General features: G+C 24.8%; 2 protein-coding genes and 3 non-coding genes across 5 annotated transcripts; 3 read left to right on the forward strand and 2 right to left on the reverse strand.

The window, feature by feature from the left end:
- Positions 1 to 28,501: 28,501 nt before the first annotated feature.
- Trnaa-cgc (transfer RNA alanine (anticodon CGC)) lies at positions 28,502 to 28,573 on the reverse strand. Its single transcript has one exon. It is a non-coding gene; the product is annotated as a tRNA-Ala (tRNA).
- A 990-nt stretch (positions 28,574 to 29,563) lies between these two features.
- Positions 29,564 to 29,635, forward strand: Trnaq-cug (transfer RNA glutamine (anticodon CUG)). The gene has a single exon. It is a non-coding gene; the product is annotated as a tRNA-Gln (tRNA).
- Positions 29,636 to 32,401: 2,766 nt separating this feature from the next.
- Trnae-cuc (transfer RNA glutamic acid (anticodon CUC)) lies at positions 32,402 to 32,473 on the forward strand. The gene has a single exon. It is a non-coding gene; the product is annotated as a tRNA-Glu (tRNA).
- An 11,877-nt stretch (positions 32,474 to 44,350) lies between these two features.
- Positions 44,351 to 45,616, reverse strand: LOC145840777 (uncharacterized). Its single transcript, XM_082948111.1, has one exon. It carries the CDS (start codon positions 45,614 to 45,616, stop codon positions 44,351 to 44,353), a length of 1,266 nt encoding a protein of 421 aa, XP_082804237.1.
- A 16,105-nt stretch (positions 45,617 to 61,721) lies between these two features.
- LOC145844492 (uncharacterized) lies at positions 61,722 to 68,626 on the forward strand. The gene is made up of 5 exons (XM_082951895.1): positions 61,722 to 61,837; positions 62,892 to 63,006; positions 65,251 to 65,428; positions 67,931 to 68,034; positions 68,302 to 68,626. Exons 1-5 carry the CDS (start codon positions 61,756 to 61,758, stop codon positions 68,360 to 68,362), a joined length of 540 nt encoding a protein of 179 aa, XP_082808021.1. The 5' UTR covers positions 61,722 to 61,755; the 3' UTR covers positions 68,363 to 68,626.
- The last annotated feature ends 3,463 nt before the right edge of the window (positions 68,627 to 72,089 follow it).

Raw genomic sequence — 72,089 nt, forward strand, 5'->3', positions numbered from 1 at the left:
TTTAGCAACTACGAAGTTTGTAACATAAAAAGAAACTGAAAACTAAAATTTTATAATATACCTATACTAAAAGCAAAAAATTAAAGATCTAAAATCTTAAACAGTAAAAGTTAATGTTAGAAACAAACTAACGAAAAGATAAAATAAAATTATCTTTTAAAGATTCATATCAGGGACAAAAAAGTTAATTTATTTAGAAACCAGGTAAAAAAAAACATTATGAGTGAAAGTAAGTTGTTCTACTTTATTTTGAATTTTAATATATTAATTAACAACTATGCCTTTTTATATATTTTACTATACGGTTACAAGTTTATTGTTCATATGATGAACCTAGGCATCAAAACCTAGACCACTTAAACTGGAAGACACTTACAGAAAAAATAAAATAATACATATAATTTATTTATTATAACAGAGATAAAAACATAATTCGATATAAAATTTATAGGTTAACATAAAAAGCAAAATTTTAACCACAAACTTATATTTATTTACGCTTTGATGTAGAACGAACAACATCAAATATTTAAATGCATTGACTAACAACAAAAATAAAAACCTAACGCTCCAAGGACATTAACGTTAGGCTCTCATTGGCTTATTTCATGATCATGGAATGCTGGTGTAAGGATCTCTTGATACTTTTGATGAAAATAAGTTCAAACTTCCAAATGTTACTCTCTCATTGGCTTATCATGATCATGCAACATTATTGTAATGAAATAATCTAATTTTAAATCATGAAAAATGTGCTACTTTATTGCTTTTTTTTTATTTTCACGCTACATTAAAAAATAAAAAAATACATCAGGTAAAATCTGAAATACCTTTACATTTCATAAACTAAGTAAATCTTTTTTATAATTTAAGAATTGTTTAAAATAAGAAAAATTTAAAACATTTTTTTAATAGCTATATAATGCTAATTATAACATCGAGAGAAAATAAGTAAATATAATACTCAAAATTCGTGTTTTAAAGCCTTACTAAATTAAGTTTATCTTTTTGTTTAAAAAGTAACAAAATTCAGATTATTTTCATTTAATGTATTCAAATTTTTTTTATTTAAAATAAAAAAAGTGTATTCAACTAGTTTATTTAAATTAATTTAATGATAATAATAATAATTGTGGTACGTTATTATATTGTTCGAAGAAAACTTCAAATAAAAATTTTACATTAAAATTTCATTAAAAAACTACCACATTTTATTTTATCAAAATAACTTTCGTTGAAAACGAATATTATTTAAGTTAAAAAAAAAACAATTTTAAAAAAATGTCGCCGTGCAAAAGTGTCTCCTCGTGCAAAAGTGTCACCTCGTGCAAAAGTGACACACCGTGCAAAAGAGTCGCCGTGCAAAAATGTCACCTCGTGCAAAAGTGACCCTCCGTGCAAAAGTGTCGCCGTGCAAAAGTGTCACCTCGTGCAAAAGTGACCCTGCGTGCAAAAGTGACGCCGTGCAAAAGTGTCCCCTCGTGCTAAAGTGACGCTCGTGCCAAAGAGTCGCCGTGCAAAAGTGTCCCCTCGTGCAAAAGTAACCCTGCGTGCAAAAGTGACCCTCGTGCAAAAGTGTCCCCTCGTGCAAAAGTGTCTTCGTGCAAAAGTGACGCTCGTGCAAAAGTGACCCGTTCCCAATATAGTGACATAACAATCACATTTAATTTTAAGTAAAAAATAACAACATTTTATAGCACTTGTATTAGTTTTCTTGAGATAAAGTAACTTTTTACGTACTAACTAGGGCAGGGTCGGCAAACTGCGACCCGCGGGCCAAATGCGGCCCTCGAAAGGTAAATCTGCTGCCCGCGAGAAAGTTTTTTTTTGACTGAAATTCGGCCCGCGAAAGAAATTTTCGCGGTTCGCGAGCATGTAAATGTGGCCTGCTGAGCAAAATTATATTTTATATTAAATTACTACGATAAGTTTCATTTTAAGTCCCTGAATAAAATTTTAGAACAATTAAAATACTTTACTTGCTTTAGCTTAGAAATGTGAAAAAACAGAATAGCCTTCAACCACGGTTTTTTCTTAATTTCATAATAACTTTCTTCTTACAACAGCAAGTTATCATCTAGAGCTAGATGATAACTTGTAATATAGGAACTAGATCTTAATATAAACCAGGGGTCGGCAAACTGCGGCCCGCGGGCCAATTGCGGCCCGCGAAGGGTAAATCTGCGGCCCGCGAGCACCTTATTTTTTTGAATGGAATGCGGCCCGCGAAAGAAAATTGTGTGGCCCGCGAGCATGTAAATGTGGCCCGCTGAGCAAAATATATTTCAAGTTAAATTTTTTTCAGTACTTCGATTTAATTTAATTAGTTTAATTAAGTCTCTGTATTACATTTTAAAATTGTTATAAGAAATTACTGCTTTTAGTTTTAAAATGTAAAAAGGACAGATTAGCATTTTAACAGGATATTTTTCTCATTTTCATAATAACTTCTTTCTTACAATAGCAAGTAATTATTTGAAAAAAAATTGTAAAGACTGCTTGAATTTAATAAGTTAGTTATATAACACCCTTTATTAAAAAAACTAAATGCTATTTTTTTCCATTTTGTACAAAAGTAATGAAGAGTAATTAACAAACTATTTATTTCTTTATAACTTAGATATTGTTTTTCAGTATTTTTCAAACCTAAGTTTCTTTTATAGATATTTATTTGTAAAAATTATATTTTAGTGTAAAAACACTTAAAATAACATAGTAATAAGAAATAAGGTTGATTTGATTTTTGTTTTGACACATTTCAATTTTTTAGAAGTTTTCCTTGCCATTTAAATTAAATTATATTCACACCAACTTTAAAAGATGTTCATATTTTAAATCTCTTTTTATTTAATACATTAGTTAGCTAAAGTTTAAATTATGCATAATTTTCTAACATTGTTGTTTCTACATGTAGTATTTAAATTTGTACAGACACATTTAAAAAAAAATATATATGATGTAAAATAATACAGTTTTTATTAGGTATACATTTTAATTTTTCAAACATTGTTTTTGTCAAACTAAATTAATTTTTATGCCTTGCATGTGTATTCATACTATTGCTGATTTTTCGAGCTACCTATTTAATATAAACTAGATTTAGGGATGGTAAATTTATTAAGTTTGTACATTGTTAATCAAAATAGTTCAAATTCAAGCAAATAAACAATTAAACATTGCCACGCACTCAGACTATCACTGTTTGAAGACTTTAAATCTCAGGCCAACTAAGTCATTTTTTCAGTTTTTTGCTAGAATTGCTTTTTTTATACAAAAATATCAGGAATGTTTTTGTTCACTCAGGCTGGCTTTTTTGCTTGAAAGAGTAGCAAATTAAACTTATGCTTATGTTTTGCTTAATCCACAGTGTTAGTTTGAGTGATATTATATGTAAAATTTTAAGTTTTGCAGCTGATATAATTCAAAATGTTATTTATATTATTGTTTACATTTAAGTGTGAACAATCAGTGTTGCCAAAAAACTTGAATACCGGAAAAGCTTTGAATTTGAAAATTTGTGCTTAAAAATTCTGGAAAAAAACTTGAATTTGAGAAATATTTAAAAACCTGAAATTTCAAACATTTTTTATATGTAAAGTAATGAAATTTTGATTTGACACAAAAAATTTACCAAATAAATATTTATTTATTAATAAATATAATAACGTAGCTTAACAGTATTTTTTAATATTGATATATTTTTAAGACATTTTTTAACTTAGATTAAATTTTATACTAAAAATAAAAGAAGGACTTTCAAAAACTTTGTATTGGTGCATTGCACCTTTACTTTTATATTTCACCGATTGTTGTGCTTCGCGTTGGAAATAAACCAAAAAATTCTACTAAAATGTCAAAATTAGTAAAACATCTCTAATAAAAATTCTCTGATGAAAAATAGTTTTTCTATTAGTGCTCTCATGTTAACAGATTGATTAAAGTCCTGTTTTGATTTATGCGACTTTATAACTTTAATGCATTTCCTAAGCACAACTTCTTGTTGTCATTGTAGAAATAAACATAAGCTTTTTATTACCGCCAACATAAATTCTTCTAAAAAGTTTTTAATTATATCGGTATCTCATTTTAAGTAAAAAATTTTGATTCCTTATAACTTGCCTTAACAATCTTTTCTGATCATTCTGTAGTTACTGAAGATAACCATGTCCTTTGTTCGAACTGACCTTGGTGATTTATTTTATTATCGTTTCTCGCAATAACTCCTAACTAACGTTTTTTTATTCTTGTATTTTACAGTTACTATTTTTTAATGCAATATTCTTATTGCAGATAAAGAATTGTGATGATGCTTAATAAAAAATAAGTTTTTCTTCTTCGTTAATGACTCAATAAAGTTTTATAGTTTTGTTAAATTTGTTTAAGAAACTTAATTGTTCATTCCAGCTGACTTTTATTTTTTGGCATGTAATTTATTTGCTGTTAATAACCTTCGTTATTTCTTTATGTTGTGAACTTAATTTTAACTGGGTTGCTACACAAACAGGCTGTTTCAAAAGCTTGAAAACTTAGGTGTGTGTGAAAATTTTATTTTAAAATTCTCAGAATAGTTTTTATGACTGTAGTGTAGTTTACTAATTGTAACTTTTTCTTGTTTTCTTACACTTTCTTTACTTTCTGATAATGATGATATTTTAACTATGTATTTAAGCTTGATTAACAACTATTAATTAGTTTTTTTAACTTTTAATAAACTTAGGCTGGTATGATACAACTCAGACGTTTTTGCTTTTTAAGTGGCAACCTAGTAAAAGACTAATTACTAATAAGATATTATATTAAAGTATTCGAGAATGAATTATTTTAAAGAATTTTTTTTAGCTTTCTGGAATACAAACAGGTATAAATTTTATTAAGTTAACTGATTACTCAATTCTTTAATGAGTGTACATTATTTAACACGCAAAAACTTTTTTAAAGTAAATATTCTTAGAAATATGAAAAGGGGGTTGATAATGTAACAAATGTATAAAAGTAACCCATAAATTGTCGTTCAAGTTAGGTTTTTATAGAGAGTTACGATGTAAGTAAAATTAGAAAAGTATTAAGTTTAACTTATCAAGTGCTTATGAAAGTACATAGTTTATTAACACTTAAGTATAGTAGTCAGTTTAAATTCTATTCTAATAAATGTTAAATAAAATAGGCATTCTATGTATAAAATAATAAGGTGAAAAAAAGTAAAACTTTTCTTTAGTGTGACTATAACTAAAACCAAAAGATTATTCAAATGTCACTAAAACTAAAACTGCGGCCCGCGAAGACTTTGGAAACTTGAAATTTGGCCCGCGACCACCTACTGCCTGCCGACCCCTGATCTAGCTAAAAGAAGGGTATAAAAAGTGCTTGTATTTAGTAAGTTAGTTATATAATACTTATTTAATAAATCTACTAAATGCGAATGTTTTCCATTTGTACAAAAGTAATGCACAGTAATAAACTGAAATGTCATTTCTTTACAGTTTAGTTGTTTTTATATGTCTTTTGTACTTAAGTTACTAAATGTTATAGTAAGTGTTTACAAATACGTTTAAAATAACACAATAATAAGAAATAAGGTTTACTTTATTTTGGTTTTGACTAATTTTTAGAAGTTTTTTTGCACTTTAAATTAATTCCATTGCACACCAATGTACAAAAGGGTCATATTTTAAACCTTTTTATTAATACTTAAGTTAGATTAATTTAGTTTATGCACAACTTTCTAACATTAAAGTATCTACATGTAATATCTAAGTGTGTATAGACGCATTTAAAAGAATATATATGACATAAAATAAAATAGTTTTTGTATACTTTTTCGTTATTCAAACGATGTTTTTTTGGCAAATTAAGTTAATACTTATGCGTTGCACAATAATATACACAGTTGATGTTCTTTGGAACTATTTATCTAATAAAAACTAGATTGAGGGATAATATATTTATTAAGTTTGCACATTTTTAATCAAAATAATTTAATTTCAATCAACTAAATAATTAAAAATTGCCACAAACTCAGACTATGACTATTTGAAGACTTCAAATCTCAGGCCAGTTTAGTCAGTTTTTCAGTTTTTGTATACTAAAATATAAAACTAATTTTCGTCACTTAGGTTAGCTTTTTTGCTTTAAAGAGTTGCAAACTAAATTTATGATGTATGTATTGTCCAATTCACAGTGTTGGTTTGAATTATAATATACTTTAAATTTTAAGTCGTGCAGCTGATTAATTTGAAATATTATTTATACTAAATTTATACCTATAAGTGTGAACAATCAGTGTTGCCAAAAAACTTGAATCCCAGAAAAACTTGGAATTTGACAATTTGTGCTTAAAAATATGAAAAAACTTTGAATTTAAGATTTATTGAAAAAAACTGGAATTTTAAACAAATTTTACATGTAAAGTATTAAAATTTAGACTTGGTAAATCAAATCTACCGTATAAATTTTATTTTTAAACACATTTAAAGTAGCTAAACAGTATCTTTTTGATTTTTTTAAATTATTTAAGACAGTCTTTTTTACCTTAAACTTAATTTTATACTAAAATATAAGCAAAAAATTGTATTTTAAAAATAATGATGCATTGCACCTTTCCTTTTAAAATAATTTTACCTATTGTTGTGGTTTGTATTGGAACTAAACCTATAAATTCTTCTAAATTTCAAAATTAATAAAAACACCTCTAATAAAAAATTATCAGATTAGCATTATCTGTTGTATCAGTGCTCTCACCTTAACAGAATGATTAAAGTCCTAACTTGATTAATGCAGCTTTATAATCTTCAGACATTTCCTAAACACGACTTCTTTTTGTCACTAATAAAATAAACAAACTATTTTACTACCCTCAACAGAAATTATTTAAAAAAAATTTTAATACTAAACGGTATCTTCTTTTTGTAACTAATTTTGCTACTTTATACATTGCTTTAACAATTTTTTCTATTCATTGTGTAGTTACTAAAAATAATTATGTGCTTTTTTGAAACTGACGTAAGCGATTTGTTTGTTTTTTGTCGTTTCTCGCAATAACTCAAAACTAAAGTTTTTTAATTCTTATAATTGTCTTAAATTTCTAATTTATTCTATTTAAATGCAATATTGTTATTGTAGATAAAAAGTTGATATAATTCTCAACAAATAATAAGTTTTTCTACTTCATTAACATCCTAGTAAATTTTAATACTTTTGTTAAAAATAACTAAGAAACTTAAATATTCACTCAAGCTGACTAATAATAGTTTTTATAGATATATAATTAATTAATTTTAATAAACTTCGGTATTTCTTTATTTTGTGAACTTTATTTCAAACAGGGTTGCCAAACAAACATACTAGTTTAAAAATTTGAAAAATTTAGAGTAGGTCAAATCTGTTTAAAACATTAAAAAAATCTCAGTTGTGTATTAAACTTTTATTTAAAACACTTTGAATAAATCTTCGAACTTTCAGAATAGTTTTTATGACTGCAGTGTAGTTTACTAATTGTATGTTTTTTCTACTTACATATTGTACTTTTCTATAATGATAATATTTTAGTTGAGTATTTAAGCTTGAATAACATAAAGTTTTTGGCTTTTAAATAAATCTAGGCTGGTTTGATATAAATCAAGACATTTTTGCTTTTAAAGTTTCAGCCATGTAAAAGACTAATAAATTAGTGATAAGGTATTTCGAGTATTCGAGCATTAATTATGTTAAAAAATTTGATTTAATTTTTCTAAAATACAAAAGGAATTTATTTTGTTTAGTTAATTAACTATTGAATTTTCTAAAGAGTTAAAACTATTTAAGACACAAAAATAATGCTTAAAAGTTAATATTTTTAAAAATATGAATAGATGCTTCAAAGTATAAAAAAATGTATAAAAGTGACCCATAAATGTTTTACAACCTCGGTTTTTATAGAGAGTTAGGTTGTAAGTAAAATAATAAAAATAATAAACTTAAAATATTAAGTTTTTTAAGATGTACATGTTTTATTAAAACTTGTTTATATCATTGATTGCAAATGTTATTCCAATAAAATTTTTAAATTCAAATAGGCATTATATGTGTAGCCACAAGTCATTTAAAGTAATAAAGTGAACAAAAGTTAAATTTTTTCTGGTGTGACTAAAAATAAAACCAAAAGATTTTTCAAAATTAACTGAAATAAACAAAAAGTAACAAATTTAACATTAATCTTACTTTATTAAACTAACACTATTTTTTGTCTGTTAACATGTATTAACATGTATTTATGTTAAACTGTTAAAATGTCGTTTATCGTACAACAAAACAACACGCTTGAATTATTTTGTCTTAGGACCTAATGCACTAAAAAACCTTTCGGTTATCGAAGTGCTCACCACGGATACCTTTTAACGTCTTGTCCAGGACATAATTCAACATACAGAAACATGGGTTAGTTTAATAAAGAAAGAGTTATGTTTAAATTTACTATGTTAAATATGTTTTGTAAGTATGTGATTATCATTTCTCTATAAATTGATAACAAGATTAAATTAAGTTTATCAGTTCGATAATTACGTGCGAGTTTGAAGTATAAAAAAAAACGAAAATCCACATAGTAAACAAAACAAAAAAATCTAACTATGGATATTCAGAAAAATTTTATTTAACTTACATTCACAATATGACATATAAAAAATACTAAAATATTTGTTATTAAAATAAAAGTATAATAAGTATCAATAGATAAAAAACGTAAAAAGTTATTTTTTTAATTGGTTGACAAACAATTTTTTTATAAATACAGTTCTTCTGGCATACTGATTATGATTTTAGAAATAAACTACGGCATAAATCTAGCTGATTTAAATTCTATGTTTTTTTATGGTAAAGCAACGAGACTTTTTAAAATTTTATGCATATGTGTCTGATTAAATAAAAAAGCTAACAGATAAGGTTAAAACGAACTGAAAACATTTCTTTTTCTAGGAAGTATGATGTTATTATAAAACATAATCCATATTTTAATCGAAATTTTTTTTTTTTATTGTAAACATAATTTTTGAAAAAGCAGAGCATAGGCAACTTAAATGAAAAACATAATTTAGTTTTACATGATTTTAAGCAAAAAAAAAACATTAAGGTATATACACACTTGTATAAATTTGAAAAGCCATAAATATACTTGCAAAAATGAATTGTTTTTAATCCGTTCTATGTTTTTTTTTTGTATTTTCATAACACAATTGTTAAAAACAGAGTTCAAAAATATCTATCTGTTTAAAAAGTTTAAGTTTTTCGACAATAATTTAGCAGTAGTACTAGACGCTTAACAATTATATTACAGAAATCATTGTATTTGTTTCCCCTGGACTTAAAATTTACTCAAATTTTTGAAATTGTTTCATTAAATGCTTTTAAAATCTTTTAAAATTTTTGCTAAAACACAATCGAAATTTTAATGTGTGCGAAACTTATTAAAGGGTGGTATTTAGGTGTGATGTGATAATAAAGCTATTTCTTTTTTTTGCCATTGGTATAGTTCTAAGATTGAATGTAAAACACCCCTCACTGCTTTATTTTCTTCAGCCATTTTGATATTTTTAAAATTTTAGCACACCGTTAAAGTTTTCTTACCCAAAGATTCTTACGTTTGATAATATAGCTAACTTAAAAATCTAATGAAGTCATCCTGAAAGCATAGTAGAGCATATTAAAAAGGTCAACTTTTTTATTTAAATTTAACTATCTTGTTTTTTACCTTAACACTACATCTAATTATCTACTTTTTCTTCAATTTAAATGTGTATTTTGAAAGTATCAGGTAAATTCAGACTAGTCTGATGTTTTTTGATTTTTTTATATTTTGCCAGACTTTATTTCTTAAACTACAGGAGTTTCGTTTTTTCATTATATTGTGTCTATGTATTAAAAACTTTTTTTTTGAGACTTTTTCATTGTTTCTATGTCTTTAATGTTTCAATTTTTTAAAGTTTTAACAAAATGTATTTTAGTGTTTCTATATACAGTGCTTATTCACTTATCCGGACACGTTGGGCAATATTTTTCTGTAATCGTGTCCGGATAACTTAACTACAAAAAATGTTTTTTATATTTACTAATATAACTGCTGCATATAATGCAATGAATAATAAAAGTGTTATGGTAAAACAAATACATAGTAATTGTAAGTAATACATAATAAAATGATAAATAATAAAAGCTAAACTTAAGTTTAATTATTTTATATTTCTATGGCAGAAAAACATTAGATTTACTAATCCTCTGCAACTATATGCATTTTTTATTGGTTAAACAAGTAAAATTAATTATTTTTATTTCCACCTGCCCTAACTATTAATTTGAAAAAAAATATTAATTTTTGTCTAAGAGAAAATATAAATTAAATTTATCTTTAAAAACAAAATATAATGTAAACCTATCTCTTTAAATGAAAGACTTTTTATTAATTAAATAACAATTTAGTCATTAAAACAATTTAGTCGTTAAAAAGTCAATTTAACGGAAACTTATCACTCCTAACAAACTAGTTTTAATTGGAAGTTTTACTAAAATTAGAAATAGTATACGCTTGTTTTATAGTTTTTTCACGTTTTTAAGCAGAAAACTTATGGAATTTAAAAAGTTGCGAAATTTTTGGTATGAATTTTTGTGTTTACTATTGAAATTTTTTGAATTTTTTTCTGACCGAAACTGTCCGGATAAGTGAGCGTCCGGATAAGTGAATTCCGGATAAGTGAATAAGCACTGTACTACTATTTTTATAAAATGCTTATCTTTATAATTTCGCAACCCTGGTGACAGTTTAAGTTAAAACTCAATTGTATTTAATTGCAAAATGTTTCTCTGAATTTTTTACTTATACTTTTAGTCATACGTTTTGAAAAAATAAATAATTTTAGAAATTATCATTATAATTCTAATGAAAGGTCAAATGAAGTTCATACTTTAATAAACTTTGCTTAGGAGGCATATTAGTTTAATCTTTAGAAGCACTATAAATAGTTTCGCGCGATCGACTGTTTTTTGAAAGATTTTGTAATTCAAGCTCGAGAACGATTTTTAAGGCTAATTTTTTGTATTAAGTGACCGTTGCTGATTTAGGCTATATAAACGAACCCATAAAGCATATAAATTTTCTATTTAAACAAATACAAACGTTGTCCTTTTCTACTAAATGATGCACACAGTAGCTTTGATACACTTAATTATAATATTTGTTGTGTTTTAGGGATTTTTTTAAAGAAAATGCTTTTAGAATTCTTTACATTAGTATCATTAAAGAAGATAACAGCTTGGTTTTATGTTTCAGTTGTTTTACTAAAATCAAAGAACTAGATTATTTATAAAATTTTTGCTTTCTGTTTTACTACTGTTTCAAATTGTTTAAATTTAAACGTTTATGCACCTGAGTAACCTTTAGACAGTTATTGCCGTTAAAAATAACGTTAAACTGTGTTCAAGTGGTGTACGACTCGATAACTGAAAGTTTGCTCTGTACACTAGGTCTTCGGACTAAACATTTGTAGCGCTTTCTTATCATCTAATAAACAATAATAATATTGATTACTTGAACTGGATTGCTGGTGTTTATTGAGAAGTTTCAACTACAGGCAAACTTCATCTTGATATAAAATACTTTATAGTTTTAAAACTACTATTTTTAAATTAAATAGTACTAAAATATTATTTTTAGATTATTTGATTTTTTTCATTAACAATACTATACGCTTCTAATCATTATTACTTCTGAGGACTAATATCTATACAAAACTAGAAGTTTAATGATTTCATAAAAATAAAATTAGTGTTTTTCAAAAAGAAGTAGTATGGTTATGATTAATATTGTTTTTTGATTTGTTAAAATCGATATAAGACACAATTCTTATCCCATAAACATCTAAATAGTAAAAACTAACGCAAACTTTTGTTAAGAATTTATTTATAAGTTTTAATTTAGTTTACTTTTTTCTAAATTTATGTAGGTTCAGACAAACTGTTATAATATATATGTTATATATTTCAAAAACTTTTTTTTAGTTAACTGCAATAGGTTTATTTAAACGAAAATTCAACGTATCAACAGTAGATTCTAAGATTTAAATTGCTAATTAAGTAAAACTATCAAAATCAAAAACGAGTTTTAACAATAAAAATATTTCTATAAACTACAAGCAATTCAAATAAATCAATATTGTAATATAACCAAGAACAAACACTTTCCTTTAAATAAAGAAAATAAAGATCTTTGGAAAAAAGTAAAATAAGAATTATTATAGATTCGTTACGATTACGAAAAAGAAAAACAAATTTAAAGAGATTTTTAACTAAAAGTTAAATATGTTTTTAAGGTATTTAAAGTATAAACTAAAGGAAAAATAAGTTTTTACTATATTGAAAACAACGTTCAGCTACAACAAATACTTTAGCAATATAGAAGTATATAAGCGTCTATTAATAATATTTTAACAAAGTTTTTTTTATTCAAGATTAGACAGATGTATTGTAGATACACTCGTATACAGTAGCTTTTTTACCACCGCTTCCAGTTATTATGTATCTATCATTTTTCGAAACATCACATGCTAACAATAACGCACTTTCTATGTTCTGTCGTAATGTTTAAAACATATAATCAAAACTTATCTTTAAGATTAAAAAAAATAACGAAATTATAATATAAAAGCTTCATTATTTAAAAATTATTAAAATTAGAATTTTAAAATTCTGTCAAGTCTGCAGTTTATTAAAACATCAACTAGGCAAACGTTTAAAATTAAGAAAAACGGGTTTTATTGCATTACAGATACTGAAAATTTAAATAATATATTTGTTACCGAATCACAACTTAAAAAAAAAAGTATTTCTAGGTGTTAATAAAAAATTTCTACGTGTTTTTAAATTGTTTGAACTGAAATATAACTTTTTAGTTGTGGCCCTTTTAAAACATTACAGAAAATAAAAATGTCGGAGTTTAAATTGTCCGTAATTGAATAGTTGTGCACCCAATACAACCTTATATTCTTTAAATTTTTCCAAGTAATAAAATTAATCAAAACTTTTTTAGCTCTTTAAATGAATGTTCTTTAATGTTTTAAAATCAAAGAATGATTAACTAACATTAAAAATATTCGCGCCATAGGGATTTTTCCATAAATTAACCAAATGATCTTGCCCAGTTGTAACAAACCAGTCTTTTTTGTGTGCATATTTAAGTGATGTAACACTCTTATTGTGATATTTCATCTGATACTTTGCACTATTATCCAAACTGCATACTTCCACGTCACCATTTTCTAATCTGTTTTGTTATATTTTAATGTATAACTTAGTATTTATAATTGATAAACTACTTTAAAATAAATACATCATTTATGTAAAGTACTTGATGATTGAATAAAATAACTTTTCCATCTTACTTTAACCACTATAGACTTACTTTTGTGTCTTATTTGTGACAAAAAATAATACCTGGCGGTTTTGTTTTTGTAACTTTATGTTAAAGAAGGCAAATTTGCTTTGGTTTGACTTAAACAAATTTAGTAACTTTATGCTAAATGTGATTATTGGAGCTTGTTTAAGTAGTAAGTATAAAGTTTAAGAGTAAAACGTTGTTACAAGTAATAATCAGCAGTCCTGACCAAGATTTTCCATTTTAAAGGTGTTATGTTATATTTAAATAAAATCTAATTTTACAAACAGGGAATGAGTGCAAGAGTTTATTGATTTAATTTTAAGTTTTAAAATTAAAAAATTAAAATTTTTGATCAAAATTATAGACTGAGTTTTATTATTTTAAATCAAGGATAAAATTTTCCATTTTTAAGTTTTAAGCAAGGAAATAAAACAATTAAAAAGCCTTTTGTGAGTAAATATAAACTAAAAATATATATAATAAAAATAAAAACAAAAATCTAACCCAGCTGCAATCCAATTGCCATTCGGTGAACAACCCAAAGTGTAAACTTTACTATCAAAATTAATGATGGAAGCCTGTTTATTGTGACGAATATCCCAACATCTGACAGTTTCGTCAAATCCTCCAGTGAATAATTTACCTCCATCTGGAGAAATGTCAATACTTGAAGCTACGCCCGTGTGTCCTTCGAACTGCCTATTAATAAATTAGAGGTTAATTAATTAACAAGCATTTTGTGCAAAACTTTTGACTTCATAACTTTTGTAGCCTTTGTAAACTAATGGTAATTTGTCTTTTTTAATACTTATCACATACTGAACAATTTGTTGATTGTGCAAATCCAACATGCATACGGTTCCATCTGTACAACAAGTAAAACATGTTTTGGAGTCTTGAGAAGTTACAAGTCCTAAGCACCATCGAAAATTTGGTAATGTCATTTGAGACTGTAAAAATTTTAATTAGATGATAAAATAATCGAAATTCCATAACAATCAATACAAGAGTTAGTTTTATACTTAATACTGTTGTACTGAAAAAATAGATTACAAACAAAATCAATTTATCTTTAATAAACTTTAGTTGTCAAACGCGTTATTAATTTATTAAGAAAAAGATAATTTAACTTTCTATAAGCATTCAATTTAAAAAGTAAGCACAAAATTTAAAGTTTTACATGTTAACTTTATTGTTAAAAAAATTGTAAATTCGTTTAAAATCAGCTAGATAAAAATGTATAATGATCGAATTAATAATAACTTTGATCAAACTCATAAAAAACCTTTAATCTAGGGGTTCCCCCACAATTAAGATCCCACAATGATACTGATGTTGATTCACCGCCAATTAAAAGGGAATTTTCCTCATTTACAAGTTTGCATTTTCTTATGTAATTGTCATCAAAACAACTGAAATCCGTTACTGGCTTTGTTATTTGTTGCAGATTTTCGTTTGCTACTGAAATATCCCAGATCTAAGTAGAGGTGGAATCTTAAAACTATATAATCGTAGTTAAACTTGTAATAAAAACCTAAATTTACTTTTGGATAAATATAAATCTTAAACATAAAAACTAACTTCAACACTTATTCTACATATTTACTAACTTAAAATACTGAACTTAATAAATTGTATTTAATCTTTATTTAATGTATACTTAATAAATTATGCTAGCATATCAAACTGAGTAGTGTACTGTACTACACTGTATATATAAAAAGTTAATTAGTTGTTTAAAATGTTATAGTACAGAGAAATTAAAAATAAAATCAAAACAATAAAAGCATAACAAATTAGGTAATGTACTGTACTACATTGTACAAATAAAAAAAACAGACATTTTTTCTTTAACAGTGCTTAAAAAGATTAAAATTAATAGAATTTAAATATAAAATCATAAGGTTAAAAAACAAATTAGTACAGTATTTATTTTTATATATAAAAAGATAGACTAACTTTTACTGTTCCTTTACCACCGGTGTACACTAGAGGTCGTTGTTCGTCATCACTGACAGTAAGAGCGCAAACAACTTCGCCATGCATCAATGAACACAGCTTGTTCACAATCGGCATTCCGTTCATGTAGTTTGCAGGGACCTTCACTCTTTGCGGTTTATCATCCGTTTGCAAATTGATATAGTAGCTAGAAGGCTGAACTCTGTTATAAAAATCAAAAAGTTTTATATACAAGGCTTGTAACATTATAGTCATCATAATTAATAAACTTACTATAATTCAGATTACTTTACTTTAAACATGTCTTTTAAGTTTCATAACTTTAAAATCTAACCTCATATTTGGTATGATTTTTGATGGCGAAACATAATGAGTATTAGCCTTATGACCTGTTTTATTTGAATTAATTTGTAAATTCATACTAGGGTTGTGTGATATTTTGTGCTTTTCAGTATCATCCGTAGGGATATCAGTTGGAACATCAGATTTATGACGTTTAACAGCTGCACCGTTACTGCCAAGATGCATTTGTGATGTCATGGTGCTCTGATGAACCGTTTGTGACGTCATAGTATCATGATGAGCCGTTTTTGACGACATAATTGAAAAATTTTTTGGTTGTGTCATCATCATTAGACTGTGAGCTGTTTGTGAAACAGAGTTTACATCATCGAATTTGTTGTTGTTTTGAACTTGTTGTTGTCCAATCGCTTTAGCTTTAAAACGAAAATCTAAATATTTAGGAGTCATTTTAACATTAACCTAAAGTATAAGTTAAACAACCTATCTAACCTCATAACTTAATACATTGGGCTTTTAAAACACTAAAAATTTTCACTTTTAAATACAACATTAACTAATTCAATTTATTGTTTTTTGTTTATGTAATAAATCTACCATAAACTAAACAAAAAAATGAAATTTAAAGCTATTTAAATTAAATACTAACCTGAAATAGACGTCGAATTACTAATTGTACCACTGGCATTGTTTGAACTTGTACTTAAATTTAAAATGTTTGTATTTGTGTAATCACTATTTTTTGATCCAAGTGACCTGTTTTTTGGTTGTTAAAAAGCAAAATTAACTTGCAATATACTTTGCCTGATACTTTTTTGTTCATTTCAAAAACTGATTTTTCTAAACTATTATTTTCAGATCAATTATGCTCTAAGTTAATTGTTTCTATAAGGTCAATATTAAAGGTTACAAAAAATAGTGCTTTTTTAAACATTATTTAAATATGTAAAAAAACTTGGTTAAAAAAATCTATTTATATTTACACTCAACAAATTACAAACGTGTTTGAGCTTCTTCTAGTTTGAGTACTGTGAGATGTATTGGAAGATTTGTTGTCTTCTATAGCAACACTGTGTTTTACAAGAGGTTTTGTTAAAAGAAATTTAACATATATATTTTATAATTAAGTACTTAAGCAACATAATTGTTCAATTTGTGTTTTGACTCATAATTACAAAATGTTTAACTAACAGTTGGTTTTTAGTTATTAATACTTTATACTAACCAAATTATCAGAATAAACATAGTTTTAAGATAGATAAAATAATTATGTAATTGAACACCAAAATTAAAGTTTTTGTTTTATTAAGAAAGTCTCTATATTAGATATTTTACCAACTTGTTTGATTTTTCACTGCTTTGAACGTCAATAGGACTAATTGATTTTCTATTGGTATTGGCATCATCGAAACTATTGTGTTTTATAAACAATTTGTTGTTATTACAACGTAGAATGTCTTTTAGTGGGGTCGAAGCTTGAATCTAAGTTTAAATATTCGAATAAGCTTATCAAGATAATTTTAATCGTTTTAAGGTTCATTTTTTATCATCTTTATTTGATTTATCCAAAACAATTACTTTTTATGTATTTTACTTTTTAAGTTTTAAATAACTTCAAATTGTTAATTAAGTAAAAAGAATAAAATTTAGAAAAATCTTTGACATCTATTCAGGTGTATGTATTTTTTACCATCTAAGTATAAAAGAACTAACTTCTTTTGATTCTTCAGTTATTAGTTCACAACTACTGTATTGTTCTACATTCTGTGAATAAAATCATCCGTTTACTTCATTGTAAAATTAAACATTTAATTGAAATGATCGCTTTATTTGTTAATAAAAACAAAATAAAAAAGGAAAATTTAGTTTTAACTTTTGACGCTAACTTTTTTCTCTTAATTAAAGTCGTTCAAAAAGGAATTGATCTCGCTTCGAAAATTATGGTAAAAAATAATTAAATAATAATTCTAAGTTAATAGTTTGATTTAATCAAACCTAAGTAGATTTGAAAGCTTTCCAATTTCACAATAGTCATTTGCTTTATTTAGTTCAAGTAGTTTAAATAAAATGTAAATTAACTTAAAAGTTATAATTTTTTTACAATGCTATTAAATTACATTACAAAGTTATAACAATTATGTCTAAACGATTTTGATTATGAAACATTATTTGTTTATTAGTATTTACAAAAACTTCCATAAAAAGTGTTTTTGACAGTTAACAAATAAAAACAAAAATTAACTTGGTTTTTACGTTTCTTTGCACTTTTAACTGAAGGCATAGTTTGATTCACAGTATTCACAGTTACATCTGGTACATTTTGGCGCTGCTTTTTTGTCTTAACATAATCATTTGTTAAAGACTGTTTTAAATTGTCTATAACAGCAGTTTTAGTTTTTTGTTTACTACTCTGAAAACAAATTGATCTTTTTACTTTTAATCAAGAACAAACTTGTTACTGTAACTTTGTTCATTTTAGAACTTATAAAACTTGTTGGTATATAAAATAACAAACATTTTAAAACTACGTTTAAAACAAGATTTTAATCATCTTTCTATTGGTGTGATTAATTTAAAAAAATTTCAGTGCTTAATTGATTTGTTAAAGAACAGAAGTTTATAACTTTGTACACATCTCTATTGATAAAGGTTATATTTTGTCACTACAATAATGTGATAGGTCGAAACGAATTTCAAAAAGCCTTCTCCACAACATTATTATTAAGTCTTTTTTAATAATAATAGATGTGATAGTAACAGAATTCTAACCATAACAACTTAACTTTGAAAAATCATATAATGAATGTTGATTTTCTTCACATAAAATAAAAAACTAATTTTAAACTTTATTATTATTTTTTCCATAACCTAATTAGTTGTTATACAACATTTGAATTTACACAATATGTTTGAAAAATTCAACCACTTGTTATATTAGAATCGCATAGTTTGTCATTTGATATTTATTTTATTGCAGAATCACAGTTTGAAAATTTGTTTTGCGTTAAAACTGAATAATTGTAGGTTATAAAAAAATTAAAATTTATAAATTTATGAATATTCAATTAGAATTCCTTTTTGTGTTAAATCTGTTTTATATAAAGATTTAAAATTCTTTTTATAAGATTCTGCCTAAACTAAGTCTTTTATAAATTTTTTAAGTTTCTCAAAATACTTAAGCAAAAGTAACGTTGCTTAAATTAACCATGAAAAGATATAAAGTTTGTTAAATTGTCTAAGATAAAAAAAAAATTATTCACAAATAAATGGTCAGCTGTATTATGTCAATAAAAAATGTTAACTAAAAATAACATTCATCATTATGATGTTGTATATGTGAAAGTAAACTTTTTCTAACTACGTCAATTAACGTAAAAAGGTGAATCTATCAACAAACTATTTATCACTCTTATATCGGTAGCTTTTAAGTTTAGCGTCTGCGCAGTTCAAAAAGTTCATTGATTTAAAGAACTTAAAAAGTCTTTTTTTACACGAGAAAACAGCTGTTCGATAACATGAAATTGACAAATGTTTGAGAAAATAACAAAATTTTGACGTTTTTAACTTTTCATGTTCGCGTCAACAACAAAAATAAATATTTCAAACGAAATTATCATGTAAATGAAACTTGTTTAGTGTTAAAATAAAAGCACCTGTTTGATGTTGAACATTTAAAAGTTTTTTTTAATTATTACCTCCATTCTCTTAAAAAATGGTTATAACTATTTAAGAATTTTATACTTTTTTGAACATTTAGAAAAATTAAAACCCGCCCAAAAATTTTTGAAATTTTTTTACCTATTTTGCTTTATTTAAAATATTCCAACTGTTAGAATTTATCTTTTTTAGAGAAAAACTATTTAAACATCATAAATTAAAGTTTCTAATTAAAATTGTATTGTAAAATTTCTTAAACTTTAATTAAAATTTTTTTAAACTATTTTAAAAATAAAATAAAAACTATAAACTTAAGTCTGCACTCTTAATTAAACTAGAGTCTGTCAGATTATTTATAATAACCGACTAACTTTTAAATAAAACTTTTAGTGTCTAGTATTTTTCAACCTATATTTCCGTACAATTTTTGAAATATTAAAAAAGGTTTTATTTTAAAAAAATTAATATTATATATCATATATATTTGGTTTTGTTATATAATTAATAAAAATAAAAACCTGATTAATAGCATGAGAGTTTCTTACAGCTTGAGAAAATGAACTATTTAGACCTAAATAAGTTTTGCTTAATTAATCTAGCACATTTAATATTCAAAACCTTTGAAAATTTACTTATTAATTATAAAAATATACCATCTAAAGTAACTTAAAGTTATACATTATGAACTATTTTTTTAAAAGTTAAAACAAAACTATATTGACAGTTTTTACTTCAATATTAATTACAAACAAAACATTCGAGGCTTAAAACTTTATCAAACATTTTTATTTATAGAGACAAAACTCGTCTAAAATTGCCATACAAAAGTTGTCTAAAATTGTAAAATAATTAAGTTACCTTTCGGCTGGCTTATTGCGTTTTGACTTTTCATTTGTTGGCCTGCAGATGCAGATAAAGGAAAAGTTTTGTTAATTTTGCTATTTCTTGGTAGCTTTGGATTTATTTGATAACTTTTGAACACCTGAGGTTCACTTTGCGTCTTGGCTAAAGCTGGTACGCTTTGCATCTTTTCTGCATTAAATACTGTGTTGACCTGCATTTGTTGTTTATGTTGGACCTGAGCATTGTATGGCATTTGGTAAGTACTTCTAACTTGAGAGTTACCTATTAATTGAGAGTTACTTTGAACCTTAGGGTTACCTATTAACTGAGGTTTATCTCGAACTTTAGTTTTACCTAGTAAATGAGAGTTATTTTGAACCTGGGGGTTGCTTAGTAACCTAGAATTACTTTGTACCTTTGGGTTGCCTAAATTTTGAGAGTTATTGTGAACCTGAAGAATACCTTGTAACTGAGAATTACTTTGTAGCTGAGGGTTACCTAGTAACTGAGGATTAATTTGAAGCTGAGGGTTACCTAGTAACTGAGGATCACTCTGAACTTGAGGGTTGCCTAGTAACTGAGAATTACTTTGAACCTGATGATTACCTACTAACTGAGGATTACTTTGCAATTGTACTTGACGGTTGTTTTGCATTTGATGGTGAAAAAATTGTTGAGCTGTAGTTGTTGTCAGACTTCCTGGATAACTCGAAGAATTTCCTGCTGGATTTCCAGTAAAATTTATTGGATTTCCTTGATGTTGAGCAAGAAAACTTCGCTGTTTGTTCTGAAAATTTCAGTAAAATCGTTAACAATTTAGCATAAATAAAACTAAATAGTTGCAGTACACGTTCAAGTTTTCTAAAGTAGACTGACAAACTGTATTGTAATTTTATGAACTGTATATTTGACTTATTTTAAGTTATTATTATTGTATTTGACAAGGTTATTAAAGATTTAAACAACGAAATTAATGTCTAAATAATTTAGATTACATAAGCTCTTATAAGATAAACACTATAATGGAAACTATTTTTTAGAAAAATACTGTAACCGTACACTAAATTTTATTTGCAACCGTTTTATGTTAAAAACGAAAATACCAAAATGAGCCGTATGCAAACACTGTAGCAATTTTAATACAGTTAGAATAAGGAAAAATAAAGAGCAGATAAGCAATTGCTAATGTATTGTTAAATAAAGTTAAGATATAAACTTACTATATAAACCTGCCACAGAGAGTCATTCTAGCCAAAGCCTGCTGCAATAAACATGACATTCCAGAACAGCCGTTTTTATTGTTCGATTGTTTTGTGTAAAGTTTTTATTTAAGAATGTTTTAGTCTTATAAGTAATTTTATAATTTTATTTTGAAGCAGCTTTCTTATTTTAACTAAAAGATTCTTAAGATGAATTTCTTTTAGATTTAAATCGCATTTAAAGGCTTCAACAAAATCAAAAGTAAATTATAAAGAGTAATTATTTAGTGTTTGCAATGGTTCCTTAGTACATAATGTACATTCATGTCATGCTTAGTCTTATGCACATTAGCCCTAAGTAACATCGAGTAAAGCATTTAGTATAACTTAAGTTTAAATTTAACTGTGGTTATTTGTGTAAGTGTTTTACTTATTTTACCATTCAAGTAACTTTATAACTATATAATTGAGGTAACTTACAATTCATGTAAGTTATAATATTATATTTGATAAAAAGCTATTATACAGACAAACTAACTGCAAGAAACTGATTGATGTCCAGACTTATGGCTTGTACCAAAGCAATTGAAGCCTGTTGTCTACGCTGTTAAAAAATGTTTTTTGTTGTTAAATTATATATTAAAATTTTAAAATTAGTTGAAACCTAACTTTACTAAAGTTTTATTAATTCTAAAAGCTTAAAATGTAATATTTAATACAGCAATTTTTTACTGTGTTATTATAAATTTCTACTTTTTTTTTCTTATAACAGTGTAAATATATAAAAAATACAACCAAGATTAAAAAATAAAAAACTTAATAAAAGTTTTATGCAGATTTTAATATTTCGAAGTAAAAAAAATCTTGATATTAGAACAGGAAACTTAAATAACATTAGTTTAGTCGAAGGAGTTATCAACGGTAACAGGAAGTATTATATTTTGAAATATACTTATGTTCGTCACTGAAAAATCAAACTTAATATGTTTTCAAAAATTGTAACTCATTATAAATTAAAGGCTTTTACTCTTCTTTTTTAAACAAAAAGTATAAGGTTTGAAAATTTAAACATAAAAAAGTGTTTTAAAAACTGACGCCTAGTTTACAATACTCACACCTACGATTATTTTTGAAGTTTCTTTTATAATTTGCATAAGTAATTGTTAAATATAGAAAGGGTTTAATGGTTTTTGAAAATTTATATATAAATCATTTAAAAGTCATTTGAAATAACATATGTGGTTAAAACAGTATATAGATTTAAATGTAAAACTGAGGAACAAACAAAAAAATTTATGATAGTTAAATCAAAGAACTAAAAAAACTAACATCAGGTGGTAGGTAAGGTAAAAACGAATTGATTAAACTAACGAGTATGTTTACCATTTCGCCCTATTGAAAAAAACTATATTACTTTGAATATCTAAAAACATTACTCTTTATTATTTTGAAAAAATTTTCTTCAATTAGTTTTTGTTAGATTATAATATTACACCTTTTTAGACCATTTATTTAAAACTAACTCTTTTTTGAACTTCTAAGCTTTGACTTGTTGCATCATCGTAAAACTAGAAAAAAAAATTGCAAGAAATTAGTAATTAAATTTATAATATTGTTATTTTAATTTGTTAAAAGAACTTTACATCAAAACTTATGTATTATTACGATATGAATTAAGTTTTTATCTTTTAATGTAGTGTCATTTAATATTATACTATTTACACTAAATATAGTGTAATCTTAGAATTTCAAAAAAATTATGTAATTACATTAATTATAGTAAAGAATAATTAGTTTTATTTATTATAAATTACCTTAGTACACAGCTTTTGGGTTTCATTTCTTTCTGCAACAACTTTTTCATACTCTGTCCTCAAACTGAAAATTGTATTTTATATTAACTTAATTTTAAAATCCTGTATTGATTTTTTTCAATTCAGCTATTTAAAATGAGAAAAATTTTTACAAGATAAATAGTTGTAAACAAAACTTTGTTTAAAAAGCTCATATTAAAGTACTTTAAAAATTCAAGCAATCTAAAAAATAAAAGAATATTAACAGAACCATATGTTTATTTTGGCATCGTTTAAAGGTGAGTAAAAAAGCTTGTATTTTAAATACTGTTGCAACCTAACTAACGATTGAAATTGAGTTTGCATGTGTGATGCTTCATTTCTTATTTTTTCACAAAATTCAAAAATATTGTCTGCTCCCAAACTGATGTTCACTAACGGATTTGCACGCTGTAAAACAAACATAGTATTAATCTTGCCAGTTCATAAACATTAATAAAATAAAAATTTTAATAAAAACTAGACAAAAAACAATTCAGTTTAATCCTCTTATTTTTATCTACTGGTTACTAAAATGTTATTTATAGTATTAGCTTACATTTCCATTAGAGTTATGAGGAATCATCTAAATGATTTTTTAGTTTTCAATTTTTATATATTACTTAAATACTTTACAAGTATACCTAAAAATATATCAATAAAGTTTATAAACAAAAAGTCACAAATGGTAATAAAAGCTAATTTTAGAATAAATCATTGCAGCTAAGGTTCTTGTATTGTGTTTTTAATTTATCTAACTTTAGTTGTTAAACTAAGTGTAAAAATCAGCACTATAGATAATAATGTATATTTTACTTAACAATTTTTTTAATAATCTTTTTTAAGATTATAATTGTTTTTACTAAGTCCTTAATGCTTTAAACTTTTTTTCTTCAAGTTAGTTGGTTTAACTGCTTACACTTCTAAAAAAAAATGGTTTAGCCTAACTAAAACTTGAACAATGACATTTCTTACACATAAAAATATTTTTTTCATGCATTTAAAGCTGTACATTCAACAAAAACAAACTGATATAAAATTTTAAAGCAATTTTAATGTTTAGCCTCAAGGAATAATACAAAAAGAAATTTTATTTTTGTTACTATATTCAATACTATTTCCTAAATTTAACTACTATTACTTTTTTTTAAACTCTCATTTTTACAACTGACGAAATCTAAAAAAACCGTTATCAAAATTTGTTTTGACATTTCCTGTAATATGAACATATATTTTACAAAATCAAAATATAGTTTTACGAACTATTTAAACTTTTTTCCCATGTTTTACCCAACTTTTAGTAATTTTTGTTAAACTCTGTAAAAAATGAGGTACTTAAAACTAAACCAAATTTAAAGTATTGATAAGCCGTACTAATTATGAAATCTTATTCTAATATATAAATAAATGAGTAATTTAAAGATGAATATTGTCAGCTTTTATTTTAAAGCTTCTTAAAGTATTTATGAGATATTAAAATTAAGAATAGATTTAAGAGTATAAATAAACATTATAATAGAACTATTTATTTTTGATGAGCTGTTGTTTAATAATGTGTAGTTTTCACTTTGAAAAAAAATTGTTTTAAATAACTTATATAACTTAATGAGATAATCATTTAATAAATAACATATTCAAATAAAATTGTACTGACGCGTTAATTTAAACACTGAAGCTGATGTACCACGTAATCACACAAAAAAAGAAAAGAATAATTCACAAATTTTGTTTATATTTAGCTACCAAATTCATTTGTTAAGCTTTTTTATTTTTATTTATTCCATTCGACCTTCAGAAACTTGATAAATCGGAGCAGCAAGCTCAATCTGTGTCACCTGCATCTTGTGCATCGCCGTGTGAATAAAATATCACATTTTGCGTTTTTGAAAATTCACTGCAGCATTTGACAAGCTGAACTAGAATAGGGGACAAATCGAGAAAAAAAACTACTAGAATAGACCAGCATAGTTTTTATTTGATAAGAAGTAACTACAGCTATTAAGACAATGAAGTGTTTTGCATCAATATAATTTATAGTTACTTTAACTTTTTCGTAAACAAATATTCTATAACATTTACAAACTGGTGTAGTTGTAACATAAAAAGATTTTGAATAAGTTTAAAATAAATCTTACAAGTTTGTTTTTTTTTTATAATTTTCGCACTCCCTAATGAAATACAACGCAACGCCACTGCTAAAGGATTAACTGATTCAAAATGTTTAACATTTGTAAAAAGTTTATACTTTTTTCTGATTAAAACTGTAAATAATTTAAATTAATGTAAAACTCAAGAGAACAATTCCTTGTGAGAGGAGCAAACTAAAACTGCAAAAAAAAAGTTTTTTAAGAACAATATATTCTTTCCTACAGTTTTTTAGATACTTACCTCAAACTTTAAGGAAATGTCCTACGCAATATTTAGATAAATTTATTTAAGCATAATCTAAAAATACTAAAAAAAAAATTTTTCATAACAGAAATAAACAAAAAATTGTTTTAATTATAAAAAATTATACTTAATATTTTTTTTTAATTTATATTATAGAGATTTTAAAATAATCAAAATAAACCATCTTTATAATATTAAGAAATATATTGTTTAATAAATAAAGTTGCTATAAATAAATATTTATGAGTTTTTTGTTATTCAAAAGAAAAAGTGTCGCCAGAGAGGTTCGAACCACCGACAATCATTATTAAGACCAGCGCTCTGCCACTGAGCTATGATGGCTGCTATTTAAAGTGGATTTATGTGATTTTAAAGCAAACAGTATTTTACTAGTCCTGGACATGATGTTAAACTGTTCTCGTGTATGATTCGATAACCAAAAGGTTTTTTCGTGCACCAGGACCTTGGACCAAAAGTTTTGAGCGTTTTTTGTCGTTCAATAAACAATATTGTTACGTCACAATGTAAAAAGAATCATTGTAATGTTTATCATACGATTTTGTTTTTTTCAATACGACATATGAAATAAATGTTTATTACCATTTCTATAAAAACTTTTATTTCTGAAATTAAAGCCAAACATAAAAAAAAAAGTTCGTTTGTTACATCACAAAATAAATCGCTTTCGGTATTAGTAATTTTTATTAGGGTTAGACATAAAAATATTTGTATAAATTTATAGTCATCATATATAAATTTAATTATTATTTTTGACAAGACAGTAATTAATGTTTAAAATATTTTTACATCTTTTCGCATTTTCAAATTTTTATTAAGCTGTTAATTTCAAAAGCAAAACTTTGAAATTTACACCAAAACTTTAAAATATTTTTTATAACACTCAGCAAAAAACTATTTTAAAAAAGTTTACTAGTGTAAATAATTTACTTATAAAGTTTAATAATAACTTATAATTGAATTTTTTCTTAAATCAAAGTTTTAATAACATTTTGCAATAGAAAATATTTAAATATTATTAAAACTAAAACTTAAGTGTACAAATTATCAAAATATATCTTTAGAAAACCTTTTTTTTTGTTTTGGTACTTTTATATATTTTTGAAAACTAATACCTGATCACTTTTCTAATAGTTAGACTCATTACTATAGATGTTGAAATTTATTTCTACTAGTAATTTATTATCAATACCTTTAATACTATTTTTTCACAAAAGAGAAAAATATAAAATCTAAAAATGATAGTTTATGAAAGTTCTCAGAGTTTTGCTGAAACTTTTGAATTTAGAAAAGCACTGGTACATAATAACTAACTTTAAACAGTCTTACAAAGTTCTCACAACTTAGTTAAAACAGTCAATCTAAGTTTAAAGTGTGTTCATTTATTGCCTAAGAAAGCATAAACGTTTAGTTTGGTAAACTAAACATTTAGTTTATTTAATACTTTTATGTTCTATATGTAAGCAAAATTGTTTGAAATAAATTAAATATTTGATAAATAAAATTTATAATAGTATTAATTATAATTAAGATTTATAGTTAAATGTTATAAGCTTTTAATTTATACATTTTAAACTTAGCAAAACATTACAAACTACTTACAAGTCACTTACAGTAATCTCTCGCTTATTTACGCACATTGTGTCCACGGAAAAATTGTGTAAAGATACGAGAGATCGTAAAAATACGAGAGGTACCAAATATTTTTACTAATTTTGATAATAAGTAGATTTTATATTTATTTATATGTGATTTATTTGACACTTAACATTTATATTCTATCCTACTTAGCGAATTTAATTTATAATTAAGCATTCGTGTTAAGTGTAAGCTCTATATTTATTACGTATCACTGCTACTTTTAACTAGGAAGTTTCATTAGATTTTTAGATGTTTGTTTATATATAGGGCAAGAGTACTGTTTTAAACTTTCATTATTTAATTATAATTTCCTTATTTAACACAGTCATATTTATTTCAAAGTTTTAATTTAATCTCTTATTGGTAACAAAATTTCTGATATACTGAGGTATAACTAAATGTTTACCAATTAGTCATAAGTTTACAAGTCTATTGATATAGTGAAATGAGTTAGCATTTAAAATCATATTTTACATAAAAAATATAAAATAAACCTAGTTTGTGCAATATTAAAAAATATTAAATTTTTTTCTGAATTTTATAGCATTCTAAAATGCGTAAATAAAAGAGAGTGCGTAACGTCATGACTGCGTAAAGATGCGAGAGGTTACTGTAGTGTGAAACATCTAGATGTTTAAGATATTTTTAGGTATTTTTTATTTATTTTAAACTTTTCTAAAATATAAGAGAAAACAATGGTAAATGTTTCTTGAATAAAATATTTTACATACACAACATAAAAGTATAAAAATAATAACAATTAGATAACAAATTTTAATATATCGATTTATGTGAAAAAATAGTAAAATTCATAAAATGAAATAAAAAAATCATATTTTTACTAATAGTCATATTTATTTCGTTATTATGTTAATAAATAGTTATAAGTTTTTAAAGTTATTAATCACTTAAAATTAGTGACGAAAAATTAATCATAAATCCATAAAAACTGTATGAATTATAACATAGAAGGTTTCAGAGAATAAGTTATTAAAAGATTATTCTTAAACTTCTTGATTCTATATAAAATATGTTTAATTTTCCTTTTTTTTATTATAAATTAATATGTTTACTGTATAAATATATATGTTATCCTAATTATTTTTCAAAGTTATTTTTCAAACTTGTTTTGTAAGTGTTATTCTAGATAAATCAAAGCTATTAAATAACTATATTCTGATTTTTAGTAAATAGTTATAAATATTCAAATATATTTTCATAAAAATAGGTTACTCTTAATTAAGTCAAAATTTAAATTAAAAACGTGGAGATGCCGGGAATTGAACCCGGGGCCTCACGCATGCGAAGCGCGCGCTCTACCCCTGAGCTACATCCCCACTTGTTTAAAAGTCAATAATTTGGTTTATGTACTTGAATGTTTGTATATATCTTTGTACTTGAAACGGGTAAAAATTGCACGAAGACAAATTATCACGAGGGGAATAGTTTGCACAAAGAAAACTTTGAACGGAAGGTCATTTTTGCACAAGAGTTAAAAAAAACAGAAAAAAAAAACATATATATATATATATATGTATAAAAAAAAATTAAAAGAATTATTTTTTTATTAAAAAGAAGAAAAAAAAGTTACTGACCGAGGGTAAGGGTTATGAATAACAGTGATAGTAAAAATAAAAAATGAAAAATAACTAACAAAAACTTTTATAGAGAAAAAACTAAATAGATAAATAAAAACAAATTAGTTAATAGAAGAAAAAAGCTATCGACCGAGGGATCGTCTTTTTTTGTCGTTCAATAAACTAAAACGTAAACACTTTCTCAAAATTAGAAAAAAAAAGATTGATTTCAAATTTCTAAACTAAAATAACAAATTTGTACTTTGAATTTTATTTATCTACTAATTATAAAAGTTTTAATTTTTTTCCTAGTAATTATTTTTAGTATTATATTTAGGCTTACTGCTTTTAATTTTAGCTTTAAGGTAAGTAAATAATTTGTCTTGAAAAAGGAAGAATAAAATTAAAATAATTTTATAATACAATATAGCTTATTATATTCCTATACCACCAAACTATAAATTTACTAAATATTTTATTTAAATTGTCATCATTGTATTATGTTTAAAGGAAAATTGTGTACAAAAACTACTTAAAATCAAAATATAAAATAAAATACGTAACCAAATACATATTTATTGCAGAAAACGCATTCAAATTACTTAGTTCAAAAAGTGATGTCGGCTGATTGAAAAACAAACAGTTTGTAACAAGCGACAAGCTTACGATTTACCTTCTAACATTCTCTCGCATCTACCAAGATACACGTGCTTAACATTTATATACGCAATATTTATCTCACATATGTGTGGTCCTATGGTGTAATGGTTAGCACACAGGACTCTGAATCCTGTGATCCGAGTTCAAGTCTCGGTAGGACCTATTTTGTTTAAATGTTGATGTAGAATTAGTATAGCAAATAAATAATATAAATTTTCTGAGATCACTACGTAGAAATAGTTGCGAAACAAAATTTAAATTGTGATTTGTTTATAGTCCCAATTAAGCCAAACATAAAATAAATTAATTTACTTTCGGCAATGCAAAATAAAACTGTATTTTGATTGAAATGAAGTCAGCAAACTAACGTGATATACGTTTTGTTTCTTTTAATCTTATATATTTTTTAATTATAAATACATTTTTAATAGAGTGCTTGAATTTTGCTCACATTTATTATTTGTAACCTGTTCAATTTATTGTAGTATTTTTTATCAATACTAATTTAGAGTGAAATATTAAATATGATTAAAGAGAGTTGTCTTGTCTTTAAATTTAATAGCTTTTCTTAATGTTTAATAATTTAAAAAAATTAACACTTTAGCCAATTTTTTGTTGCTTTATTGTTTTATTTGTTAGTTTCGAACTAAGTTACTTTTTTGCACTGTTATACGTCTTGTACCAAACTTCATCACATTTTGTTCTTATTTTTACTGTTAACTAATATTTTTTCATTCAACTCTTTCCGAATTGAAACAGCTGGTAATTATATGCCTGTAAGAAACAAATGTATGATGATAAATCCTGTATTAAAAAATGTACTGTTTTATGCTACTTATTAAATTTTGTAATAAGTTAATATGTTTAGCAAAATGCATTTTATTTTAAATTTAGCTAGCTGAAGATTAAGGCGTCTAGTCTTATGAAACACGTGTACCAGTATTTTTAAAATCTTATTTTTCTAATAAATATATATAAATAGGTTATTATTTAAACTTGAACACCTTCTACTGAGCCCATATGAGATGCACAATATTAATGTTTTTTGTTTTTTTGTATAAGTTTTGCATTTTTGTTTAGTAAAGTGCTTTTTATTTTTAATTGAACTGATCATTAAAGCGTTTAGCTTTATGAAACATATATAACAGTATTATTAAAATCGTACTTTCCAATAAATTATATATACATAAAGGTTTATTTCAAAATGTAAAACTTGAAGAACTCGAGTTTCGTGCTTATGCACTCATCAAAATTAAAAACAAGTTCAAAATAAAGCACAAAACAAAATATGATGAAGTTTGGTATCAGACGCATATCATTACAAAAAATAACTTACTTCGAAACTAACAACTAAAATAACGAAGCATATACATTATATAAGCTTTCATTTGTATGTTTTATTTTGTGCTTTATTTTGAACTTGTTTTGAATTTGATGAGTGCATAAGCACAAAAGTTAAGTTCTTCAAGTTTTTTATCTTGAAATAAATCTTTTCATTAATAAAGCCCTTAAGGTGGACTCCGTGTGAAAGATTAAATTTATTAAGTTATTCAACTTATTTCTATTTATATTTATATATAATAGAACTGAGTTATTAAAATGAATCAGTCATCACTAAGCCTGCTTGTAAGGGTTTTTTTTAAATTTGATCAAGGTAAAGATTCAAAAAAAAATCTGTTTCATGTAAATTTCCAACAAAAACAAATTTTCGAAATTTGGTCGAATATTTCATGTTTATAATTTAGTTGTTAACTTGAAGTATTTTTTAATTTTATGCTTTTATACGCTTTTGAAAAAATTTGAAACCATGTCATTATTCTGTTCTTGAATTTGTTTGATCCTTTATTAATGATTTAAGTATATAGCCCTACTAAAAGTATATAAAGTTTAAAACAAGTAGCTTAATTATATATTGTTTTTTTCTTTTATTTTTTATATTTATTAAATGATCTATTTATAATGTATATACGTAAACATATTTTTGGTGTAAACGTATTCTTAACTCATTTTTATGTAAAAGTTATTAAATTAAAGTCATATACTATAAGCATTATCTTTAACTAGAAAATATCTAAATGTTCATTGGATTGTTGAACTCTTTTTAAATCTGTACAACTAAAAAAAGTTTAAAAGTTGACATTCAAATAACTTTAAGAAAAAGTTTTAACTTTTTTTTTACAAATTTAGTTTTAAAAAAAATCGTTGAAATTAACACACTTTCATTTTAAATACATTATTAATACCTATGTAATCTAAAATATTAGTGCAACAAAATGCTTTAAAGTTTTAAAAAATACACAAGTATATTAAAAAAAATTATTTTAAAATAGAAGAGGGGATGTTGAAACTTTTAAATACAAATTTAGAGAGATACACATTGTAGATTTATAATAAAAAACTTATGTAAACGGTAGTTGTACTGTAATTTTTAAATTTGTTATGTAACTGATAGATATATATCTTATCATTTAAGTCTTTTTGTACACTTAGTTGTTTTAACATTAATTTTTAGTTACTTTGCACAGCTTTTCCCTTCATAATGACTAATGAAAAGTCGAAACAGTGTCATAATTTTTAAATAAACTATAAATCTAGTATCTGTATCTCTTGAAGTTAGTATTTTATTTGAAACTTTTCACTTTGCACATGAAACTTAGTGGTTCCTAAAAAAATTCATGATTGTTTTTGTATCAAAGCGTTTTAATTATTTCTGTTATCAAAAAAAAAAAGATAATTTAAAAACAAAACTTTGATAATGAACAAAAGCTTAGATTATTTACATAAAACTGTTAGGCATTTGTTACATCGACGACAATCTACAAACAAGGAATGTTATAAATTTTTCTCCTAATCACTTTAGCACGCACAATATATAGATGTTTACTTGTGCATAGGTTTATAAATGTTAAAACTTGCATTCTATCGCCTTCCCAGGTGGTCTAGTGGTTAGGATTCGTGGCTCTCACCCACGCGGCCCGTGTTCGATTCCCGTTCTGGGAATTTTTTTAAAACATATTTTAAAAAAAATTTATACTCTTTTATGTGTTTAATTTAGTTAAAATTTTAACAGTAAAAATATTTTAACAAAAATCCAAAGAACTTAAAACATATTTCTCTATTAAGAACTTAGAATAAAACTTTGTAGTTGATGGCTTTCAAAAGTGTATTTAACTAATGCTAAACTAAAAAAATTGTAATAATTTTAAACCAAACAACGTTCTATTAACTATCATAATAAAATTCAATTGCAACATTAAACTAAAAGAATAAATTAAAAAATAAGATTTCAGTATTTTAAGTATATTGTTCGAAAGGTTTTTAATATGTTCAAATTAACATTTAATTAAGTTTAATGATAACAACAAAAAAATATTTATCAATATAAGGTTTATAAGATTTATTATAATATATTGACATATATTTAATATATAAACAACTAAATATTAATATATTTAGTTGTTTATTGAACTAATGCTAAATTTAGAGAGTTTTAATAATTTTAAACCAAACAACGTTCTATTAATATTGGAATTGTTTGTATTAATAATTAACCTTAAAGTTATAAAGTTCTCAGAAAAAGTTTGTTTCAGCCTTATTAAATTAATTGTTTAAATTAGATATTATGAAAAATAATAATTTAAGGTTTTTAAGAATTACTTTAACATCTATATTTCAAACATTATCACACTATAAAGTGACTGATGAACTTTTTTTAGAAATAGTGTTTGCGTAACAACTGTTTCAAATAAATAATCATGTTTTATTTTAATTTAAATCTTCATATAAGCTTAATTCCATTTTTATGACATTCAAACACATATTAATTTTTATATTAATTTTGAAATAGTACTTTTAAAAATTGTTATTAGACACACAAATTTGAAAAATATTTTAAATTTAATTTTAAAGCCATAGAAAATAAATTTTTTGTGTAGTTTAATTAAGCACAGGTGAATCAAAAATAAATTAACAAAATAAATAATTTATTTATAAACTGCATATAGTGTTTCAGATAGCATTAGTAATTTATTAGTCGTGATTAACTAAAAACTTTTGTTAGAAATGTGTCTATTATTAAATTTAAATTAAATTACTCTAGGTGTACAACACTTTTTGAAATAAAGCTATGTTTTCATTATAAAGCATGTTACAAAAGTACAGTGCTATAATAAATAAAAGAACTTTTTTTAAAATGACTAAATAACTTTAAACTAGAATTTTAAAATGTAAAGTTTACTGTAATTAACTGAAACTGCAACAAGTTTCTAGATTAATATTTAAGTCTTATTATTTCAAACATCAAAATGAAACAAAAACTGTCTCGATTCTAAGGAAGATTTAAATTAAATATACAAATTTCAAATTGTCTATATAAAGTACTTTTTGAAAAGTTTAACTAGGTTGCTGTTTTGTAGCCATAAACCTAAATTGCTTAAAGAAAATTCACTAATTGTAGTTTTTCCTTACACTGTGTTTGGTTTTGTTTTTTTGCTAAATAATTTAAATCTCAATTTTTTCTTGTGAAAACTGAGAATTAAGCCAAAATTTTTTTTTGGTATTTTTGTATAACTGTTTGATAAATATACTTCATAAAAATTTAGATTATGAGTGTTGAACTCACAGTCACGACATGTAAACGATAGAAATCATTAGTTTTTTTTTAGTGCTGGACCAGCGTAGATTCCCAAAGTGGGCGACTTTAGTTGTAAGGGCATAATCTAGTATTATGGAAAATGAGTTATTTAAGTATTAATTGTATATATGCAGGCTAGGTGTTTTTTTTTTACCAAGTGGGCGATTAGTTGAAGGCCCTGATTCTATTTAGACAAAAATTGCTTGCATTGTTTATATAACAGGGATATGTGTAACTACTTTTTACAAGAGGTGGAAAAGTTTTTTGTATAAGAATATAGTATTTTTTATAGTAGCTTTTATTCAACAATTTAATAAATTACATAAATTTTTGTAAATTCTTATGTATATATAAATGTTTTAAGTTTAAAAAATTTGAAACTATCAGTAAACTAGCATGCAAAGAATTAATAAGTAGTTCAGTTCTTTAATTTAAGCAATTAATTTAAACAGAACCTTAGTCCTGTTTTAATTGACAATGGAAATTGACTTTCGTTTATTTGCAAAACATTATCAATAAAAAAAGCTGCAAATTACACAATTAAAAATAATACAATAGTTATGTTAAGAAAATTAATAGTAAGATTATAAGATAAAATTATTAACAAAAACTTTCAACGATTTCAAAAGTTTTTAAAACGTTTTAAATTATAATGAAACAAATAATGTTACATAATTACAACGTAAGCTCTATAAACTTAAGTTTCAACAAACTAACTCAACTCAAAAACGCATACAAGTAAACTAGCTAAATCATTCATATAAGTTTGTATAACCTTCCCTATTTTATAATTATCAGTATGAAACACAAAATGTGTTTTAAATAAGTAGATTCTTTACACTTATCAAATAACTAAAATTTCTATGGAACCTTTTCCATTTGTTTCAGTGTTCTTAAATTAAAACTATATTTATTCTGGACTACACATGTTTCTTCGCATTTTTAACAATGAGTTGAATGTATTTCAAAAAATTTAAAATTTAAATTCAATTTGTTTTTCTCTTTTTTTACTTGTTGTTATGAAATTTCATCTACGTTTTTTTGTAAGTGCTGCATACATCACATAATAAAAAACTTTAGTTGCTGTTATTGAGAAGTACGTTATGTTCATTTCTAGCTGTACTACTATATTTTTTGTAAATAAGAAAAAAGTTTTGTTACAAATGAGAATACTTATAACAAAAAACGCAATTTTATTCAACTCGGAATTCAACTACTATAATTAGAATAGATAGTAGAATAATAACTTGTCTCTACTAAAAATTATTAATTTGCTGTCCAGACAAACAGTTAACTTATATGTTGACAGTCGTGAAAAAACGGTAATATATATAATCCTAATTTTAATAAAACAGTTATAATTATTTTTAAAGAGTCTACAGTTTTTGGATTTAAAATACTTGCTAATACTTTAGTTTTAAACAAGATTACAACTTCTGATAAAACAAACTTATTTCTGTTCTTTAAATAGTTATTTTTCCTTCTAGAAATTTACGGATTTTTTAGAGGTAAAATTTTTATCGTCGTATTCTATAATATTACTCTATAAAGAACTATTTTTAAAAATTATGTAATATACCAATTCTTAGTTACAATTTTTGTAACTGAATAATAGAAAAGAGTTTAGAATGTTTTATTTTTTTCTTTTATTCTTTAAATGCTAAATTTCAAGAACCAATTTATTAACTTAGTTATACGCTGTAGGTTGCTGACTAAAATTTAAAATTACAAATAGTTAATTGAGCCGCGAATTCAAATAAAGTGTTGATTGGAAAGGGAATTTTCCCAGTATAAAACAATTACTTTTCAAAGGGTGTAAAAATAACAAATAATGTATAAGTTCAAAACTAAGTATAAAGGTATTAAATTTTCCACTTTTCTAAATTATTCAGTACAAATTAAAAACACCTACTTAATCTTTTAAGTATTGCTGTAAAATTCATCTAGTTCAAGTTAAAATAACGATTAGAATTAACTATTTTCAATTCAATCAATTTTATTTTTAAAGCAGGGTTGGCACACACTCAGGATACTATGAATACCTCAAAACAGTTTGAGTTCTTTTTAGTTTTAACATGACTCCGAATAACTCAAGCCATTTTGATTTTATTTTTAGATTTTTAAATGATTTTAGAAAAATCGTAGTCAACTTTTTTTCTAGATCTTGAATGATATTTAGTTCAGTTTTGTTTAAAGCCCTTTAAACTTAGTTTAAATTTGATATATTATAACTAATTTGTTTTTTTAAAACTTATCTTTATAGACTTTAAAAAGTTTTTTCTATCTAATATTACAAAAAATAAAATATTTTAGAAAGACTTAGGAAAATTTCAAAATCATTATAAAACCAGGAATTTCAAATTATGTTACTTTAAAAGTAAACTTAAAAGTACACCTAAACATGTTACAGGACACACTTTCATATTATTTCCTTTTAACTAATATTTGTTATGGGAAAAACTGTAAAATTGATTGAAAAAATCTTTTTAATTGTAATAAATAATTTTATTGATAGCTAATAAATCAAAGTATATTCTAAAGTTTTCAACCCAAGTTAAATCAAAAAATATTAATCAAAAATAAAAATCCGATCAAGTGTAAGGTATAGGGGTAACGATAATAGAAAAAATTAAAGCAATGTACATTCATTTAAATCAGGGATTCCTAAACTTTTTAAATGGCCCCCTTCAAAGAAACTAAAAAGGCTATAGCCCCCTTCAACATGACTACTCAAAAAAGACCTTTTTTTTTCTTCATTTAAAACTCAATAATGTCTAGTGTAAATTTCAAAATTACTGAAAAAACACCTAGGACCTTTGTTTTTTGCTCTTTATCTGTAACTCCAGAATATCTAGTGTAAGTTTTAAAATTTTATGACAGTCAAAATTTCTAAAAACGTTCCCCCACCCATTCCGCCCCTTTACTAGTTATTGCCCCCCGACTTACCAAAAAGCTGCCGACTGTGCAAAACCCTGATTTAAATAAACTAAAATTATGCAGAGCATTATTTAAAGCAGAGGAATTTAATTAGTTATTATTTTTATTTAAGTGATTATTGCTCTTATTTTATGCTAAATTTTAGAATTTTAATTAATTTTTGTTTTAGGTTTTGCTTGATTAATTAATTTCTGAAGCAATTACAAGGCTTTATAAGTTAAAAATTTTCATGATTTTGTAACATTGATGAAAATTGGTTGAAATATATTTGTTTATAGTAAAATACTTTATTTGTTTTAAATTCAGTACAGTAGCAGACTTATGTTTAAAATCTGTAGTTTGTTTTATTATAAAACATAATTAAAGTGTGTTCATATTATTTTGTAAATTTAAAGTCTCTTTCAAACTTAGTTCAAAACTGTAATTAGAAATGAGCAAATAACTTGTATTCTAGAAAACGTTTAAGAATACAAGAAATTTTTGAAAACATTTTTGAAAAATAAAAACCCAGTCTAAACAAAGTCAGGCTAACTCTGGCTAGTTTTTTTTAGTCATGCTAGTTTTTCATCTTTAGTTAGATATTCTTTTAAACAGGACAAAAATATTTGCTCGTATAAAACCTAGAAAAACACTAGAAAATCTAAAAGAAAAAAAAAAGACTAAAAGTTTTTATGTCACTATTGATTATTCGGTAAAAATAAACACACATTATTAACTCTTTTGTTAAATTCACAAAAATAAAGCATTGGATCTGTAGCACTAACAGGGTTGCCACACACTCAAGATATTTAAAAGTTTTTAAAATTTCAGTTTTACTCCGGATAACTTAAGTTATTTTGAATTTTGTTATTTAACTCAGGTTAGTTTTGTTTTTATTTTTTATAAAACTCACTCAGGTAGTTATAGGTTTTTAAAATAAGCTCAGGACATATTTTTTCTATATTTTAAATGTTTTTCATTATTTAGTTTTTTATAACTTACTTTCTTGAACTTAATTTTTATTAATTTCTTTAAATCCGATAAACTTTTTTAATACTTGAAAACTCATTTTCCAAATCATAACTTAATTTTTTTTTAAGTTAAAAACACTCACTGCAATTATTTAAGTTTATGACAAAACCTTTATAGACATCTTTTGGTAACTCACGACAGTTTTTTAACTCAAATAGTTGCAACCCTGTAATATGATTAACACAACAGGGGTTAAAATCAAAAAACAGAAATATTAAATCAAAAAGATTTTTTCGTTCATATTTTAAGTTTTTTTTTTATTATGTTTTATAGAGTTACTCAAAGTTTCCAAATTTCAAGATGAAACATAGTTAAATTTATTTATTTTTACATAATTTAAGTAAACAATTTTCCATACACTTAAATAATTGCAGTGAGTGTTTTCTACTTAAAAAAACTAAGTTGCGAATTGAAAAATAAAATAATTGTTTTTAAACTCAATTTAGATTTTAGTCAACGATTAGAACTAAGAATACAAATCACAGCTCATGATTTTGTAGAGCAAATCTAATGATAAATGACTGAAAATATTCTTAGTAAAATATATGGAAAATTTGAAATTGATAAACATAATGTTTGATAACATAAAGTGAAATTTAAAAACTTTAAACATTAAAGTATTATTACAGCTTTCTGTTTTAACAATGTCTGATTTTTACAACAACAAAGCAGCATGCGATGAGTTTTTAACAAGGGTTGTTAACCTGATTAAAAGGAGAGTAAGCAGTCTGAAGGGTGTTTGTTCAGTTGCGAGCGACACTGCTAACATCAAGTTTAAAGAAAGGGGTGGCATTTACAACGGTAGAAGTTACTGCGGAATTCAAATTTCAATCAAGCGGGAAAACCAAACTCCAATGAGAAGCAATAAACTTCCTTATGGCTGTTAGTTAATAATTTAAAACCTTAGGTTATACAAGCTTTAAAAAGTAGTAATGTACATTGAACTTTAAAAAAACTTAATATTTATTATATAAAAAAAAAATATTGTTAAAATATTCTGTTGATAATTTTAAATACCTTAGGTTATTAAAGTTTTTGTAAAGTAATAATGTACATTGAACTTTTAAAACACTTATTATTTGTTTTTACAGTTTTTTGTTACCAATTGTTTATAGTTCGTTGTTTATTTAATAAATAAAATTGATACTTATAATCAGTGTTGCCAAAGACTAAACCAGGAAAACTCAAGATGTTTTGAGTTTTTTTTATAAACTTGATCTGAATCCGCATTATTTTTGTATATAAAAAACTCGGGAAAGTTAAGGGAATCTCTTGAACTTCACGCTTTTTTTTAGTTAAATCAGATTTAGTTAGTTAGTTTTGAAAATGTTGTTATGTTATAACTGATTTAGTTTGGAGCTTCATTTAAATAAATTAAAAAAAAAACATTTATATAAGGCTTTGTATATACCCAGGATAACTCAACAAAGTTAACAGTCAGTCATTACAGTTATTATGATCTAAAAAATGGCAACCCTGCATAACACCGAGAACAAATTTTAATCAAAATGTTCTATTTTAACCACTAAAAAACTTTTCTTTTAGACAAAATCAACTTAATGAACATTAATATTTTTTATTTATTTTAGGTGCTTATTATCCAGTGTTTCCCATCGTATCCGGCCGGTTGTTAGTGGAAGGATACTATGGTGAGTTGGTTGTGAGAAATGCTGACTGTCAAGATCCTATTTTTCTTTGGAGTTCTCAAGATGAGTTGCTTGACAGCATTAAAAGTTTGAACGAAAATTCCAATGTTAGTATTCAAATTAATTAAACTTAAGTTTGTCTCACAGCACATTATTTAGCTTTCAATTTTTTATTTCAAGTATGGAGTTATCATTTTCTTATAGATAATTCAACCAGGGAGTATAAGATTTATATATCAAGCAGTTAAATGTATGTTAAGGTTATCCATACTCAACTTTATTACTATAAGTACCAGCGTTTACATTTTTGAAAACAAGTGCTATCTCTCTAAATGCTAATAATTTAAAAAATTAAAACTAGTTGAGCTTTTAAAAAACAATAAGAAATAAAAAAAAATAACTCAACCGACGACAAACGACACAGCATTTAAAACAACCTACGACCGGTTTCTTTTTTATCATCAATTAAAAACAAGAATAAAAATCACTATTCAATTTTTGTACTGTAAATTTATGCTTATTAGAATGCATTCGAAGTAAAATACAACTATACTTAATAGTGTCTTAAAAAAAATCCAACACTAAGATTAATAAAAATATTGTTATCAGCAAATATCATTGCAGTTTTCATCTGACAAACCTGATTTTTACAACGACAAAGAAGCTCGCGATAATTTTTTAAAGGAGGTTCTTGACAAACTCCACTATGAATTGAACATTCAGGTTTTGGTGGATTCTGAAAACAACTTTGTTGGCACTTATCTAGTTGCAAGCGACATTGCTAACATAAGGTTTCTCGAGAAGGATGGAAGCTACGACGGTAGAAGCTACTGCGGAATTCAAATTTCTATACTGTCAAGATTCCAAGCTCCTGTGAGAAGCAAGAAGTTTCATAATGAGCGTTAGTTAAGTTTTAATTGATAATTTAATGTTCGGTATCATAAGGTGTTAAAAAGTAAAGATATACGTAGATTTTTTAAATAAAAACTTTAGTTTGAAAAACAAAGCTGTTTTTTTTAAATATTGTTGATTTTTTTGTCCCTAACAGTCGCTATTTGTTTTTATATTTGAAGAAAACTTAAATATAACAACTTTTTAACTAACAATTTTTAGTCAAAACAAAACCACCTAAATAAACATTTACTTTAGGAACTGCCTCAGCGTTTCCCGTCATATCTGGCAGATTGTTGACTCGTCGCCTTGGGTATCAGGAGTTCGTTGCGAGGGAAGATAGTCAGGATCCATTTTTCCTGTGGACTTCTTACGAAGAGTTAATTGAAAAAATTAAAAAGTTGAATGGAAATTGATGACGTAAACCCGATTGTAATATGACGTTATATGTGATTATATGTTAAGTCTTTGAAATCGTTACTTGCAGTTTGAATTATAAACTTAATTGTTAATTGGCAATATTTAAATGACAATAGATATTTAAAGTTAATTATTTCGCATTTAAACTATTTTTGTTATCCAACAAACGACAAATTAAAGCAAAATCAAATAATTTTTCAGTTGATTTATTATGTTACAAATATTTATTTCTCATTCATTTACTACTGTGCCTAACTTTATTATTTTATGCAGTAATAAACCTAGAATTTATAGTTAAGTGGTTTTTCATTGTCTTAAAAACAATTTTTATTGTACGCAATTCCTACGTTTGAGCATTTTTAAGCAATCCCATGTGCGTAGAAAACAGTGTTTGTTGTTTATGTTACACGGGATTTGTTTTATTTTTTTAGCATTTAAAATTAAAGACAATACTATTACATATTGGCTAGTTTAAAGATAGTAGTAATAAAGTAGTGATCTACGAGTTTTGGATTCAACTGGAGCTGGGTCTTTTTTGATACTCCGGTCTGAACAAACTCGGATTTTATTTCCAACCTAAGATCCGAAAAATCCGGATGTTTTTTCAAATAAGATCCAGCCGGGTCCAAATCCGGTTCTAAAAATGCAATATTCGACCGGGTCCTTTTACCTTTAATCAATTTTTTTATCTAGGAAATGACCAAGGCAAATGATAGTGTAAAATACATCATTTTGCTTTGGGGCCAAATCGTAAAAGATATTAAGATTATTTATAAAACAAACATCTAATAGTTTAAATAATATGCAAACTAAGGGAAAAATAAATAAAAAAAAAAAAGTATTTATTTTTGGTTTTAATACCATAATAATAAAAAAAAAACCTTTATATTTTGAGGGACCCCATGAAATAATTCAAACCCCAAACCAATTTTTTTTTTAATTAAAGACAAAGGTGCGTTCTCTAATATAAAAAAAAATTAGATAGCTTTTAAGATAAGGAAAATTTAAAAGTTTTATGTTTTTTGAAAAATTTATAAGTTTGCCTATAAAATTAACTTTATGCTCGTTTTTTTTATTAAGTATTTATTTTATAAATTTTATCATAGATACCTGAAAAAAAAAGAATTTAATATTTTTTAGCGTAAATTCAGATCTCGTGTGAGAAAATTTTGCTTTTCAGAACACTGTCTCACTAAATCTACATTAACGTTATCCTATGACTTTAGTAATATGCTCGTTAAAGCTTAATATGATAGTTAGTATTGGGTACTATATTTTAATGATTTTGTAACATATAAAACACCTGATATTAACTATTAACCTAAAATTATGAGCTATATTTTAATGATTAACTTACATATGTAGTATATATGCAGTGTATAGTATTAAATATTAATCTAAAATTGTGAGCTCTGTTTTATTGTTTAAATAAAATGTATAGTACGATCATACTTGCCAGAAATTTTCTGCTATTTTTGCCCTCATTCAACTTCTATAGGAAAATTGACATATATAAATTTTAAACCGTTAAGTATCGCCCAAGAGCCAAGTTTGGTTTTCTTTGAATTTTAGTAAATGAATTAGTCTACAAACAAAACACTATACTATAGTGCTATTCTTATTAACTTTCAGTTTACTGAAATTAACTTCTTTATACTAAAATACTAAAAGGATAATTCTTGCCAACTAAAAGTACAAGTTCCGGTATCATTTTTTACCTGATTTAAAAGTTGCTTGCAGTTTTTTGTTCATACTTGAAATTTTCAAATGCAGAAGTCTATCAGTTAGGATTGCGTTTTTTGAGTTCGCACAGTCGGTTAAATTTGCAAATATTGAGTTCGCACTGCTGTTTAAGTTTGGATTTAAAATAAAAAAAATTGCTTAGTATTTAACTTTTCAATTTTAAGTTAAGTGAATTTAAGTTTAATATTTGCTTCAAAAAATTATTATTAAATGAGTATTTTTTTATAATTTGTTTAAATAAATATATAAAAACCTTAGAAAATTAAAGAAAAACGAAACTTAAAACTTTTAAATGTACTAAATGTTCTAATCGAAGAAATCATTTCTTTTTGAGAACTTTAATTTTATATTTCTGTAAATTCAGTCTCAAAATAGCAGTAATAAACACTTTTTTTTTTTTTTTTAAAGTAAATTATAAGATTTTTTTCTATTTTTATTAAAAACGATTCTTTTAAAAATCTGTAAATTAAATTCTACCTAATGTTTAGACTATGATTTTTTTATAATGTACAGTAACTTCAAAGTATGTAACCTTTTTGTAATAAAAGTTGGTTTGAATTTTAATGATAATATTGGATAACAGCTTTTTTTTTTATTAATAGAGTAATTTATAAAATACATTAATTTAGTATTGAACTGTAATATTTATATAGTTTTAGACTTTTATTTTGAATACAAAGTGAAGTTTAGTAAGTGTATTTAATGAATAGGTTATTTATCAGTTTTTTAATAAATTTTATAAACAAAAAACTCTTTAGTTTATTTAGTTTGTACATATTCCTACAGTGAATATAATTTTTGGGTAAACTTAAAAAAAAAAAGATATCTTTTCTAATAATTGGACGTATACAAATTCAGTACATTTACCTTTAGGATACAGAAAACTTTTAAATGTAAAAAATTCATTAGCTCAAAGTTTAATTTTTGTAGCTAATTTAAGTATTTTTTCCAATACTTAAAATATATTAAGTAACTTGTTGAAAAGATTTGCGATAAATTAACTAAAAAGAATATATTAAAAACTAAAGCTTTATCATAGTCAACATATAAAAAATACAAATAATAAAAACAACTTAAAGTAATTGCAGAAATATTAATTGCATAAATTGTAATAATTCACTGTCTAAAAGCCTGCAAAACTATTTACATAACTAAAAAACACATCTTATAAACAGTAAAACTTATTTTAAAATATAAAACACCTAGAAGAATTTATTTTAAATTTTAAGCTGGTCTTTTAATCTTTTTTGTTCATCATAATAATGAAAAACAAATGGATTAAAGCTATTAGAATTAAATTGCTTCTATTGGTACTCCTTAAAACTAAACCATAAAAATAATAATTTAAACATCAGACTTTATTTTATAATTTTTTAATGAATAAAAGAACACTCAAATTTTTTTTTTTTTTCATTCCAATATATTTCGTCAAATTCTCTTCAGGGAAACTACAATTGAAACAATAAAATAAAACACAACAAGTATATATACAAAATAATATTTTTTACAAACTAATTAACTGATCAATTTAGTAAACATAAATGTAATCAACAAAAATGTAATCAACAAAGCTTTAAAAATCAACACAAAATGGTCTTAACTAAATAAGGCTAGGGTGTAATCAAACTCTTTCTTTTTACATAAGTTTGGTTTGTTTAAGTGTATTAAAATGGCTTCAAGTCTAACTAGTTCCAATGTATTTGAACATTGTCTCATTACACTGAAATTAGATAATGCAAACTTTTTTCCACAACTTGGATTATTCACAAGGTGTTCTGCTATCGCAGATTTTTTTATTGCATTTTTTACTGCAATACTCTTTTCATCTTTTTCGTCTTTAATATATGAAGTGATACACTTGGGAACATGTTCTTTTATTCTAGTTGTGAGGTGTCGAGAAGTTTGACCAATGTAGCTGCTGTCACAGCAGCATTTGAACTTGTAAACTACAAAACTCTTTTCTTGAGGTGTCATTAGGTCTTTTCCCGAACGTTGAAGTATTGGTTTTGACATGAACAGAACCCTAGGATTTACCGCATGATATGTTTTAGTTGTTATATCCACTATTTTCTTCTCGATTAGTTTCGATTCAACACCAATATATGGAAGTTTTAACAAAATTGGGCATTTATCCGGTCCATAAGGTTTGGCTATATTTGAATTGGTAGATTGTGACTTAATTACTCGGTTTACCAGCATTTCGGGATAACCATTGAGTTTAAGAATTGACTTTATGTTATTAACTTCATCGGATAAGTATTCTGGTGAGCAGATTTTTTGTGCTCTACTGTATAGAGTCTTAATCAAACCAATTTTTCTACGTTTACTACAAAATGATTGGAAGTTTAAGTAGTTGTTGTTGAAGGTAGGTTTTCTGTAAACTTTAGTTGTGAATTTTCTATCTTTCTTAACAATCAGAACATCTAGAAAAGCTAATTGGTTACTTGTTTCAGATTCTTTGGTGAACTTAATGGATTGATGTGCTTTGTTTAGTTCTAGGAATAAAAGATTGTTTTCTTCTTCACTGGTTGTTATTATGAAACAGTCGTCAACGTACCTCATATATTTGGTGTTTGGGTGCTTAGTTATGAATTTGGGTATCACTTTATACTCAATAAATCCCATTAGGATATTTGCTAATGTCGGTCCTAGAGGGGATCCCATTGCAACTCCGTCAATTTGACTGAACATTATGTTATTGAAACTGAACTCGACTTCATTCGTGGCTATTTTCATAAGCTGAATGAAACTTTCTTTTCTAAGTAAAGGTTTATCAATTTCATATAACTTTTCCACACTGATTTCAATTATCTCATTTAAAGGAACATTGGTGAACAAACTTTTGACATCAAAAGATGACATAAAAGTATTTTCAGCATTTAGTTTTCGAATCTCCTCTACAAAGGTAAAAGAGTCCTTCACAGTGTAACGGGAAAAATACTGTAGAACAGGTTCTAATAGAAAATTTAAGAATTTTGCTATTTTGTGTTGAGGGGACTTAATCATTGATAATATTGGTCTTAGAGGAACATCAGGTTTATGTATTTTGGGTAGTCCATATAACCTTGGTCTTACTGAACCAATAGGTTTTATTGAATCAAAAATCACAGGAGATATTTCCTTTTTATATAATAAATCTTTTAGGACGAGGCAAATTTTCTTTTCAATTTTTAATGTTTTATCAAATTCCTTAACTGGACCTAAGTACTTGAACTTAGAATTGTCGTTTACTATTGTCGACATTTTTGCTATATATTCACTTTTGTTCAAAATAACTACGTTTGAACCTTTATCGGCTTTAGTTATCATAATTTCCTTTTTTTGATTTGATATTTTGTAAGGCCTCTTTAATTTGTTTTCCATCAATTTTACTATTATGGTTAGTTTTCATTTCACAAAAATTGTGTGCTTCAGCGACAATATTAGCTTTAAAACAAGATTCAGCTTCTTTACTGATTGGTTTATGTTGTATTGTTTGTTTTATAAAGTTTTCAAACCCTAAATAAGTGATATCCTTTTCAATTTTTCGTGGAAGCGCAAAATTGAATCCAAAACTTAAAGCGTACAATTCCTTTTCATCTAGTTTGTAATTAGAAAGATTGATTACGTTTTGTTTTGCAATTGAACCAAACTTAGATTCAACCAACTTTTTCAAATTAACTGTGTTTCTAGGTTTGTACTTTGATGCTACTTTCTGTATAATTTCATTAACATACTTTAAAAATTGATTACAATGCTCCTTTTCTAACTTTTGTTTTACTAGTTTAATATCAGAATCAACAATGACCTTCAATCTTTTAATACTTTCTTCATTTTTATATATTTCACTTTTGATAAAAATATTTTCCACTTTATAGTTAACACTCAATTTTGACTTGAAGATTCTTGCTGTTAAGAATTTTGGGCATACCATTTTAGATGAACAATCCTTTAGAAACTCTACTAATAAAGCTTTTTTGCAAATTTTGCTTTGAGTATATATTAGCTTACTGCATAATTTTGTAGTTGACTGATCATACTTAATTTTTAATAATTTAAACATCAGACTTTATTTTATAATTTTTTAATGAATAAAAGAACACTCAAATTTTTTTTTTTTTTTTTTTTCATTCCAATATATTTCGTCAAATTCTCTTCAGGGAAACTACAATTGAAACAATAAAATAAAACACAACAAGTATATATACAAAATAATATTTTTTACAAACTAATTAACTGATCAATTTAGTAAACATAAATGTAATCAACAAAAATGTAATCAACAAAGCTTTAAAAATCAACACAAAATGGTCTTAACTAAATAAGGCTAGGGTGTAATCAAACTCTTTCTTTTTACATAAGTTTGGTTTGTTTAAGTGTATTAAAATGGCTTCAAGTCTAACTAGTTCCAATGTATTTGAACATTGTCTCATTACACTGAAATTAGATAATGCAAACTTTTTTCCACAACTTGGATTATTCACAAGGTGTTCTGCTATCGCAGATTTTTTTATTGCATTTTTTACTGCAATACTCTTTTCATCTTTTTCGTCTTTAATATATGAAGTGATACACTTGGGAACATGTTCTTTTATTCTAGTTGTGAGGTGTCGAGAAGTTTGACCAATGTAGCTGCTGTCACAGCAGCATTTGAACTTGTAAACTACAAAACTCTTTTCTTGAGGTGTCATTAGGTCTTTTCCCGAACGTTGAAGTATTGGTTTTGACATGAACAGAACCCTAGGATTTACCGCATGATATGTTTTAGTATTTAGGAAATTTAATTATATTTAATTTTATTTAGGAAAAAAAAAAAAAAAAAATTTGAGTGTTCTTTTATTCATTAAAAAAAAAAAAAATTATAAAAATAATAGGTAATACTATTTAAGCTTCATAACTAAATGTTTTATGTCATTGTTTTAGGTATTAATTTGAAAAATTAATAAGAAAAAGGTCAAAAAACATCAAATAATCTACTGTGAAATTAAAAAGACTAATCAAATAGATTTAAAAAAAATTCTACACTATTTTTTTCTAAAAGGTAGTTTTCACATAAAAAGTAGAGCTTACATTTGTAGTTTCAAAATTTCATTTCTATAAAAGCTTTTGTGGTAAAAAATTGATAGAAAGATACAGCTTAAAGTGCATTTTAAGATCAAAACTACTAAATATCAAAATGTTCTATTAAAAACAAAACTTCCAAGGTACGAGGTAAAAATTTAACTTAGTTTTATTAAACATCTGAACGAAAATAGAGGTTTAATAAAAATACAATATGAACTTTAAAATATTTTAAAATGTTACATAAGTTTGGTTTATACAACTGATTTGTTTAAGCATTTCTAAAAAACTAGTAAATCAGAAGTAAACAAGACAAATAAGTTTTAACAAAACCAACAATTCATAAGTTGAAACACTGAATAAAAAACTTTTTACTATTTCTAAAATTTAAAAAAAAGTTTGTATACTTAGTTAGTAAAATTTTACATTTAATGTAAACAATAGTTAAAATAGACTAAAACTAAATAAACTCTTAACTAATAAAAATAAGTAGAAAAAACATCAGTAATAACATTGTAGATTTTAAAGTTGGCTTAAAACATAAAGAAACTCCAAAGCAATTAAAACAAATTGCTTTAAACAGTAACTGTTTTTTATTTTTAAGCCACTTAATTAATTTTTCTGTTTAAAAAATAACACCAAAATTAAAAAAAAAACATAAAGGAGGAATTTTTTATTGAAACTATTAATCTTTGAACATACATCACTTTAAAAAATTAACTGCTACAGTATATAATTTTTATAATGTTTGATCTTTTAATAAACATGACTATAAATAATAACCAGAAATTTATTTTTTTGTTCAAAATAAATAAATATAAAAGATCTAACAAAACAAAAAAGGATTTTTTTGAATAAACTTTAATTAAAAAATAAGTAGTTTATATAACTACTTAAGTTGTTTTACAAAACAGTTAGTGATAAAACTATTAGTTCTATAACTTCAAAAAACACAAGAACAACATTTTGAAAACAACTAAATTTACTTTAGTGCAAAATTTGTTACATAAAACTGTTAGTAATAAAATAATAAATATGTACTGAACTAATTAAAAAGGTTAAATTTTTTTTTTAAAGTTTATCTGAAAAAACATTTAGAACAAATTACTTCAAGTAACCCTAGCAGTGAAGTATGTTATTTTTAGTGTAATATAATTAAAATTGCAAACAATTAGGAAATGAAATACTTGGTATATAACAAATATTCATTTATTTATAACTATAAAACATAATAAAACCAATTTAAATTTTTTTCTTATAGTTCAAAAAATTATCTAAATCATCTTATTGTCTATAATTGTAAATTTAAAATTTGTTAAATATTTTAAAAATTAAATGTGCTCTCAACTTTAAACAACTATATTTCAAAATTTGTTAAACAATCATGAAGTGGAAAAATTGGAATCGTACTTTTATTTAAGTTGTAAAATAAAAAAAACGTTTTGAAAGGTAAAAAACTTTTTTTTAACTAACTTAAAAACCAAAGTATCCATTTATTTAGGAAAGATGGTCTAAAAATAAATAAATAGAAAGCTTACAAACATTGCTAATTACTTAGAATAACTGAAATATTAACACAAAAACTAACTAGAAGAGATGAGTGCTCCTGGGACAATAAAATCCTTTTTGTTTTGCAACTTTGACAGGCACTATCAAATTGAAACATTATTTCGAAATTTTAACTAAATTTTTGTGGTTGGCTTAACTGAAATCAGCGCTTTAAGTGATATGAACTACTATTAATTCAAAAAGGTTTTAAAATAGATTAAATTGAACTAGAACAAATAAATTTTGTGAAAAAACATTTGTGGTCAAAATGATTTTAAAAGTGAAAATAATTGACAACTTTTTAGGGATTAAAAAAAAATAATCTTTTCTGTTTCACTGTTTACTTACAGGTTAATTTATTTAAACTTAGTTAATTGATTTTAATAAATTTTTACATATAATTTTTCTTTAATATATATATTTCTTTAACTTAAATTTTTCTGATAATGCCAATTTTATTAGAAAACATCAACTCTTCATATTTATGTTTATTTTACGTTGTAAAATCATTACAATTTTAATAATATTTTTAGAATTATAAAGAAATTTAGCCCATGGGCTGGCAAATGGCTATTGAACATTTTAGTAACTTTAAATTTAAACCCAGAGATTTAGTTAGTTATTTATAGCTAGGCTTCCTTTTTTTAAATTGGCTTTGATTCTATTCTGCTTGAAGTTTAATAAAAGTTTTGTAAGCTTAAATGTAGCAAATTTTTACTTTTTTGAAATAGAAAATAAGTTCAAAAAACCTCAAATTTATGTCAAAATTAAGGCCAACAGCAACTACTAAAAATTACTTTAGAAGCTTTTATATGAAAATTTTTTTTTAGACTTTTTGTTTTCTTCGGTTTAGTGTTAAAAATGCCCGAATTCTTTGAAAATTTGAAAAAAAAGGTATATTTTCTCATTAGAAAATTGATACTCTTTTGAAAATTTCATTAATGTATTTATGGTAATAAACTACAAAGTATTTCTAAAAGAGAATATTTTGACTGCTTGGTGCTGAAATATCTTCATTTTTTTTATGTTTTAGCATATATGATAAGAATTCTATATACAATTTTACAAAATAAAACAATCAATAGGAAATTAACTAATTTTAGGTTTATACAAGCAACATCCTGATGCCTATTTGCACTTTTTCTTTTTAAATATCAAATAAAAAAATTAAATTAAAAATTTTAAGTTTTTAAATAACTTATTGTATTTACCAATACCATTTCAACAAAGTTTAAGAAAAATGCTAAAAAAGTTTCTCTAAATTAGTCTTACAGAAACTTTTCTCTAACATTGTGCAAGAAAATTTTGTCAAAACTATGAAGAATTTGGAGTAGTTTTCAAACTGTATAGGCAAAAACTAGTTGGATTTAAACTTACATAATTTCTTAAATACTTAGAGCAGAAAAACAACAAAACTAATTTAAAACAAAGAAATCAAACTTTGTTAAACTATGTTTAACTCTTTGTACAATTTATTTTCAGCGAGATTATTTTATTATACTTAATGGACGACTGTGTTCAGGTAAAGTTTATACAAAATGATAATATTTTAGAAAACAAGCATGCTTAATTAGGCCCATTTATAAAAAAATTAATGAATTAACCTGTTACTGAAGTTTTAATCATGAATATCTATAAAAACTACATGCAAATAGAGCAGTATGAAAATTAACTTAGTTATCTTTAAAACCAAGAAGTGCTTACAAATTTTAATAAAAGTATCAAAGGCATGGGGGGGTTTAACACTTTTTTCACATTTTGATCTTATTTTATTGAGTTTTTAAGCTACAAGATGGTTTTTACTGATTATAATAATAAAAAACAATTTTTGAGATATATCAGGTCAAAGTGGGAGGCAACAATAGGTTCCTTTTGGAAGGGGCAAACTAAAACAGCAAAAAAAGACTACTTCACTAAAAATCTATATTCTCTTACGTTTTTTGAGATAAATACCTCAAACTTTCAGGATATGTTGTCTAAAGTACTTTAAAACTTTGTCAGAAAGAATGTTTTTAAAATTAAAAAAATAAAATTATAAAAAACAAACAGTTTTTTTTTTGTTTTTTTGTCACAAATTATTTACTTTTATTTGTTTAAATTCTCTTCCAACACAATTTTTTTTAAATTGCAAGGAGCATATTCTGAAAGTTTGTGGCATTTATCTCGAAAAACGTAGAAGAAGATAGATTTTTAGTGAAGTAGTCTTTTTTTGCTGTTTTAGTTTGCCTCTCCCCAAAGGAACCTATTGTTGTCGTCCAATTTGACCTGCTATATCTCAAAAAGTAATTTGATTTTTTTTTAATTTGTAAAAAGCAACTTGTAGCTTACTTAAAATTCAATATTATAATACTAAATTGTAAAAATGGTGATCTACATCCCTATGCCCTTAACATGTTTTTAATTGTTATTCAAACTTTTTGGTAGGATGATTAGTTAAAAGTAACTTTTTTCAAATGTTGGCTAGTATTAGCATGGTATTTAAGACTTGAGCATTTTGCTTGTAATCTCTTCTTACAATGTCTACATCTTACGTGGTATGAACTAGATACATCAGGCATAATCCAGTCTATTAGTTAAATCATATTCTGTATTTAATAGATAAGTCTTATTTATGTAAAGCAATAATCAACTACTTTACCTTTAAACTCAGGAACAGATTTCCATTTAGAAGTGTATTTTTGTTTATTCTTCCTAGTAGATGCTTCAACTTCGACTGTTATCATTTTTAACCAGCTGTGACAAATAAATGTTTTAGTGCTTTATATTAAATATGCTGTTATAAAGTTAACTATCATAAAATAACAAATAATATTTTCTTAGTATTTTGGATTAAATAAATCTTGGGAATCATAATTGTACATATTTTTTACTAATATTGTTACTTTTTTTAAATTAATCAATTTAAAGTTCTTGAATTAAATGCCTATTTCAATATTTTGTTTTTAATTTCATTTTACTTCCATTTATTTGTTCATTTTTTTTTTCAGATTTGTTAACAACAACTGAGCATCTCCTATATGCAAATAAAGGAGTAAAACATTGTTTTTTTAGTAATAAGGTATTAAAATAAATATTAAACTGTTTTTTTACTTAATACTTAATAAAAATTCATTAGTTAGTTAGATAGATGTTTTTCCTACTTTTTAAACAACTTACAAATGTATACTTTGCTTTTAACTATTCTAACTCTTAAGTTGAAATAATCATAATTTAGCTGAGTTAATAATAATCAGAATTGCCACTCTTTGAGGCAAAATAGTCAGCCTGTGTTACCTGAGACTAATTAGAGTTTATAATGAAATAGAAACAAAACTTTTTTGTTAGTAAATTTTTGAATAAAAATAATACTAATTATGTTTAAATACAAAAAGATACCTAAATAATTACAGAAGAACTTTAAAAATCAATATTTGTAAGAAATAATTAAGGCATAAAAACTAGTATGAGATACTTAAAAATCAACACTAGCATGAGATTTCAAAAAAAGTTCATACTAGCCTAAGAGTGCCACACACAGTATGTATCTGAAACTTTTTTTAACTCGATATATCTTAAAAGTTAATTGAAACTGTTTTTGGTTGTATAAAATATCTTACTATAGACTTTATGGATGATACTATAAAAAAAATAATCTACTGAGGTTAAATTTCTACATTATACAAACAAATTTTAAAACTGAAACATTAATTTTTAGCACAATCATTTTATCTAAAGTCCACCACAAAAATTAATGTACATTTTCATTGACTATTTGAATGCTTTAAAAGACAAAATTTTATTTTTTGCTCATATATTGTAGGATATGGGAAATGTGAGCTGAAAACTTTTTTAATGAAGCAAATCCATCAAGTTTTTTTAATGAATATTTTATTAAAACTGTTCTTAATGATTCCTTTTTGTAACAATTAGATGATTAAGATCAATTATTACCATTTTAATATACTTAACACACAAAACTTATTTTTAAATTTTTTAGGATTGTTTTACATAATACTTTGTTAATTTTTTTTAGTGAATAAAAGACATTGTTTAGATTTTGATTTAAACACAGCTGTTTTTAGAAAAATTTGTACACTTCTAAGCTTAAGCTATAAAATCATAACTTCTAGAATTCTTGAAAAACATGATTTATCAAAACCAAAATTGAAACAAAAATATTTATCAAATAACAGAAGAACTTATTTAAGAAATCAAAGAAGAGCTAAATAGAGTAAATAAAGTGTTAAATATTAAAAAGAAATCATTATATAACTGTTAAGTTCTAAAATAATACGTAAAATGTTTTTTACTAGTCTAAAGCCATTTAGCTAATTCTTGAATAATTAATAAGTATACAGTTAAAATATTTAGTTGTTACAAAAGGAGAGTCTTTAAAGATATTTTTAATAAGGGTTAGCTTATAAAACTTGACTAACTTAATAACACATGTTAACCAACTTTATTATTTTAATGGTTAACACAGTTATGCACATTTGTAGGCTACTTTGTATATGGCTACTATACAAACAGTCCTAGACTTGAAAAATGTGTGGCATAATTAAATTAAATTTTGCAGATAGGATGTTTCAAGAAATCTTATTTACCCATTTCATTAAGACTCAATCTATTGTTTTTTTTTTAGGTAAATAGTGACCAGCAAAAATGTGCAAAAATTAAGTCAAAGAGACATTTCTAAAAATTAAAAAAAAAATTAAACAATATTTTTGTTTTTGAAAAAATGATAAACTTATGTTTGAATAAATAGTAACTTGAAATTTAATCAAGTCATTTAGAAATTCATTATAACATTCAAATATATAAAATATAATACAAAAATTAAACTAAAAAGAAAACTTTTTGATAAAAGTCTTTAAGTATTTTAAGACTTTAGTCACAATTTATTATTTTATTTCTAAGATATTTTAATTTTCTATGGTAGAAAACCATCAGATTTACTTCACCCTCTATTTTGCTTCTTAACATTAAATTGAACACTTTGTAAATTAAAAAAATTGTATTTTCAGTGTAATTAAGGATTTGGCAATGTTTCATAAATAACTTACTAAGCTAATTATTTTACTGAATATATTTCGTCTTATTTTCGTTAAACAATATAAAAAAGTTTAAATAAGTATAAATTAACATTTAAATACATTATTTAATTTTCTACCTGAAAAAATGAAAAATATATATAACTAATTGAAATTTTAAAACATACTAAAAATTGCTTTTTAATACTGATGATTTTTTTTATAAAACTTATGAGCATGAGCATTTTTTAAATATTTCCAAATTTAATTTATTTGAAGAGCAGTGTTCCTTTAGAAACTTTTATAATGTTTTAACTTGTCACATTTTAAATTTATTATTTTAAACCTTACAATACAACTTGTAGTTACAAGCATTGTTACTACAGTTTATAAACTTTGATAAATTATTTTTCAAAATGTTTTTTTTTACAACGGGACTCCCCTTTACTTTTATGTGACGCCCCTTGAGGCCGTTCTGCTATAAAAGTCAAAATTTAGGTTAAAAGAGGTTTATGCTAAGCTAACAGCTATTGTGGAAAATAGCTCATTTTTTAACAAATTTTCCGCGTTTCAGCTACATTTGGCATCTATGAGTACGATACATTAACTACAAACCTATTATAATAAATTATCTATTGCAGTGCTTCTGAACCTTTTTCTAGTGGCGGAATCCTTTTCCAAAGTTCAACTTTTCAGCAGAACCCCTAATTTAAATTTTACGTAAAATATTTATTTAAACAAATGTTCTTTTTAAATTTCGAAAGGCTTCGCGGAACCCCATTTCAGAAGCATTGATCTGTTGTATATACACACATTCACATACTTTATCTTATAATTTTTTATAACAGTATTTATTTTTTACAGAACTTTATTGGAGTGTTTTACTCGCTTAACATACGTTGGTTCAATAAAGAAAGAAAATTGTGATTTTTTTTTATGTAGTTTATAAACTTATCAATAAATTTAATATTTACTTTTATTTTTTATTTTGCTATTTACAATAAACTTATTTATAAACAGGCACAGTGAATACCGCAAAAATAATTATCTCTTTATACTTAGATCTGAAAATAAATATTTACTTAGCTTTATTTATTATTTAACATATGTTTAGAATATGTATGTACATATAATTTATTAAGAAAAGTAGATTTATAAAAAAAAAAGAACATACATTTCATAAAGCTAAATGCTTTAAAATTCAGCTAGTACGGTTTAAAATAAATAGTACTTTGCTAAATAATATTACAAAAGTTATACAAATAAAAAAACAACGAACAGTATGACGTAATTTTTAAATATTGTACAGTATAAATATTCAAAAAAAATTTAATTTGGTATCCGAACAAACAAGTAAAATTCACAAAACTTTAATTAAGTGAATATGACTTTAAAAATTGTTGTATTTTAAGAGGAGCTTTTTCATATGTCGAAAAGACGATATAAATTCACTCCACTTATTTAAGCAACCTTCTATTTCAAGGCATACACAATGGCCGTTGACTCTTTTAAGCAAAGCCTAAAAACAGGGTTATTACCATCTGTTATTGACTGTGCTCTTTTAATCACGTCTAATGTTATTCTAAAATTTGTGTTTAGTTTTTGCATTTACAAATTTATAAAGTATATAATAAGTAAAACTTTATTTAAACGATATTATTAAGTACTAATTTATTTTTGTTACTTAAAAACAACCTAAAAGAATAAATAGAATTAGGTTTTACAATCAATCTTTATAAATTTGAAGTAGTTTAAATTTTTTAATAATAATAAATTTATTGCAAGTTTTAGTTGTTTTAGTTTTATAGTAGTATTTTTAACTCCTAAAGATTGCAAACCATAGATTCACCAAGCAATCAATACTTTCCAGTAAGAAAGAGACACAGTTAACGAGTACGTAATTGTATTTTGATAAACATAATCAAAACAAAACAAAATAAACTATTCAAACACATAGAAAATTGAAATTTTTCAAAATATACGTAACAGTTGTTTTATTTTTTTTTAAATCTTATTTGTAGGAAAGAATTATGGTTTTTATTTTACATTTATTAAAACGTTTTTTTTGGAAATACCTACTTAGTTGTTTTAATAATTATCAATTTGTATTATTTATATCAAAATTTTTTTTTTTGATAATAGAAAAATAATTTGGAAACACTAAATAAATAGCAATTTTTTTTTTAACTTTATTCTGAATCTATATCTTACTGCGACAATATTTGTTTTTTATTTTTTTTGTGACAACAACTTTACTACTCTATATAAAATTGTTTAAAAAAAAAAATTAAGTACTTTATTTTGTAGTACCTACGTCTGTTATTTAAAAAAAAATGTTTAAAAAGCTTTTAGCAATGTTTTACTTTTAAAAGGAAACGAAAACTAAATTTTTCGCTTTGCTATATTCGTTTGACTAAGCAAAAACGCGGGGATTTCCCATATTCTACTGGCAAAATAGCCAGCAACTTTTTCTTGTTTACACGTTCGTTTTCCTTATATGGTGTTGCGGCTGCACTTCCCTGTTCGTTTCAAATGCCGGGTGCAGTGAAGCGTTTCGAAATCACAGAATGAAATATTTTGTGCCATTTGTAGCAGATGGGTGTTGATACTGAGATATTTGTATATTTAGAATGAGTGTGACACACATGGAATCAAGTGAGAAATTGATCTCACAGTGGTTTGCTGAGTTGTATATAAGTTGTGTTGATGAAATAGAAAAATTATAGTGTGGTAATTAGTGTTACTGGTTGAGTTAGTTGATATTATATTTTTAATTAATTGACATAATGGTTATAAATTTATAGTTGAAAATAAAAGTAATTCTTTTTTAATCTAATCTAACAAGTTTCAGTCTAAATAAGTTGATACTTTAAACTCAATATGGTTGTGTTATGTTGTTTTTTATCTTGACTTACATTTTTTAAAGATATGTTTGGTAATCTAAGTTTCCATTGAATGAAATTTTGTTTATATCATGACTCATTAATAGGTCAGTGTTTGTGTTTTTAATTAACAATCAAATTTTGTCATGCATGACAACACCCTGTGACTTGTAGCAACAACATTTACTACACCCACTCAATGTTTATTATGATGTAATTTGCTTGTTTGGCACAGTTTTAAAATTGAATAAAAAGTGGGTTTGGTTTCTGTTGATACCAATAATAAACATTGTTTTATTTGTTTATACTCCAATGGTTTTCTCTGTTTTTATATTCTGAAATTCAACTCCAAGCACCAAGATACATGTACTGACAGAAAAATAATTTTCAAATACTTACTTTATTCAAGAAATTGTATTAATTCACAAGTTGAATATTTTGAAACTAGTCGTTGTAATATTACTTTTTAAAGTACATGTAGCTAATGCAAAGTTAAGTTTTGAATAAAATTGTTGTGATCAAATGGTAACATCTGATGAAAGAAAATTTTAATGTTATCAAAGAATTCTTGACACAAAAATTGCAGTAAGTCTTAATTTTATGTTTTGTTGAAAAAATCATTAAACAATTAGTAAAGTTTTTATATTGGTATTTGATTCTTGTTTTAGCCATTTATGGATAGTAGTGTTGAGTCTACATTGTGTTGGTTAACTGAATGCAAAACCTGTTTACTAATTGACTAAACTTGTGTAGAGTTTAGCCTGAGGGTAAATTTTCTGCATCAGCAAGTTTTACTTGTTGTTTTTGGAAGTTGTAATTCCCATGCAACAGTTGAACTTCAATACTTACAAAACAAACATTTTGTTTTTCACAACAGATGTTAATTTCTGCAAGTTGTTGCTTGTTTGTATGTGAAGTTTATTTCTCTTGGATGGTCTTAATAATAATTTAAAACTCTAGTACTTTCTATGTTTTAGTGTGAAATGGTATACTTTGATGATTAATATGTTTATAATATATCATGTTTAATTGTTAAAACTTAAAAGTTTGTAGTTCACCTTAAAGCTCACCAAAGGATGACTTATGTTTTTATTTTTAATTTTCACAAAACTTATAGTTTATAAAATCAAAATCAAGCTGGTTTTTCATTAATCTAGATCTAAGTTAAATTAAAACTTTTCAATTTAAGCTTTTTTTTAATTAAAGTTGTGTTTTAAGTTTCAATTTTTTAAGTTTAAGGTATCTACTTTAATTCCAGGTAATTATTTTTTATACTTGAAATTTTATTGAAAATTATTAAACCCACGTGGTGGTCAGGGTGTGTGGCCTGATGGCTTTGAAAACTCTCTGATTTGAGAATATCAATAATTGAAGTAGTCAATACAAAAGAGTGGCCGTTTGACATGGAATCCTGCAATAACCGATTTTCCACACTATCAGTATACTCAGGATAACTCAAGGACAGTTTAAAATTTATGAAGTTATCAGGGTAACCTGGGCCAAATTGTATTTAAAAAAACTTGGGATAGTTTAATATTCTCATTGATTTTTTTTTTAAACTTGAATAAGATTTAGTTGTTCAAGTGTCAATATTTTGATATTTAAAGCTAATTTTGTTCAAAATTAGATTTTTATTGATTTTGAAAATCTTATGTAAGAATTTTTAATTAATTTAAAGTGTTTCAATGGATTTTACAATACTTGGGTTGAATCAGGACAGTATAGGTCAATAAATATAGTTTTGTTATAATAGAGTGTAAACCAGGGTTTCCCACCCCCTGGGGGCGGTATTAGTAAGTCGGGGGGCAATAACTAGTAATGGGACCAAGGGGGGCAGTTTTAAAATTTTGGGCAGTCATAAATTGAAACTACCACTAGACATCCTTGAGTTGCAGATGAAGAGCAAAAAAATGTCTTAGTTGTTTTTAAATGGTATATTTTTGAGTAGTCTTGTCGGAGGGGGCAATAACCTTTCTAGTTTCTTTAAAGAGGGCCATTTGAAAAAAGTTTGGGAAACACTGTGTAAACCCTAATTAACATCAACTTAAAATTCTTTTTTAAAAAACAAACCTAGAAGTTGGTTAATAAAAAGAACTTTGATAAATTCTTAAAAGTCTTACATTTTGAACATTTTTTCAAAAGTGGTTTTACCAAATTAAAAACAGTTGATACAGTATAATAACTAGCAACTATTATGAAATACTAAGTAATTTATAAAGAATAAATATTTACTTCTTGTTTTATATTCTTAGTACTTATTTTATACGTTTAATTTTTTTTTTCTAAGTTAAAAATGTGGAAATAAAATATATATTTGACTGAAAATTATTTATCTGAAAAACTTTTAGAAAAAGGATCAAGAAGGGTGGCCAAAAAACCTGGAATTTAAAAATTTACGCTAGAATAATGTGGAACTTAAGAAATTTTGAGAAAAGCCTGAAAAAACTAGTATTTTAAACAATTTTTACATCATAAGTAATAAAATTTTGATTTGATACAAAAAATCTATCATATAGATCAGGGGTCGGCAGATCAAAAAGGAACATTTTTTAATGTGCTTTAAAAAACATATTTAAAGACAATTTTTTTGAACAAAAAAAACTTAAGTGATAGAATATCCTTTAAATATAACACTAAAATTTTACTTTTGTGTTTTCAAAAATATTAGTATATTACTCTAGTTGAGTAAAAATTTTTATGTGGCCTGCGGGCCGCAGTTTGCCAACCCCTGATATAGATGAAAAATTTTGTTATCCTCGAAATTTCTCTTTTGTAAAAAACACATTTAAAGTAATTTTATAATATCTTTTTTGTATTCTTTTAATACCTAACATAGTTTTTAATCTCAAACTTTACTACAAATTTTATAGACCAAAAAGCATGTACTTTTGAAAACTTACAAAAATTCAAAAAGTCAAGAAGAAGTTTCTTAAAAACCAATGGTCAATTGAGCACATCAACTTTGATTGCTTATATCTATAAGTTACTTTGAATTTTTCAAACGATTAAAAGTGCCTAATAGCTCAGATAAAACTTTACAAAATAAGACCAAAGTGAACTCCCCCATACCCTTAACTTCGATTTTTTGCTTTTTTGAATACTTCTACATTGTTTGTCAACTAGTTTGCAAACCAGTTTTGTGTTTAAGATTGATAAAAATTAAATTAGTGGTACATTTCCTTATATAAAAATGATAAGATAAAAATTATACAAAATTTCTAATATCATTAAAAGTTAAACATTCTTTTATTGCATTACAACAATAGTATACACAGGAATAGTTTTAAGCTTTTTATCTTATAATGTGCTTAGTTTTATAGAAAGCTAGATTTTAGAATAAATTTAGGCCTAATGTGTAAAGCTCTAGGTTTAAGGATTAGTGAAGTAATCATCAGTTCAACCAACCAAATATAGTAAATGTTTAAAACCTATTATTAAACACTTTTTGTAATGCATGCCCAAAAATAGAATCTTTTATTCATAAAATTAAAATCTATATAAAGGTCGATTGAGAAAGTATGTCTTTATTTATGATATTGTGGATTGAAAGCAAATTTGTTGTATTGATAAGCAGCTAAAAGTAAATAAGGAATTGCCTAAAAACTGTTTTTTTTGTAATTTATTTAACAATATGTTTACTAATTTGTTGTTTTATTCCTTTAAACATTGTTTAACTTTTTATTAACTAATTTGTAAATTTGTTATATAATTTATAACTGTTAATCTAATTTGTATAAATTTGTTTTATACTATATTAATTTGTATATACCAGCTTTGTATTAGCTTTCATTTCTAAAATTATTATTTTGTTAGTTAAGTATTAAAAATTAGCTGGTGTTCATCAAATTATCTTAAATTATCTAATTATTTTAATCCTATTATTTTGTCCTCATCAATAATTATCTTATTACCAAGTGGATTAAACCAAATTATTGCTGAAATAAGTAACAAATTACTTAAAATTAGCAATAAAACAATTTCAAATTTTCCATTTGAACCAATTAAACATTGAAAACGTGTCATCTTTGTAAGATGAGTTATATATATATATAAGTTGGTGAATATTAACATAGTAGTGCTACGTTGTCAGTGAAATGTTAAGACTGTATTGTATTAACTTTTTGATTGAAAATTAAAACAATTTGTATATGCATGCTTAGCAACAGGTCTTAGATTTTGTATTTTTTGCTAGTAAGACAAAGTGGCAACTATTAAAAAGTAAAGTTATATAAGTTTACTTTGTTCAGTATTTATTTCAAAACTAAGATTTATCAAAAGTATTTATTTGAATATTTGTTATGCATAGTTGAAAATAATACCTTAACCTATAAATATTACTTGGATATAAATTAAATATATTTGAAAAAACAAATTTACTAGGTACCTTGCTGAAATAATGACCACCAATACTTGGTATTATAAATAATTAAATGTTGTAATTAACAGTTTATTGCATTTTTATATGATGAAATAAAAACTTTCAGTGTTTCTTTTTAGTAGTAATAACAAACAAACAATCAAAATGGTTTCCTCCGGCATGAAAGTCCCCGCTGAGATCGAAGAGCTCGGAAACGCAGTTCTTGCTGGCAAAAGCTACTCTGCAGGTATAATTGTTTAAAATATATTAAAATTTGTTTAGACAAAAGGTGGCAAACTATGGCCTACAGACCGCATTTTTTTTCAACTGGTCAACTATATTGATATTCTCAAAAAACTAAAATTAAGTTTTAGTGTTATCTTTAAAGAATAATATATCGCCTAGAAATAATTATCTTCAAATATGTTATTTTTAGCACATAAAAAGTGTTTCTTTTTTGACCTGCTTACCCTGGTTTAGACAAAACAGTAGTAGTATTAAAATTTTGAAATATTTTTGTTATTTTTTTTAACCAAAAAAAATCAAATTTTTGAAATATCTTAAAGTTAAGCAAAATGTCAGAGCCACTCTACCAGCAAATATCTACTCAACAAACTGCCAATAAAAATTTATTTATTGGTTCCTTGGTTTTGTGAATATATGCTAATTTAAAGATGGATGTAACCCAATACAGTTTCAAATATTGGGCTTAAGTATAGTTAAATTTGTTCTTTTTTCAGTAACCTGCTTTAAGAATTTTGATAAAACTTAATTATTGCTTTAAATATATTTTTTAACTCATAGTTGAGTTTTTAAGTTTATTAATTAATATTAAAACTAAAACTTTTGTTGTGATTGTATGCAAAAAAAAAGTTTCTATGTTTATAGCTTTTATTTTTACCATGTAAAGAAAATATGACAATGTTCAGTAATAGTAATAATCTACTTATAAAAGTCGGAATAGTAATGTAGTGAAAATTTAAAGTCCTAAACCAATAAAATGACAGTTTAGTGCATAGGACTCAAAATTTTCTTTAAAAGAACCTTCTTTAGAATAAAGTTTTGTCAGTTTTTATACTGTTTAAAATGTAGAAACATTAATATCTGGCAATGCATTTCAACAAGTTTTCAACCATTTTAAAAATAGGAAAAAACAATCAGTCTTGTTCTAAGTAGCAAGCTTGTTTTAAATGGAAGCTTGAAGTGAATTTAATTAATTCTTTATTAAATTGTAACACATATGTGAATGAGTGCATAATTATGTATGTTTTTGTTATTTAATTTTAACAAACTGACAACAGTCTTGATCGATTTGGACCCGAACTCCAACGTTCTCTCAGTGAAGAAAACCATCAGCAAGAAGGCCAAGCATCCGTACAGACAATGTCTCAAACACTTTTCTGATGACAGGGCAACGTTAGTTTGTTACCAATGTAATGTTTAATTTGAAAGTTTTTTTTTGTAACATTACTTATCACAGTACAAAAACATTTTTCCTACCCTTTGCAAGCATTTTTTTCCGGATTTACTAAATCTAAGAAAAATAAGTCATGGCATTGGCTTAAAGTTTGTTTATACATAAATAAAACTCTCAAGCACTAGATTCTAAAGGATTAAAGATTTAATGTTCACTTCCTTGAACGTCTTGCTTATGACAGCGGGTTAAACATGAAATTTATTTTTGCAAGTACTAAGTCATTTTTAATGGTTTAAGAGCAAGATTTCCTATTATTTATTTACAGTTTAATGTGACATATCAATTTAGAAAATTATTAAAACTACTAATTTGTTTTCATTGACTTAATTATACCCAAATTTGCTGCTATTACCATTAACCGAAAAATAATTTTTTAAATTAAAGTAAGATCATTATAAAAAAATTGTGTAAACGTATTCAAGTTCCTTTTTAACAATTGGAATATTTTATGGCCATATTAAGCTATGTGGTGTTGTTTGCTGTTTACATCAGTTAAATATTTACTAAACATGTTTGCTTTTGTTCAGAACACGGGCATGTAAAATGACACTAGCATTGAAAAAATTTAGCATTTATATCATAATTAAGTTTGATTGTTTATACTCGTATAAATACAAGCTCCATATTGTTTAAAATCCTTGGTATTAAAATTTATAGTCTTTTTCCTTGTGTATATTTTTGAAGTTTAAAATTTCAAATTAAATAAAACCTCTTTATTCTAGCTTTTTTTCTGATAAATTATTTATCTGTTTTCTTAACGAATGAAATTTAGCTCAGTTTTTAATATTTTAAAAGTAATGTAAACATCATAAACTTTTCATACATATGTTTCATATAAACATACTTATAAAGAAATCATTTGACATTAAATTTTTTGCTTTAAAAAAAGCTAAAAGCTCTCATTTAAAAGCTGATAATTTTTTATATAATCAACTTAAATACCTTCCTCACAAAAAATTTTTGTTTGTTCACCAACACAATGTTATGTTCAACATTTGAAAATATTTCTAAAATTTCTTAATTTGAGGTTTAAAAAATAAATATGAAAATGAAAAAGTTTATACAACTACCCAATTATAAACTCATAAACAAGCATTTCATCAATTTTATTTTAGTCTTAATAATCTTTATTGAATCTTTTAATAAAAGGGTATGTTATTTTTGATTTTTTTGAGTACAACTTTGGGTACCTCCTATAATGGTTCCAAATTGTGTTTAAAGCTCACAAAAAATTTGGTTGAGTTGTCTCACTCCAAAAGCTAGCCACCAAAGATTTGGGATTGGAGAATTGTTGAAAATTTTTTGGTCAAAATTGATGAGTCAGCAAAATTTTAAATTATTTTTGTATGTTGTTTTTAACTTTTAACACTAAAACTTTTTTTTTTGTTATATTTTTGGTAAGGTGGGTTAGGTATAAGGGCACACATAAAACAAAACTAGGGCATACATTATAATTAAGTTTTCCTCACCATATCAAGTAAACAAAAAAGAAACCCAAATGTTATTTTTGCGTAAAAAAAAAACAATCAATCAGATAATAACATTAACACGGATACACCAGTGTGAACATCAATAATAACAACTTCACAGATAAAACAAACAGACATAATAAAATCTCACTCTTAACACCTTCATAACAAACACACATGGGCTTTCAAGCATATATTTATATGCAATAGTTAAACTAGCCAAATAAACATGCCGTAGTGGACATCAATCTGTTATGATTATTAATTAAAATATTTTAGAATAATTTTTCAATAAATCCATCTTTCAAATTTATTAGTGCACACGTTATAAAATGATATTTAGAAAATTAACTTTAAACTTAAAAAAAATTATTTTTCAAAAATACCAATGTCAAATAAACAAACGGGTACACCATCAAAAATACTGAGACTATTTATCTAACTAATACAACAACAAACTAACACAGATACGTGATCGTGAACATCAACCTCCAACTTAATTAAAAAATAATTTTAATTGTTTTTAATTTAAGTTTAGAAAAACAGCATTTAAATTAAAAAAAAAACTACTTTTTCAAAATATCAAGGGAATATAACCAACAGATACCCTATTAAAAACACTTGGACAAATGTTCCCTATAGCATATATTTATATACTATTAACACAGAAATACTGAGTTTTATCTAACTAAAAAAACAATCAATCTAACACAGATACGCGATCGTGAACATAGACCTGGAGACGGGCGAGGGTCAGAAGCGCAACAAGGTGGTCATGCTCATGTGGGCGCCCGACACCGCCAAGGCCAAGGTGAAGATGACCGCGGCTGCCGGCAGCAGGGCGCTGAGGAGCAAGTTCAGCAAGTGCAACGCTTTCATCGAAATGCAGGCTGTTAGTTTGTTAAATTAATTGAAAATTTATTGATAATTTATCAATATAAATAAAAAATATTAAACTAAGCAGCTTATCCAATTTGATAAAGTTCACTACCCATCAAAAGCTGTTAGTTTGTTGTACAACAATAGTTAGATTATATTTATATTTAAAACTCAGTTATGACTAAATCATTTGTTATTAAAAAATTATTAAACTAAGCAGCTTGTTCAATTTAAAAACATTTACTACCCATCAAAGTATTGTGCCAAGTTTTCTAATTTCTATGCACATTTTGATATACATTGTTAGTTTGTTGTACAACAATTCTTGATTATATTATCAAAAACTCAGTTATGACTGAATCATTTGTTATTAAAAAGTTAAAAACAAAGCAGCTCGAGCAAATTTTTAAACATGGCATCACTGTAAAATGTACATAAGCTTTAGAATTTTATTAAAATTCATTGTACTCCATGTTAGCTTATTCTTTTTGTCAGTTAAAAATGTCATTTCACAATCGGTTTGACACATGTAATATAAATTCTCTTAAATGTGTTTAATTAGTATCATTTTATTCTTTGAACTTGTTAAGCATTTCTTTAAAGTTAACTTCGATTTAATAAACCAGTAGAAATTAAAAAAAAACCTTTTAATGCCAATAAAACCATTAAATTTATTTAAAAATGTTAACTGTTATCAAAATAAGAAGGTTTAAGCATATGTAATATGATATCTGAAAGGAAATCTCAAAATAGGTATTCAAATATTTTCAATCAAAGTTAATGATGCGAAAACTTGACTTTGAAGAATAGTAATACTGAACAATTAAACTTTTTCAATAATGCTTTAGAAACAATAAAAATTTAGGCCCAATTAACATTTTTATTAAGATTTAAAAACAAGCCAGTTTGTTAGAAAACTATTAAGTAGATGAAATAGTAAATATTATTCTTTTATGACTTACAACAAACAAAGTAGTTAAAATGTAAAAACAAAATGCAATAATTGCAGCTAATAAAATGTTATTTTTAACAGCTGTTATTGTTACGTAATAATAAAAAAACAAGTTTGACATTTTATTGACCCTTTTCCTTGAATAGCAAGTAAACTTAGACCAAAGTTAGATATATTACTAAGTTTTCTCTTTATTTAACAATTTGCTTTAAACTTTTAAAATACATTTGAGTAATTGAAATGCATGGAAGTTTTTGTACATATTACATTGTACAAACTTTCGTTGCTTCAAATGTTGAATTAAAAATCTTTAAAGTAGTGTTTTTAATTGTAACACTAAAAATAGATTAGCAGAGTGTTAATTAAAAATAAATTGTTTTCTGTAGTATTTGAACTTTTATACATTTATAATCATGTATATTTATATCCATCCATACTACGCATACCATACAACTATCTTAAAAACCTATTATTTTTTTAGTTTTTTCTTAAAACCTGCTTCTTAAATTGAGTATAGTTTTAAATTTAGCTAGTATATTATTATCCATATCATATATTTAATTTTAAGCAACTAAATTTAAAATACGACATATTTTTAGCTTCAAACTAAAAGATTAATATTGTACATTTAGTTTATATGCTCAATATTGGAGGAAACAGTTCAAGCATATTCAAAAGCATGATAACAAAAAATAAAGAAATCTTTTGTAACGCTTTGAATATTTTTTATAAGAATTTTTGCATATTGCCACTCCTTTGCTTAAGAGATTATAAGATTTATTTGATGTTTCCATTTTAAACAAACATTTTAAGCAGTAGACTTCACAGTTATAACAGACATAAACGACACCAGTTAAGTATCTGATAAAAAAATATTATTTGTTTGAAATTTTTATACAAATTTAGTTAGTTTCAAATTATATCATTTACCAAATAAGGTATGTGGTTCAATTTACTAACCACTTGAATAACTTGGTAGAATTTTGTGAGATATAATCTTTGAAAATGAACACAGACTTTTGTTTGATAAATTTTATCTTTAATAAGAAAACATTTGATAACAATATAAATTACTTACAATTTCTAGACATAATTCATTTTTCAATCTGGATAAGGTTTTTCCAATGTTAGAATTAACAATATCATGTTTTATGACTTCTTAAATATAATGTTAATTCATTCTCCGATTTCAGACATATTTTCTAAGTGCTATTTTGAAAAAGAAATCAAAGTTAAAAAAAGTGTTGTTGCTTAATGTACCATTAGTTGTAAATATCAATAATTTTTTATGTTGCCATTGCTTTCCAAATTTACGTTGCAAATAATCAAAATTTGTTGACATACTTATAATCACAAATGTTATCAGAAATATATTTTAAATATAGAAAGAATAAGACTAGAGTGTAACTTTAGATTTCGAATTTATTGTAACTCATATTTAAAAGCAGAAAGATTCAAACAAGAATAAAACTTGATATTTCTAATACTTTTATTCATACACAATATTTAACAGAAAGAATTAAATAAAAATATAACTTAATATTTTTAATGTTTTTTTAACAGAAAGAATCAAACAAGAACATCAACGATGTGCTTTCAAAAGCGTTGAGGGCAGGCGAGGGGTGTACTTCCATCGAAGGCGTCAAAGTCTGTATGAACGATTGCAGGTACATAAGTTTTTGAAAGTTTTAAATTTTTTTGCTGATTCTGTGTTTACTAAATCAGCAAAATTACTTTTTAGAAAAAAAAAGTATGCTTTATTGTGTGAAGAAAAAGTAAAATTATTGTTTTAATGAAAATATTCGATAGAAAACATACAAATCTCAAACTTAAAATATCGGCCATGAGCATAAATAAAATTCAATATAGTTTAATATATGTTTTTAAAATCTTTTATTTATAATATTTCATTAATCTTTTTTCTCCTCACACAGGGAATACGTGTTCGCCGACGGAGGCAGCCACTCTGACACCGACGATGACGAGGAAGAATAGATCGTGACGTCACAAAAGAGATTTAGTTAATACGTCATCATCTTACATACAACTGCAGTTTCTCCTTACTCATTCGCGAGCTTTTTTTTTTTGATAATTCAATTACTTCTCTGAGCTGAAACTTTTCAGATCTTTTTTATTCCAAATTAATTAAGTTTTTGTCGCTCGTACATCAGATTACTTTTGTAAGAATTAAACAAATTTTCTATTGAGTTTTTTATATTGTATTTGATTGTGAATTGAATAAATTTATTTCTACTGATACACGTTTTGTGGTTTCTTTTGATGTGTAATTAGAAGGATAGTTTCAGATATTCAAAGGAGAAATTCTTTCACATACCAAGGATAAATGTATGTATTATACATACAGTAAGTGTGATAGATTTTCTCATTTGAATACTTGGAATTATTCTTTACGCTTCATTTCGTTCACGTCAGGAATTCGTGCTTAATTGTAGATTTGATGTAAACCGGTTTGTTAAATATGTTAAGCTGGAATTGCAAGTAAAGGTTTTTATTTTTGAGCACGTAATTCATTTCGGTTTAGATACTAAATTTATAAAAAAAGAATAACTATTATCTTTTGATAAAATCAAAAATACTTACAATATATTAATTATATATTTATTTACAAGTAATACACCAACAAAACACAACTTTGTTAGTAGGGATATATTGATACCAAAACATTTGAATCATTAACTTATTACCTGCCCAGTGTATAAAAGTAAGTAGAAATATTTTAAATTTATAGTTATTTCTGTTTGAATTTCAGTTAGTATGGTAACACCTAATCAGGCTAACTTAAGTATTGGATACAATTTTAATTAAGAATAAAAGTCTGAAAGCAACCATTAAGTAGATCAATAATTTATTACTAAGCAATCGTTGAAGTACAGTATTCACATGAAGTTATACTACATATAATTTTAAACAATATTGATAAAATCTCATAATTTGTCAGTACAAAGGTTTTTTATTTAAAAAAGATATCAGTTAAAGTATTAAGATATTTGTATCATATAGATAAATCAGTAATTAACTTTTTCTAAATAGACACTTTTAGTTCAGCCAAAATAAGGATTTCAATTGGTGCATTTAGGGTTTATTTTTTAAGAGGTTGGTATTTTTATTAGTGAGAGAAGAAAAACATTGAGTCAGTGTTTCTGTACTTAATGTTATTCAAAAAAGATTGAGTAAGCTATCAATCTGTAGTTAAGATGTTAAATATTGAAATGTAACAGTTAAATAACAATCAAGTTATTTTTCAGAGGAAATATTTACATATATAATTTGAAATTGAAGAGTAAAATGTCAAAAAACTCTAGTATAAATAAGTCCAACTAGACACTATCTATCAACTCAGTCTAAATCAAGACACTTAAGTCTAAAACTTTGCTTGAAAACTATTCTAAAGGGGAATTTTATAGTCAAATTCAATTATAGAGTCATGAAGAAAAAATTTCTGATGAATACTGTACTCTATTCTTTCTGTGTACAATTTAAAATAAATTCTGTTATACATATCAACACTGTTAATACCTGTTAGTAATTTTAGTTTAGTAAAACAACTACTTACAAGCACTTTTTACAAAAACATTATTACATTTCTTGACAGATAAGGGCTGTCAACAGGTTTTTAATAAGTTCATCAAGTTTTACGCGTTAAGTTTTGTTAGTTTTTTATATGTGAGTTTCAACTTTAAGGAACTTAATTCGTTGTATTTGTTGTTAAACTTAAATTACTTAGTAGATAAAACTACATAAAAATAAAGCGTTTGAAGTTACTTATACCCTATTTTTTCATTTATCAAACTTATACCTTATCATTTACACTCCCAAAACCTTTGTTGGTGTATCTTGGTAGTATTTGTATGATTAAAAAGTCTTTCTGTACCACACATTTATTATGGCTCTTATTTTTCTTAAAACTATTGACTAACCAAGTTTTTCAAAAGTGATAGTTTCAAAAGTCTCTTAAAAATAGTTTGTATAACATTTAAAAGTTAAAGAAAAGTAAAGAAGGAGAATTAGAATTAACAATACTACTATACCTACTTTAGTGCATCAGTTATGTTATACATTAATACTTTTATTATGTATATTTATTAATTAATGTCAATATGTAGTATATTTGTACTACTAAACATAATCTTAATTATATAATTCAATCACTTTAAAATAAGCTAATACAACTCTGCTCAATTTAAAAACTGATAAGCACTGGTAGCAATACCACTGCAAAACTGTAGTTTTAGAATAAACTTAGAAACACAAAATCTACAATCTTAATTATAGTAATTAAAAAATCAATGCAATGTTTGATATATATTGTTTATTGAACGAAAAAAAGCGCTTTGTTTACAAAAAAACCTTTCGGTTATCGAGTCATATACCACGGATACCTTTTAACGTCTTGCCGAAGACAAATTAAACATGCTATTTTTCTTTACTTCCTAGAAGTTTTTTTAAACGCTCGTTTTTTTATATTTTAAAATTTAACAATTTTCATCGATACATATGTTAAATTACATGTATATACTATTAACACTTAAAACTTCTTCTTAGGTTCATTTAACACAGTACAGTTTTTGTGGGTTTCAATCGTCTGTAACAACCTACATTCAAATATTATTTTAATATTTTCAAACTTAAAACAATACTGGGGTGTACGCTGTAATAATTTAACAAAAAAAAAGGTTCATTTCCAGTATAAAAATAAGTGCATTTCAATAGTTTATCATTAATAGGTACTTACTTTAAACCATAGATTATTATTTACTTACCTCGAGCATTACTGTTTTCTAAGTACTGAAAATCAAAGGGTACTTTTTCTAAAACGTTTCTAATTTTTGAATCATTGAAATTACCACGTATTTACTTGTAATGAAACTAAACAGTTAGTTTGTAATTAATACTGTATAAAATAGATAGAGTCCAAGATAGATAAGACCAAGCAATACTTTTTGGCCCGCAATAAGTTTTTCAGCCAAAAATCTTTATGAAAAAAAAAAAAAATTATATTTTTTTGTAATAAAAGTTAACTTATATGCTTTTTTACTTTGTTAGTGAGTTGCGCTGCCTACTTAGTGTTAATTAATACTTTTTCCTGTATGTTTTTTTTAATTTTTATTAAAGTAAAACTTTAAAAATGCTATGGCACGAAAAGAACTTTTACTTGTTAATCTTTTCCGCAAAGAAACAATTAAGTTACTTTTACCCTTTCCTTATAACAGAATAATGACCTTCGTTTTAAGTAGAAATACTAAAGGCTAGGATGTTTTTAATCAAATGTTTTTATTTAAAAATGTTAAGGTTAAGATAATTTCGCTAAAATTTTTGTGTGAGTCTGCAAAAGAGAATTAGATGATATACATTTTTCTACTTGCAAGTTTGTTTGTAGATTCGTATGTTTTATAAAAATGAATTAGGTCCTTGGTGTAGCTTCTTGAAAATAAAATTTACTTTGACTCTCCTCTATTAGTACTTAAATATTAAAATAAAAAACTTTTCTAAGAAATGATTGAAAGCTTATGATTAATAGCTTCAAATTAATAAAAATCCTCAGAGATGAAAAAAGTATATAAACTTTATTTGTTTCATGAGTTTTTCAAATATCATATGTCAAATATCGAAACTCTTTTTTAATTTATAAAAGCTGAAAAAGTTTTCTCTGTTAGCTTAGATTGTATTTTTAAACCAAAAAATGTTGATCCTGGCAAATTAA

This window comes from Thalia democratica, chromosome 1 (genome assembly GCF_965202585.1).
Source record: "Thalia democratica chromosome 1, ktThaDemo2.hap1.1, whole genome shotgun sequence".
Taxonomy (NCBI): Eukaryota; Metazoa; Chordata; class Thaliacea; order Salpida; family Salpidae; genus Thalia; species Thalia democratica.

Bases quoted from the DNA above. Each gene is read 5' to 3' on its own strand.
- LOC145840777 (XM_082948111.1), bottom strand. From the start codon at position 45,616: ATGTCATCTTTTGATGTCAAAAGTTTGTTCACCAATGTTCCTTTAAAT.
- LOC145844492 (XM_082951895.1), top strand. From the start codon at position 61,756: ATGGTTTCCTCCGGCATGAAAGTCCCCGCTGAGATCGAAGAGCTCGGA. The intron at 63,007-65,250 runs GTTAGTTTGTTA...AATCTAACACAG, and splicing joins TTTTCTGATGACAGGGCAAC to ATACGCGATCGTGAACATAG. The intron at 65,429-67,930 runs GTTAGTTTGTTA...TTTTTTTAACAG, and splicing joins CTTTCATCGAAATGCAGGCT to AAAGAATCAAACAAGAACAT.